The sequence below is a fragment of the Indicator indicator genome, chromosome 13 (assembly GCF_027791375.1).
Source record: "Indicator indicator isolate 239-I01 chromosome 13, UM_Iind_1.1, whole genome shotgun sequence".
In the NCBI taxonomy this organism is placed as follows: domain Eukaryota; kingdom Metazoa; phylum Chordata; class Aves; order Piciformes; family Indicatoridae; genus Indicator; species Indicator indicator.
The window spans coordinates 22,907,027-22,979,115 of NC_072022.1; the positions used below are offsets into that span (position 1 = coordinate 22,907,027).

Genomic DNA, 72,089 nt, shown 5'->3' on the forward strand with positions numbered 1-72,089 from the left:
TGATTGCAGAATCTGTAAAGTGCGAATTTCATTGTAGGAAATGCATCTATTTGTTACCTTTAACCAAATCTAGGCAAGCTGTATGGATTTTTTTTTTTCTAGTAACATCTAGAAAAATAATTTGTTTTGCGAATCTTAAACCTTCTAAATAGTTGCTGAATGAAGAAATCCTACACAGGCGTAAGTGCATGTGTAACACTTTGCCTCACACTACGATAATGGCTGCAAATTTCTAGAGCTTCAGCTGTTTAATAAGGCATTCTCTAACTCAGCCCAACAGACAGAGCCAAGAACAGAAAAAATGCCTGTTCCTGCGATGTTTTTCCTTTCCTCTCTCAGCCTTTTCCCTCAAAGCATTTCCCTGCTCGTTAGTCTCTAATCTAGCTCAGTGCCCCTATTTCTGCCGTGTTAACTGGGGCTGAGTAAAGACCTAATCTGTAGGAGGCTGTTTGCTGTATGATTAGAAGAGAAACCACCTTCTCTCAGGACTAGGTGTATATAGATTATTTTTTTCCAAACACAGAATGGACTTATTATATAGCTCTTTATCTAATTTGTTTGCACAGAAACCAAGAGCTAGCATTTAATCCTCATCCAGTACTACAAATGTTTAATTTCACTGACTGGAGAAGTTGTTACTGAATTTAGATAAAGATGGTAATAATCAACGTATTTATCCTAACTCAGAAACAAGAGGGACTTTCAGGAATGACTAGAAAAGCTATATTGCATCTCAGCACTTTCATTATCTTTGAAGACTCTTCAGTGGTTTTTGCCTCTTAACCGAAGAGGATTTAAAAAACTGTATTTATTTTTAATGGGCTGTGCTAGGAGGACAGAATCAGCAGCAGCAGTGATGCAGACAGTCTGGATGTCTTGTCGGTAAGAAAGTGTAGCAGATGGTGTAAGGAAAATATATTAAAACAAAACAACAAAAGTCCTCCACAGGAGACTTTTTTTTTTTTTGGGTGGTTGTTGACATTTTACTTTTATGTTGTTTATCGATGGTGTCTGGTTAGATTACAATCTCTTCAGCACAGGAATGAAGTCTTAACATTTTTGTGCAATGCTAGCACAATGGGGCCCCCATCTTGAGAAAAGGTCTTTTGGATGCTGCTGTTATTCAGATAAACAGTGGTAATAATAATGTTCATAGTGTCTGGGTTTATTTGCTGTGAAGGTTCCTTGAACAAAAAGAGAGGTGCCTGAAATAGAAAAAGTTTAAGGGAAATGAGTAAAATCCCCAGGATCTGTTGCATGTGTAGCTTTTTTTCATTGTGTATTTTGTAGACCTTTTTGAACAGCTCCATTTTAACCAAGTGTTTATAACCACATCAGAGTTTTCTTTACAAGGGTTTGTATCAAGGCACATTGTGATTTATAGTCTGATAGTAAAGATGATGACTACCAGAGGTTTTTTTGGTTTTATATAATCCTGGCCTTGTAGCCTTATAATTCAGTTGCTGTCTGTTTTGCAGTGCAGAGAGGTGATAAAAACTCTGCACATAGACTCGTTTGTCTTTTCCTTCTCTACAAGTCATTGAAGCACACCGGTGTGGGTTGCCACCCACTCCCCTGCATGCATACCTGCTTATTTTCCTCCGAGGCACTGATTTATAGTAGCTTTCAGGGAAGTTTTTTGTTTTTGGTTTTGTTTTTTTTTTTTCAGGTTTCAGTATTACTAATGAAATTGATGGGCAGGTTAAATAGGGATGAATGTGGTTACGTATGACTGTGCTGTGAACAACACAGCTCATTTGTGCCTAGAAATTGGGTCAGGTTTTAATTGCGTTGTCAGAGGTAGTTAACGCTTAAATAATTTACCTCAATATAAAAGGGAACAAAATGTATTTGCTATTGTCTTTTTCTGGCACACATAAAAATATAGTACTTATACATAAATGTAAAGTACAGTAGGCCTAGAAAGCCCTACAAACCTTTAATTACTTGTAAGCTGTCTCAATTTTCTTCCAGACAAAATGAGGTAATTTTGTTTAAAAAAACAAAAAATATTGCATGTTGTAGCATATCTTCAATGAACCCCTTTCTCATCTGAGTGTTGCTCCTCCAAACAGGCAGACTAGTTTGCTTCACCTGAGGCAGAAAATAACATTTTTTTACTATATTCGATTAACATTTGTAAGGGGCCAGCAGATTTAGGTGCTGAAGTTAAAGTCCATGATCACTTGACAGTCCTACCTCATTCTTCTGCCTCTGACTGCCTTCCATAGCCTGAGTTGCCTTTTGCCCTCATTGTCATCCAGAGGTTGTATAAGTGAATAATTGGTTCTGCTTTTCTTGCTGTACTGCATAGGGTCATCTCTTCTTAATTGCATTTCAGGTGAAGAATATGATGGCGAAGGATCTCTTGTTTCTGTGGTTATATAATCGAATATTCAGTTAGAATTAATTAATTTCAAGTTAGTGGGAAGGCATCTGCCCTGACATCTTTGAGGGGTAATACACTTACCGCAGTACCCTAGACTGACCATGAAGTCTGTGGTTTGTCTTTTGGAAGGCAACCGTCAGCAGTGGCAGGGAACCTCTAGGATATGTAATAATCACCTCAAGACATTGTACTTAGATGTGGGTGTTTATTTACCAGCAATAGGGGTGAAGTGTCTATTATTGGCTTGTTCTTTTTCCATGGTTTGCAGAAGTTTTTGTTGTGGATTTTTGCAGTGGTTTGTATTAGCCAGGACTTCCCAGAAGCTACTTACCTTCATCTCCGTAACATACCAAAACCTCTAAATTCTGTCCCTATTTCTATTAAGATTAATTAAACCATAAAAATCTTGTCAAATGTCCTTCCCTCTGTAGTGCCAGCTTTGTCTAGGATAAGCATAACTAAAAAATGATTCTAAAAGGAAAATAATCTTTTCCTTTTGCTGATGGTGCTTTCGTGTTTTAAGATAACCTGTTGCAGTAAACTCTTTTGGCATAGGAGAAAAACCAAAGGATATGAACTAGTTCTTGGCTTCGTGCTGTTCTGATATAAAGCAGGTGGTGTGAGATTGCAGTATAACAGATACAGAGGCAAATTTGCTTATCAATAGTTGGGCTCCAGTTTTTATTCATAGATATAAGACATGTGAATCCTCAGACATTGCTTGAATGGAATTTGCTGATAGTGGAAACTTTCACTTAGCTGGTCAAGTCTACACTAATCCTGAAAACTTCAAAATGATCTCCTTAAGGTTTAAATACTTTCAGCATATATAAAGGAAAAGCCCAGCAAGGGATGGATGAAACTGCATTCACCTTTTCTTTCATAACTCCCTTTAAAGTACCTTGCAGCTTTCCTGCTTACATATGTGTCTGTTTTTAGAAAAAGTAAGATGTACAATGGATATAAAAATATTCCATGTGATGAAAGTGGATTTGGATCCCAGCTGGCTTCATATTTTGTTTGCTCTTGCAGCTCTTGTTTCCTGTTCTCAATTTTGACTCCTCTAGTTTTAATAGCACGGTATCAAAGTGATTTTTAAGATAAAAGGAAAACTTAGGGAATGGCAAAACATAGACAATCCTGTTCACAAACAACGATACTGCTAAATCAGACTTCTCTTCACTCCCCATGGATTTAAAGGTGAATTGGCAACGTGCAAAATTAGTTGCAGCTGCAATTGATTTCTTTGTACAAATACTTTGGTGTGCATAAATACATGAGAAATTAAACAACTGGCACAGGACCTCTGGTTTCGTGCAAATCTTAAGGGTAGAAGGATGATTTTATATTGCCTTTTCTTTTTTCAACAATAAAAGAACAAGCTGTAGAAGGATGTTCTGTAAAAGGCATTATTAGGAGGAGTGGGCTTCTGTGAGCTGATGGAAAGTGGTGTGGTTTTATGCCAAGAGGAATGATGAACAGCAAGGAATACTGTGTTTTGTCTTCAAGTCTGCCTTTCAGACGTTTCTGAGTATTCTGAATTAATCTGCTATAAAAATGTACAGTAGACTATTATCCTCCAAAACGTGAGCGCAGGTCACCCCTGGTTGAGGAGATGTTCATTAGTCTTATGTTTGTTTACAGATCTGTTTCTATGTAATTCTTTCTCTATTTCTGTTTCTTCTCTATGGCAGACATACCCAAAACAATGAGTCTTGCTTCTCTCTCAGCAGAAGGCTTGAGGCAATTTACCAGGGTTTCTCTTGCCAGCTCTCCATCTTCAATGAACCTCTGCAGGATACTTTGGGTTTTGTTTTGGTTTTTTTTTCTGCAGATAGTGTCAGGCATCTGGAGAGAGAAAGGGAGGAGAACTGTTTTCAAAGCAAATCACAAAACACAAACCAGAAGAAAACTCAGTGGAATAGGCCATATTCTTTAAAATGTCATCGCAGTGACTTTTGGCCTCTTCTGAAATCTCCAACATGGTCAAATTTTGCCAGAGAAGTCCTGAGTTACATCATTTGCAAAAGTTGCAGGGAAGAGGCATCCCATGATGACTAGACTACACTTGGTTATTCCATGATAGAAGAAAAGCCAAAGAAGTCATAGAGAAGCCTCTGCATTTCAGGAGGTAGGCATATATAAAGTGCATCTTCCATCCTGGTGAGCTGGCTTTCGCTCGGGACTTGATTTGGACCCAATGTGACTTTGTGCAGGACCTTTAAGATGTGGGTGTGCCAGTGTCCGACCAAGCTTCCTACAGATGAATTACTTAACACTACTTTCCCTCCCACCCCCCCGTGTAGACTTCTTTGTGGAAAAATATTTGCTGCAGCTTAGGTGATGTAATAAAGACTATTAAAATCTAGTATGACTTTCTGCGTATAGTTGCCTATAATGAAAGTTAGGTGTTAAACTGGGTAGGCATACAACCGGGGTATTGTACTTTAGCAGTGGCTGACATGTCTCTCAAAACTCAAAGTAGGTTGTTTTGCAATTGGCATTTTGCTAGTGGGTGGCTAATTTGAAGGAAAATCTAATATTAATAATGAATTAATAGTGATATGGGTATTTAAAGTATATTTTTTCTGCTTATTTATAGGCATATGTTATTCATCTGTGCTGTGTATCCTTCTTTGCATATAGGTTTAATTCTGAAACTTTTGCTTCAGTAACATTCATGCTTAACGTGCCTTGCAATCAAAAGCTTGAAGGCAAAGTTGGTTGTTTCTCAAAACCATTTTCTGAGAGTGATAGTTTCAAAGTAATTGCACTTGCACTATGTTAACAAAAGCCTTCCTCTTGAAGGTCTAAGAGGAAAGCCCAGTCACCTTCATTTGTGAGTTCTAAATCAGCATCAGTAATGTACGCTTTCCTGTATATAGCATAAAGCATAGGGCAGTTTTTGGGCCTCCATTGGAAGTGGGTAGCTCACAGGCGTACTTAAGAATAAAATAAAAAGAATCTTGATCCTTTGGGATCAGAGCGTAACACAAGCAAGTGCATGTCACTTCTCACAACACACTTGTTCCTATACCAAAGAGATGTTATGTTCTAGTTTTGTTCTGAGAGGACAAATTTCCACATAGGTTTCTATCTCTTCCACTTACTCACCTTGCCTCCTGCTTTCTCTCTCGCACTTACACTCATCTGTAAGTTAAAAAGCCTGTGTGGTACTTCTCTTTTTAATGAATTCCTAAATTAACTTATAATAAGGTGGGAAGATGCATTGTACTTTGCATGTACTTGATATTTTTAGATCTGTTTTGTCATGTATCCAAACATGTTTAAATGCATTCCACTGAACTTGATAGAGCAGTATTGTGATACCCTGGGCTGTAACAGCTGGCTGTGGAATTTTGTACATTGTCTGCATCTCATCCTTTTTGTGTGTGTAACTGTGTGAGCAACTTTGCTGTGAGCACTGAACTTGTGGGAAACAAAAATTGTGTTGCCATTACTCATTTAGCTAGCTGTCCTAGGAGGTTTAAGCTGTGTCCTAGAAAGCGTTTGCTATTGCTGGATTAAACCCTGCTGGCTGTTATCTGTGAAACTCACCTGTTAATGGAAGCATCAGCAGTACCTTCAACCACATGCTGTATCTTCTGCCTTAAGGTCTTCTCAGCATTCTTGCAAGTGTGGGGAAAAATCCCTTTGTGCCAAATGTCTAAAAGACAGATGCACTTTTCTGCCTTTTAATAACCTGTACTTTAGAGGGTAGGCTGCTACAGCTGGTGGCTTGTTGGAGCTCACAGTTATCAATGGTAGGAGAAGCATAGTGCAGTGCTTTGAGCTTTCATAGCCTGCTTGGCAACTACCAGTGTCCTTCCAAATGTGATGAGCTCTTAGGATTTTTTTCTCGGCTGCTGATCTCCCCAAAGCTGTGCCTCTCTGTGTGTTTCAGCGTTGCTCATAGCTGTGAAAGAAACAATTAAGATAGACACTGTCAGCAGCAAACTTCTTGCTTCCCTTTTCTTGCAGGTATCCAAAGATTTCAAGGTGTTGAGGTTTTTTTGTTTGTTTGGTTGGTTGGTTTGGTTTGGTTTTCTTTGTTTTTTTTCTTTCTGGCTTTTATGTACTTTCTAGTGCACAGTACAACTCCGGGCAGAGGACCAACCCAAAACAACTTGTGTTACTGATACTGCAAGCTGAGCTGGAGAGATTGGTGTGTCAGGCATCATTTGGGAACCAGGCCATTTCAAGAAGTGCTTAAGGTTCAGTTATTCTCCATTGATAAAGGGCAGCTGGTAGTGTTCGTCCAGTTCACAGTGCTCTGAGGATGAACTGGCACCGCTAAAGCACTCCCTTGCTCCGGCAATGAGAACTGTATATGAACACAGATAACAAGGCCTAGGTTTAAACTCTGCAGGACACTTTGAAGCATGATTTCTCTCATTTCACAGTCAGTTTGAGGCATGCTGGATCTCAGCGATCTGTTTTGCAGTTTTTGTCCCTGTATATTTTTCTGTCTTTCTGCATGACAGTCATTTTTATTTTCAGTTCCATGTGACTCACGGATTATTGTGTCTGTGCATACAGTCCTGTATGTAACATAATCCTGTTGATTTCAGTGTAATCATGAAATTCCATTGCCAGGTGAACACTTAATCTGCTGGGATTTACAGACAAACAGTCAGATTCTGTAGTAGTTTAAAAAAAACTCTAGTACCTAAAAAATTTACAGAAATCCTCTTGCATTCCAAGTGGTAATTTCAATGGTTCCTCTTTTGCTAAGAAGCCTATCTGCATCTGGGCACTCCTGCCTGTCCTTGTAATATTTACTTGCTAATCTTTTCTATCAAAAATACTCGACTGTATTTATCAAAGTATTAATATAGCAGGCCACAACACTTGAAGCAATTTTAAAATTACCTGTATGCTAATCCTGTTTATGCAGTAAAAGTGTCTGTCATACACCGTGCTCTGGGAATATCAAGCAGTGATTCCTGTACAGAGGTCTTGTGTTTTGAACTGCTGCCCATGAAGGATTGTAGGCAAGGACAAGAGACAGTTGCACATGGTGAAAGTAAACAAGCTCATGATTAAGAGTCACACCTACATATGTTTTGAGGTATAGGACTTCTTTAATGGCTGGATTTGGTTTCTTCTTTAATTTGGATGTATAAACTTGGAATAGATTTCCATCTGAACTAATTTTTTACCTTTTTTCTCGAGTTTATCTCACGTTTGATTAGTATCTCAATATGTGCTTCTTCGGCATTTACAGGTCTCAAGGTGGTATTTTCCTGCACAAACATGCAACTTTCTGAATAGCAACAAAAATTAGTGTCCTTTTGCAAACATTTTTTATCTTGGATCATTAAAAGCCCGTTGAGTCTGAAAATTAAGTAATGTAACTCTCCACAAACATGCATATATTTCAGTGTAATTGGAAGATATTTTGGATTACTTTAGGTCTGTGCAGCCAAGAAGCCAATTATAGGCATGGTTAGAAAACGATAGCATACATTAGTCAGGTTATAACAAGATTCCAACAATGTAAAATTGCTGCATGACAAATTAGTTTGTATAGTTTTTGACAGTTGTTGTCTCTAATAAACTAAATTATTAAGCAAAGTTGCAGTGCTTTGAAAACTGCAGAAAAAAATAAACTCTTATTTCCTTGTCAAAATCTTTTCCGTAGAGCAGAACCACAGGAATTGTTTGGTAAACCTGGTTTGAATTTTTGGGTTGAGTTTGTGAATCCATCTGTCCCAAGATGATTTTTGTCTCTGCAAGTAGACGATAAACAGATTGCAAGAGCTACTTTAAAGACTTTGTCAGGCACCTTCTTTTTCTGTTAGTCTTAGAACATTCACAATCTTTTGGGCTTTCATTTAGTAAACTAAGGCTTTTTAAACATAATTTGTGAATAAACAGTGACCTGTTTATTTTCACTGCAAACCTAGGCCAAGAATTTAACTTGAGTCAGCTAAGAATGTGCAAGAGCTGCTTATGTTGTAATGGCATATACCTACTGAATGGCAACTCTGAAATCCAAAAACCTGTCTTTCCCTCTAGTAAACAGTTACTACAATGCTAAAATAAGGCAAAAATCCACCTAAATTCTAGAAATTAGGCTATTCAGATGGTATTATTATGCCTTCATGTCTGCCAGATGAAGTTTGTATCTACCTTGGCAAGTCTCTGTTTTAGTGATACGGACTTTAATTAGACATGAAATGATTTTGATATAATCTGCTTTCAGTCCAATTTAGGACCAAGTTTCCCACTATTTTTACATACATACCCAAGCAAATTAAAGTCTGTTTTGAGGTGTGTACTCCATGCCACAAGTGCCGCTTGATATTTATTCAAAATGAGCTGAGGTTCCCGCCGACAAAGTCACTGCCTGACAGTTTGGCTCTTCTCTTCTCTCAGTCCAAGACCAGTGAGTGCAGACCTTATCTCTTAGTGTTCCTGGTTGCTGTCACTTGTGGCGTATCAGCTCTCACACCTTTCTCCTGGGAGAGTATGGGGACACTGACTTGATGGGAGTAAATGGAAAGATGAAGACCGATTTGTGTTGTAGGTGAAACGCTGGTCTGGAATGAAAAGTTAGACACAAAGTACATATAGTAGCCATCTGCTCTGGGAATGGCAACAGTGATGGTGGTCGATGTCATCGAATAAGCTGCTAGACATTGTATGTAGAATGGCAAGGGGCAAAAAAGATATATTTATTTTAAAAGGTGTATTTATCCACTAAATTATTTTAAAACAAATTTGAGGATTTTCAGGACTCACAAAGACCAGCTTCACAATGCTTTTGAGTGGCTTACTTTTTGAAGGCTGATTTTTTTTTCATTAGACAGAGATGCAAAATCCAGAGGTAATTTTTAATGAGTATGTAAAGTAGTGCCTTTGGCATTTGCAACACTGGTCATGAAACAATACCAGTGGAGGCAACCTTTGATAAATTGCATGTTTCTGCCCTCCAGTTGCTAAAAATAATTCTTGTGTTTGATTTCATTTTTTTTTACCCCCACTGAGAATATGCATATACAATTTAAAGGCTTTAAGCCAAGTAGTTTGAATTATGATCCAGCCAAAGTATTGAAATGCTTCTCAAATAGAATTTAATTTTTCTTGTTTCCAAAATCGACTGACCAAGTAACTTTACAGAAATGTATTCAAGTCATGTCCTGTAATAGTACATGAACAATCTATGAAAAAAACCCAGAAATGTGTATCAGCTCCTTGGAGATGCTGTACAAAATACTAAAGAAAAAGGAAGGAAAAAAAATACTAACTTCCGTGCATGAAGACTATTGGGACAATAGGAAATCCAAGTCACTTTGCTCCAGCTCTTTACCTTTTGCACTATTTACACTTAGTGTTTGAAAGATTCTCTCTTCTCATCTGAAGAATGCACAACACAATGAAGCTCAAGCCCCTGTATGCTCAACATATGCACCAGTCACAGTTCATGTAGATGTATGTACTACTTCTTCCATGATGTGCCCTAAGCAGCTGGTCAAATATAAGAGTTTTGAACACTGTCAAAGTAGTCTGAAAATATCCCCTGCTTTGGTAATGTGTGAATTCTTAATTCATTAAAGGATTAATTATGCAAATGACAGTAGATAAGAGAGAGAAGAAAAGATGTTCGCTTGGGACATTACCTTGAGGTAGTCAAAGCAAAACCTAAATGTTTTACTGATAAAGGTCTTAAACTTCATAGTTTCATTTTCAGAACCTGGAAAAACTGTTTTGCTAACAAATAATGTTTAATAGCACAGTTACGCTTGAAGATACGATACTGCTGAAGCTTTGCTTGTCTGCAGCATTTTAATCCCTGTCTGGTTGTCAACTGCCTGGGGAGCTTTGTGGAAAATACTAGTTGTCTGGGCTATAAACTTATAGCATAAAATCTTCCTGGTTTGTGTTTTGGTGTTTGTGTTTGTTTTGTTTTTGTGGTTGGTTCTGGGCTTTTTTGTTTGGTTGTTTGTTTGTTTTTTTTTTCCTTCAGTTTGTTTATGACCCAAAGACTTTCAAACTTTTTGAAATGCTCAAACTTCCCTGCGTACGTTTTTCAGTATCTGAGTAGTCTTGTCCCGAGTCCCGTTTGGTGGGATTAGGGCTGTTAGTGGTTTTTTGAGTCTTACTCTGCAATGACTGTTCTGTTTTCTCCTGAAATTGCTGTCTGCTGTTATAAAGGAAATACCACTTTTAATGTGTTTACTTTGCAATCATAAATATCATTCAGTGAATTGTGATCTTAAATCATTTATCACATGCAAAGTTTATTGTCAGTTTAACTTCTGATGCTGTTTGGTTTTGCTGTGTGTATGCTTCTCAATTACAACAAAATATTTAGGAGTGAGTGCAATCCTACTTGAAAATTACACAGATTTGCTTATATTTAGTAGAGGAATTTTAAGAGAGTACTGTGAATTTTTCGATCCAAGACTTTGGTTTTCTCTAAGCCCCATCTCCTGTTGTGATTTTTCTCACAGGTATTGCGAAAAAGGGATCTGTGGTGCTGTCTGCAGACTCCAAATGGAAAAACAAATCTTTTGTAGATGAACCAACTCTTGATTTTGTTAACACCTTTCTCGGATTTCATTTTTTCTGCTGGTGACATTGGCTAGTTGAATGGTCTTTGAAAAAGAGAGATTAGAGGTAAGAAGTCATAGTGAAAAGAGAGGGAATAAGTCATAGTGAGATCAAGTATCTTAGTGGTAACATTTAGGTTTATGCAAATAGAGGGAGAAGCAGACCAGAAATTGTGCTGAATTCATAGGACAGACTAAAAATAAGGTCTTATTCATGCCTTGAGCACTCTCAAGATCCAAATGTATGCATTGCTTTAAGTTCAAGAGAGAGACTTTCATTTTTATTTAATGTCAGTCGGTACTGAATTCTTTTTCTGTACGCACGCATTTTGTCACCTTAGCAGCAGTCTTTGCTGTAGTCATACGGAAAGAAAACAACATTAAATACTATTAACAAGTGGTCTAGTGGGGAAGACATCAGTAAACAATACTTCCTAAAAGTAGGTCATTTCTTTCTCCCTGATGGGCCACGTTCAATTTATAAAATGTGCATCAGTACCTTTTATGAGCACATAATTTACTGCTTTGTCTTTTTTTTCCCCAGCTATACTTGATTTATTACCAAAACAAGAAAAAAACCTGGGCAGTCATTCAAAGCAGAAATGTTACTTATTTGTGAAAATAATTTTTTTTTCTTTATTTGCATTTCAATGTCTTAAGTCCCAATTTAATAGTAGTTAAGATTTCAGTTACAAGTCATGGAAGAGAAGAATCTGTGATGGAAGTTGCTGCCCAAAAGCTTGGGAGGGTTGTAAAAAAAGCTATAATGTTAAGAGATTAATCCAGTTGAGTTTGGTTAGCTATATTCCTCTAATTTAGAGAAGGAAAAAGACACGCTTTCCCCTATATATAGTTCAGTTAGCAAAATGAAACAGGTTGTGAGGAAAAAAAAAAAAAATCACCAAAGAAATGGATAAGTGACTCTGTTGGTCAGGGAGCATGCCCTGATGGCAGGTTAATCCATTGTGGCTTTCTTGGTACCCCATCCTCCAATTGCACCAATATCAATCAACTATTTCAAGAAAGAGAGTGGCATTTTTACAGAATCTTTTAAAATGTACCATTTCTACTGCTGTCTTGTGCCCAAACAAGTGCAATATGTTTACATGTGGAATCATTGCTCCTGTTGATGGCAGTGTGATAAAATTCGTGCTCTGCACTTAATTTTGAAATGGGGAAGTAATGTATAGTTTTGTATATGGGTTTTAAATGTGTATATATTTTAAGCTGCAAAGGCAAAGATTTCATGCTCATGATGCACGAATTCTTAGGGAGTGTGAGCATTTTAGTAACAGATACAGTTGTTAACTTGGCCAGTTAATGTCACGTAAAATATTTGGCTTTCAAAATCATCCATGTTTTTGCAGTGTATTCTGTTCTTGTCCTCTTCCTGAGGCTGTTAAATCTCTTATGCCCTTCCCCTCCTGCTCAGCTCTTATCTTTATTTTAATGAGGCTGTAGATTCGCAGTTTAATTCTTTTCAGGTTCTTTGAAATACACGTAGATCACTTGTAAGAAAGAAAAATAAAAGACTGAGTATGTAACTATGAAGCAATTCACAGAAGGAAAATTTGAAGGATAGGTATAGTAAGGGGGATTCTGCCCTGTGATTGTAGGTGAGCACCCTGTGATGTGCTTCATCTCATCGCATCCCATGGTGGGAATGCAATTAAATTGAAGTTTTTATCTTGTATGCTACAAATTTTGTAATGTGTAAGTCTTTGCCCCACATGCAAAGCATGTTGCTGTTTATTAATTTGAAACAGGATAAAAGTGTTTGCAGGGTAAATATAACTTAGGGGAATCCCTTATGGTCACATTATATTAGGCAAGTGACTACAGAAGTTGCTGGCTTTTAGGTTCCTCCTGAAAAATTACCTTTGTTGCTTAGTCATGCTTAAAAGACCTGTTTAGGTTGGGACAAGAATTTAATTCTTGCTGTGGGCGTCTCTGTTCTCTGCATCCCATGGCAAATTAGTTCACTGTAAACAGCTTTCCTGTTGTTGGTGTAGGGAGGCTAATGCAATGATGAATATCTGGTGTGCTGTGTGTTCTGTTTGTGTATATGCTCTATGGGGAATTGTGGAGAGGAAAGGAATTTCTGTTCGACCAATTTCTGTTGAGGGGGTGGTGGTACACTGCTCTCCTGGAAGGCCTCCTGGTTTCCTCTGTTTGACATCAATTGAGGGTAATCTCAGTTATTTACTTGAAACACTTTACTCGAAATTAACGAAAAATGCCCAATTTAAACATAAAAAGCACAAAGTTCAAAGCATGGAAGTACTGACATTTATTGCTCCCTCTTGTTTGTTCAACCAGCAGGATCAGCATCCCCTTTTAATGACCTCTTCACTATCCTTAATCATGGAGTTAATTTTTAAAGTGTTTTAAACTTTGCTTCTCATTGTTTTTAAATGAAATTTTAACAATGCAGTTGATTATATACAGTTAGCTTTGCAGAAATGATTGAGACAGTACACGATAGCCTACCAGAGAATTAAAATTACATTAATACAGGGTCAGGACATTTTCACTTATCTTGTGAGCTGCTGTCAGTAAGTGTTATTAGAGAGGAGGGCCAGAATGCTTTTCAAGTCCAGGGTGGTAGTATTGTTTTTTGTAGAAATACAGTAACAAATAAACTGACTTTTATTATAGGAAAGCTGATGATCTCCAGGTGATGCTTTGTAGTATTTACTTCTCCCACATTTGGGTCACAGTGTTTACATTTCCTCATTCTGAAAAAGAGAACCATTAACATGTAAATATTTATTAATTGAGTACTGTAGTTTCCCTGTACGTGGAGGAGGGTAGTACCATCTCTCTTTGTGGCATTCTCCCTTCTCTTGTCCCAGGGCTTTTCTCATAGTTTTGGAGACTAATATTCACTCAGCTGTTGGGGGCTGTGCAGGAAGAAGGGAGGAGAAGTTTATTTGAACCTCTTGGGTATTTAAACATGGAAAATGTTTGCTGACCAAATGATTCTGTAATTCCTCAATCAAAACAAGAAAAAAAGCCAAACATTTGCAAGTCTTACTCAGCTTAGTAACAGACTAAATAGCATTTCTTGGAGGTCAATGATTATTTTTAAAATGATGGAAAGTCTTAAGTGCTACATGCTGTGCGAGGCATGTGATGCCTTCCTTGATTTTAGTCATTTTTTTTAAGGACTTGTTTGAGAAATTTCAGTGTTATTCATGATGTATTTTCTGGGTCTTTATGGCTGGAGTTTAATATTTAGCAAAGAGTTGGCTATTTCCCTGATCTTTTTCCATTTGGGACAGGGTTATGTTTAAAGTATGTCCTGCTTCAAACAGCATTTTTTTTGATATGTGGATTCTTTTCTTGCAATGAACAGTGTTCCTGTGTTTCTGCCTTCAAACCTTGCTTTTTAATCCCTTAGTTTATGTAGAATCACTCTCTATTTATTTAATCTGTAATGAATATTAGTGGTAGGAATCACTACATTATACAGGATCAGGAAATGTTCTGATCACAGGTGCATCATGTACTTAACTCATAGGGAGTTTTTAAGTTGTTTAAATCGGTTGTGAAAGTTAACTCCATGAGGATATTTTAAGAATTCTTTCCTATAACATGTTCTTTTTAATTTGTTGGTGTTAAATACAGATGCAGAATGGTCCATTTTGAAAATACTGGATGGTTTGATCATGCCCTTGTGTTTCCTGGTTTTAATCTTGCTAATGAATCATTTCATTTGTTTACTTTAGCTAACACTAAAATAAGCTACCGCAGCAATATTTAGCCATTTGTAAACTTCAATTTCACTTCTCGTAAAGTTCCCCTTTGTCAGTATGGGCAGCTAAAACAAGCAGAAATTCCTTAAAGCTAATGCTCCATTCTGTGGTAGGGTTTTGTTTTTCAACTAATAGAATGAGAAGAGGCTGGAGTTTAAACTGTAATTTTTATAAAATTTAAATAATGGTATCTAATTTTTGCTTCTTTATTTTCTTATCTAAGCATATATTGTAATCAGCAGGAACCTAAACATTGTTTTAATGCTTTCAGTAAAAAGACTGGTAGAAAAATAGCTTTTTATCCTTTATTTTTTTTTTTTATCCTTTAAAATAAATATTGATAGAAACTATCATAATATGGTTTGTGTTACAGGTGGTGTAATACCAAGGGCTGTACTGCTGCCACATCACAATTTTGTGGGGTTTCAGAGAGTAGTTCTGGTAAGGACACTCAATGATTTATCTCTTTATTTGTCATAAAAGTGGACTGATAGTTTGGTACAATTTAGTATTAGTAATTGCAATATTTCTTAGGTACTGGTTTCTGCGGCACACTGAAACATTAAGTGTTCTTTTACTTGCTGGTCTTTAACAGCTCCTTTTGGAGTTGTTATTGTGTCATGTGCAAATCCATGTTCATTTCATTGAGATATAACACATCAATTCACAGCATGGAAATACTAATAAATAGACCTTTTGACTAAATACCTTGTAAAAACTGTATCGTCTAGATGAAGCGTGGAGTCACTATTGCCTTAGTATGTATGGTTTGGTGTTTTGTTGGTTTTTTTGTTTGTTGTTTTTTTTTTTCTTTTTAATAGAAAGGGGAAAATTTACTGTGTAGTGTTCATAGTATGTTTTTTCCAAGTACTAAAGTCTTGGCTTCCTAAACAAAAATACAAGTATGTGGTTCAGAGGGCAAATATCCAGACCATGTGCTGTTACTTGTCTTCTTTTGGTTTTAAATTTAATGTGCAGTCACAATTCTGCAATTGTTTTCTTTAAATCCATGGAATCATAGAATTGTTTTGGTTGGAACAGACTTTTAAGATCATTGAGTCCAACCCTCTGCCAAGTCTGATGCTAGACCATGTCCATCACCGTCGCATCTCTGCATCTTTTGAACGCTTCCAGGGATGGTAATTCAACCATCTTCCCCAGGGAGCCTGTTCTAGTATTTAATAACCCTTTCAGTGAAGAAATTTCTTCCAATATCTAATGTGAACCTCCCCTGGTTCAACTTGAGGTCATTTGCTCTCACTATTAACAGATGATAGGATGAGAAGTGAGAGAACAGCCTCCTGCATGGCTTTGACCTCCTTTCAGGTAGTTGTAGAGAACAATTAGTTAGCCTCCTTTTCTCCAGACTAAACAACTCCAGTTCCCTCAGCTGCTCCTCATATGACCTGATCTCCAGACCCTTCACCAGCTTTGTGGCCCTTGTCTGGACCTGCTCCATCATTTCTATCTTTCTTGTAGTGAGGGCCCCAAAACTGAATACAGTACTCAAGGTGCATCCTCACCAGGGCTGAGTATGTAACCGCAGTCCTTCTATCATTTCTTTTAATTTTACATACTTTCCTTTTTCTTCTCTCTTTTCCATGGCTAGAGTCACGAGCAGATTACCTTACTTTTTCATTCTGACCCAGTCCACCAACAGCCATGCTCAGTCAGTGTGCCAGAGCACAAATGAGTATTTGTTCTTTCAGTAGTAGATGACTGATACCAAGTTTGTATCTGTAGAGTTTTTTAATATATGCTGTAATTCAACAAATGTCTTGTGGGTGTAGCAGATGTCGTCTTTTTTTCTTTTTTTCTTTTTTTCCCCTAAATCACAATCTCTTAAGTTTTTAGCAGGCTGTATTTATGTATTATCTTAGGTCTGTAGAGGGCACTTAAAGACGAGGGATTTTGTTTTAGCAAACGTTATCTCACAAGTAGACCCCAATGAGGTAGGGAAGGATGTTGCTGACACTTCTTTATGGCCTCACTCTTGCAGGGGACTGCTGTACTGGATCTGCTCCAACAAATCACTTAAGCAATTGAAGTTGGTGGGAATAGAATATGTTTAAATAATCTTCTGGATTGATCCATATCTGTGTGTACTTTCACAAGCACTTCCCTTTTTTTTGTTGTTTTCTAAAAGCAAGATGGGGCACACAAGAACTTTGTAATGTAATTCTCTAACTTCTAGTCTTTCTGGGTTGAGGATATTGGGACAAACTTTTTTGAGAAGGCTCTGGAAGCTAATAAGTTATGGAAGCAGAAGGATGCTGTTTGAAGATGTTAAGTGAATTGGTGTAAAGACCAAAGCCATTTTCCCTGCTGTCATTGCATTAGATTGGTCTATCTGCAATATTTGGGCATGGTAATGTTCTATACAGAATGGTTTCCAGCCCTTTTGGTATGTAATACCATGAGCATGCACAAATCCTACATGTAGACTTATGTTAGAGTGCCTAAGCCATGGATTGGAAGAAAATAGGCTTTTCACATTTGTGAGAGAAATGGCATTGTGAAGTTTTGAGTAGCATTACTCAAGAATGTAAAACAGCAATTTTGCAAAGTAAAGGCATCACAGCTTTATAAATATTGTAAGAAAAGAAAGATGATGAGAGCTCTTTCGGAGTCTGAGAAATACTGAAAATTTTTCAAAATGTTGTGAGCAATTTGTGCAGTACTTATTAAAGTATAATATCATCTGGAGAAGTCATGGACTTCATCCTCTTTATCATGTCTTTACTTTCAAATAATGCTCCTATAACTGGAAATCTATGAGCACATTTTTTCGAGTGTAGAATCTGTTATTCCAGCATTTGAGGTAAGGTAAAGATAACCTAATGTGGTGGCGCTTTTTTTTTTTTTTAAATCCATCATGTCTAATTTGTTTAAATCTGAACTAACAGAAATAGTTACTGTGATTGCTTAATTCTGCAAAAGATAGAATAGAGGTCATCTGTGGGACAATTTGAAGAGCGTTTCAGTGCAGCTGCCTATGTAATGGTAGCCTGCAGTTACAAGACATGGTGTATTTCCATCTCTGCTGATGTTTTAACTTGACTAAGCAAAACTATTCTCTCTACACAAAGCTATGATCATGTTTCCAACTACGCTGGTAGAGGAGACTGTTTAATTCAAAATAGCACCTCATGGAGGGGAGGATCTTTATTCGACAGATGAGGTATCTTCAGCTTTTGAATAGTTTGCTTCAAAGGAGATTAATTAAAAAATTAGTGGCAACAGATGTCTGATGCTGGCCTGAGCAGTCAGAAAGAAGAGGAAGTGTCCTGGGCTTGAACTTTTTATCTTAATTAGATCCTTTGTGACTTTCAGCCGATTTGGTAAGAGTTCCTTCAGTAGACTCTTGCTTCTGGTGTACAAAGCCAACAGTTTTAAATTTTTATGGTTTTGTCTGTGGGCAGTCCTGAAACATTTGCATACAGCTTTGAAGGATATTTCCTTTACAAACCAGGTATTTTATATATAAAAAGCTGGGGGTTTATATCCCATGTGCTATACAAAAAAAAGCAAAAATAGTGTTCTTTTAAAACAGTTTAATACTTTCTGAAACTTGTTGTGTATCTATCTACAGGTGTGTTCAGTTTCCTTTTACTAGTCAGACACTGAACACTGCCAAATTTGCAAGAACACCATTTGTTATGCTGCTTTAATCTTTGAAGAGCAATAGTGCAATTGTTTCTACAGATAGAGGTGACTTTGCAATGTGTAGAAGTTGTCTGGGGCTGTGTTATGGCAGGCATGTTCATTGGATCTCTGGGAATTTTTCCTTCACAGTAGTATAAATATGCCTCTAGACTTAAATGCTGATGAAGTGTCAGAGCTTGGCATTCATTCAAAGCTGTCCTTAGTCTAGATAATTTGAGTTAGGTAAAACAGTCCATTTCAACAGACAAGGAAAGACGTTTGGTTTTATTTTTCAGGTCATTTTGTAAAAGAAAAGGCTGCTTTTGATGATTCAGGTATTGGAATAGCTCCCAGGAAAAAAAAATCTACATTGCAGAGTATGGAAAATCTGGTCAAGGATGATGACTGTATTGCATGTCTTTTCTATGTGCTATAGGCATATCACCTCAGTATGTATGCTGTTCTTAATATTCTGCCAAAAGACTCTTGATACAGCTTCATTTAGAGAAAAAAAATAAGATGCTTAAGGCATAAGGGAGACCAGCTTAATGTCTAGACAACCATTGGAGGCACAAGTGAGTTTTTCATTAAGTGTATATACTCAAAGGGAAAAATCAATACTATTTCTTAGGGAAATTCTGGTATAGCTCATATGAGACATTCTTTGCCAAAATACATAGCACTAAGGCATAGGCACCATAGTTTTTGCCCATGACAACTCCCACAGTCAAGCTTTGAGATGTGGTACAGAGTGGGATGTAGATATGCAGAGACTGAATGTCTGCATTGAAGATGGTTATTGTTGCAGAAACAGAAAATTTTATCAATTGAGGAAAGAGGCGCTGGCAGGATTGGAAAACAATCTGAATCTTGTTGCATGTTTTTGTCAGAGCTACCTATGTCCCAATGAGAGTCTCATGTCTGCACCTCAATTTCTTGTGTAGTTGATTGTCCAGTCCCATGGTAGAATCTGAGGCATGGGCTGTTCAAGACACTTAACTGTCTCCTTGGTTATTATCTTGCTGACTTCTAGCCTGTGTGTGGCAGAGGCAATGACAGCCATGAGAGACCAACAGTGACAGAATGGTGGCCCAAGGATGCCCAGTGTTTTATTTAAGTAGAAGTAAAGCAGTGCTCTGACCTCACAACCTACACCTTTTATTGACCTGCCTCTGGACTGCCATTTCCAGAGCTGTCTCAGCACTTACAGGCTTGCCCAGCTGCCCTGATGAGTACAGTGCCTCTGAGATGCTGCTTGGATTGTTGTTGCTTTATTTCTTTCTTACTGCTTAATAGATCACATCTGCATTTATATAGTGCAGTGAAAGAAGAAAAGAGAATTTAACATTGGTCTCACGTTTTTGTTATTTTAGGTTGTAAATAGAAAATAGAGCAAGTACAATGATAATACTGTGTCACAACCTAAGACAAATGAATCATTTTGTGCAGTCTGTGGCTGCAAGCAGTTGTGTTCACGAGTGGCAGTGCCCAGTCCCCTTAGGAGGGCTGAGATCATAGATATTAAATTCTTACTGCAGTAGTTGATTTAAATTTAACAGATAAGAAGAGCTTTGACTCTTCAAATGCCAAAAATAATGTTTGTCAGACAGTGTTTGGTTTTTATTTCATGGGTTTTAAGAGATGTGTCAACTTGGCCATAGGAAATACCCAGGTGAGACAAGTGCATCATGTCCTGTTCTTTATTAGAAGTCAATTTCAATAAGCTTCCAAGTGATTTTGGTGCTTCTGTAAAAGCTAGCTACCTCATTTCAAAGTCCCCCCAAAGTTAAATCTTGAGTAAGTGTGGTTGGTTTCTGATCAGTTTCAGCCCTCCTTTTGCGAAAATGAATTTCTAAGCATTACGTTCATTTTAATTAGTACATCTCTCTTCTCTGAGGAATGCTCTGATTTAATCATTTCTTCCTGCTATTTTTTTTTTTTTTAAAGCATAGATAAAGATGGTTTCATATTGCCCTTCTGCACTTGGTCTTGTTTGCGTTGGTAACTGAATTACTGTCATATAAGTTCAGACACTCAATTTGATTATTTTTGAACAAAAAATGTGCTACAATCATAAGGCAGCTTTTAAAGACTCAGAGCTGCAGCGCACACTTATTAATACCATTGTTGCATTTGGTTTTATTTGGGAATACAAGAAAGTGGTGTTGTAGGTGGTATTGATGGAGTGGTTATGAAGAAAGGATGTCTTGTTTTGCAGATTAGCAATGTAAAAAGGCAGGGGTAGTGGAAGGGTGTGGGAGTGCACATCTCTAACGTAGATTCACATGTTACTCTTTTTTTACATACAGAGGACCAGCTATGGAAACGTATTATCTGTTGTTTTTAGGTTGGCCTACGATGTTTGTTTGGTTTGTTGTTGGTTTTGGGGTTTTTTTGTTTGTTTGGTTGGTTGTTTTTTTTTTTAGTTTCTTAAGGTCCTGAACTCGTAATGGTTATTTACCTGCAGATTCCTTGAGTCTAATTTCAGGCTGCTTTAGTCAACAGGGCTGGATGTGAAAATATTTGGGTAAAAGGAGAGAGTTGAGGTTTTTAATCTGAGAGTAAACTTTCTTAAGCTTTCTCTCTATTCATGCATAATGCTGCAGTCAATCATGAGTTACATGTCTTTAAATCTTTTAGGTGAACATCTTGGGGCTAGAAAGAACTTGTCAGTTTACATTTAATTTATTCCTGGCTTTAGGATATGTTTCATGGCTGTAGAGAACTTTGAACGCTAAATATAATGAAAGTTAGCACATATTTTCAGTACCAAATTCTGCTGTCCAACTGCAGTTAGATTCTCAGCGTTTACTATCCGAGTTACTCGAGAAAAACACATCTGAAGCACAATGTATTTCTACTATGAACAGTCATAAGAACCAATCTACCTGTTTGTCATCAGTCCACAGCTCATGAGTAATGTTGCCTTTGTCCCAAGTAGTCAGAAATAGCCAAGGTTTTTTATTTAAAACAAATGAACAAACCCCACCCCACATAACAAAATTCTGCATTCTTAATATAATTAGTTGTTTTCCCTATCCAAAGGGCACTGTTTGCTTTTTCTTCATCCCAGTTTAATAAATAAAGAAAGAAATTTGGTCTCCTTCTCAGTAAGTAGCAGATTCTGATGTGGTTGTTCTTGATTAACGTCACTAAAGCAGGAGATGATAACTTCCGTGTTAACAATTTATATTTTCCTAACTTGAAATTGTAATAAATTGTAACTGAAGGATCTGTGTCCCATGAGGTTACTGCAGTGTTTGGGGTGGGTTGGTTTTTTGGGTTTTTTTTTTTTGGTGTTTTTTTTTTTTTTTTTTTTTTTTTTGTTTGTTTGGGGTTTTTTTTTTTTTTTTTTTTAATTCTTGGGGTTTTTTAACCTCTTTATGGTATTTTCTCACAGGGGGTTTAAGTTTCATCTTTATTCTTCAGAAACAGTGGACTCAGAGCTGTTAGTATTCAACAAAACATCTGCCTCAGGAAAAAATCGGCAGCTTTCATGCTCTCACAAAGGAATTTTAGAAAAATTATTTGTTATCACCAAACTAGATGCTGCCTGAGTACATAATTCCAAAGCTTCTTTTCTATGGGAAAAGCATATAAGACTGGGCTTAACAATGAGGAAATAAGATGGGTTTATTTGCATTTAGAATAGATCTCTTCAACTGCTCAGGGAACCTCATTACCGACTCTCTTTTCTTTTTTTCCCCCATGATGAAATCACATGCTTATATCCCCAACACTGCAGAAGTTGTGCTGTACCTGATAATCCAAAATGTTTTCTAAGATAATGTTGGAGTTGGGGAAGATGCTCATATGCAGAGAGAGCATCCCTTCTCCTGAGTCTTCCACTACAGGAAATTCTTCTCTTGCTCCATTTATGTGGTTAATATTAATTATGGGGTAGTTCTGTCAACTTGTGTGCTGAAAATTAACCTTGCACTTGATACTAGCTTTGAAGGTGCTAAAAATGCTGAGATGAGAACATTCAGGTTCATTCACCAAGGGCAAAGCATATGAGTCCTGTGTTGAAGTACATGTTTGTGTGGCTGTGTCCAGACCATAGTTAAGGGTATTTGGGTTTAGTTTTCTCTTTGTTCACTGGGAAAGACTAACTATGCCCCAAAGACTTTCAGGAGTTTAGGATAATTACCTGAGTAATGATAGCAACTTGAATAGAGCATAAACCCCTTGCATTTTGCTGAAAAGACCCATTTCAAAACCATGAGGCAGTGGTGGCTTCTAACAAATGTTTTGAAACTTAGACTCTAGAAAAATCCATTGGTGTATAGCAGAATGCTCTCAGATCTTCTAGACAAGGGCTGCTTGAGTCCCTGCACGCTCAGCCTCACTGGGCACACCGCAGAAGGTTTCAAGTCTTTCTGTTTTTCTTTTGGTTATGGAAAATCTGTCAATGTGCAGTATGGAATGGACTTCAGCAAGGAGGTGCCTAGCCTTATGCTAACATAAGCTGTAGATGTCAGTATGGTGCAGAGGGGTCCAGGAAAAGATGCTGGCTGGTTCTGGCAGGTGTGCTTTTTTTGTCTCGGTTTCTGCACTTGTTCGTATGCTGCTAACTCCGGTCTCTGCTATGCTTTGTTATTCTGCATAGGTATAACTGCAGTTTGATGTTGTTATGGCAGCATTAAAAAACCCTTTCTAATCAAGAATGAGGGAACCCACTGTGGTAAATACACTGAAGTGAGTCAGACAAAGGCCTTTCTCCTGCAGGCACTTCAGGACGTGACTCAGGGCACAAAGCTAAACAAACAAGGACACATAAGATGAACAGGGCTTAGTGGGAATAGAAATCACTGTTGTTGAAGATGAATTGAATTTTTTTTGTTGTTGTTGTTGTTTTTTTTAACCACCAGAGTTTATTTGTGCAAAATGTTGGTGACTCATGTGTCGTAATGGGAAAGTAGTGAAAGAAGAACATAGAAAAAGAAATTACTGAAGGAGGTAAGTTAGTGCTCTTGAAAACAATTGGAGAGATGAATTCATGAGTGCAGATTATGTGCAGGCAGTGGGTGGTGAAGGGGTGAAAACCAGGGCAAATGTGTGACCACAGGATCAAGATCATATGTCAGATCAAGAGATGAAAGCTAAAAGATGGATCACCAGCTTGGGAAAGGAAGGACAGGAGACAGAATCTGCAAACGAGTGATAGTATGGGGAGATGGAAGAGGAGTCCACATATCTGTATGAAAAAATCCCCAGTCAAGATGCGGATGCTATACTGGGAGTGCAGTGGTATCTTTCCACAGATGCTTGTAAGAACTACATATGGTAGTTTATTACCATCAGGTAGCAATACAAATATTTTAATCATAACAAATAGAATCCATGCCAGGCTACATGGCTACTAGTCACCACTCCACCGTAAGATTTCCAGAACACACACCCTACCCCTACTCCCAAACCCTAGAAAGTCTGTTTATGAAAGTCTGCCCAAATGTCAGTAGTTTTTCATTGACGGCATTAATCCAAGCTCAGAACAAATACTATTTTTTTTTCTTGTAAGCCATCAATATGCAGGTCAGCAGCAGCAGAATAGTGAAAAACTGTGTCACTGTTAGTGCACCAATATCCATCAGCTCAAGCAATTGATGCAGATGTAATCACTGTCTCTAATAGAAATGAAGTCAGGGTAATGGAACATTGGCTCAGGATCAATGTCTCCTATTTTGAAAATAAACCCCCTCAGCTTTGCCTTTGCATTTATGTACCAGCAGGCCACCACATCATTCAATTCAATTGACACAGTCCCTTACAGCCCTGAATGATCTATTGTGGGAACATCAGGAACAACATATTGGAAAAAATGGAATGTTCTTGATCAGACTTACAGGCCCTGTTTTCCAGCAGTGAAAATGAGAATAAATCAGCTGAGAGCAGAAACTTAGCACAGCATGGAGATTCAACTCCATTTGACTGTTTAATTTCTACATGTTCTTGATCAAAAAGCTTGAACCATAGCACTTGTGCTTGTTTTCAGTGGTGCATGGTCATGAGCAGAAGATGTTTTTAGGATGTTGTTTCTCCCCTACCTTAGTCTCAGCAGAAGCTGGTGGAGATTCTTTTGACCAACTTGAGCTCTTCTCAACCAGTTATTTTCTTTGAAATTTTCACTCAGCACGATCCAAGTGAGGATTAATGGGTTGCTTCCACATTCATCCATAATTAATTTTTTTTTCAAAGGTTTTCATGCTGCACAGCAGATCAGCTCTTTAACTGCATGCTAAAAACCGGGTGCACACCAAAGAGGTCTGCTGCATGGGATTTTTAAACAGTGGAGCAGCATCTTCCAGTGTTTGGCTTTCTTTCACTGTATTCCAGCAACATCCTGCTTTTCTGTGTCTAGATCCTGACAATATTACCAGGCTATTATTTTAGCACTTGGTACAGCCATTTAACAATTTTACAAAGCCTTCTTGATTCAGGGTCTATAAGTTTGATTGCATAAGTCTTAATTGATTTAAATTAGGTATTGCTGAAGGATTGTAACTGTGTCTAAAGGGACATCCTTCTAATGGCCTATGAATGGAAGCTCTACAGCTTGCTTGATGCTAACTGCTATTCCTGTGGTGGCCCCTCCAATACAAAAACTTTCCCTCTTTGGAGGCAAATCTTTCTCCCTGGAGTAATGACAAGCATTTGCCTGTTACTTTCCTCTCTATTACAGAGTTAGAGATATTTTGTATACAGAGCTTAGATGGTGGACTTTGAAGGCCATTTTGTAAAGTAACCCATACTGCTCAAGCTTATGCTGCTGCTTCTCGAGGTAAATGCTCTAGTTCTGGTAATCAGTTGGAAGCTATCTGTTTCTAATCAGTTTTAGAAGTGCCCTAGTTCCAGTTTAGCTGCCATAAGCATCTGCCCAGCTTGTGTGCAGGTAGGACAATGTAGCCATGAAAGTCATCCCGTCCAGCTGTGCGTTTTTCCTTTCCAAAAAATGCCATTGGTCTGGACTTAGGTGTTTGATTGAGGAGAGTTTGCATAATGTTTGGTTATGTTTCCTGGTGTGCTCTGAGGATTAGTTAAGTATTGAAAGACGACAGTACTTTAACTTTTAACTATTACTTCTGGACAGATTACATTTAATCTTGGCTGCCTTCAGGGGAGTGAAATGAGATGTTTGGGTATGGGAGGGATCTCACAGGGAGTTAAGGAGAGAGAGATTTCATGAAGTAGTCAAAACTGAGACAGGACTTTCTGCTGGTGGTTTTACTGGCATATAAGTGCATGTTCTGAGCAGCTGCATTTGCCTTTTAAGCTTTGAAGGAATAACATATTGGTCTTGAAGAAAGATGTATTAGAACTACTTCCATCTCAACAAGGTTGTAATTATCATGCAGAAAAGTTGCACCTGGAAAGAGAAGTCTGTTTTCATTGTTTCCCAAATAGTTGAAAAGTCTTTAAAATAATACTAACATACAGTGCCTTTTGCTGTTATGATACAGGAAATAAGGAGAAAAAAGTCCCCCAGACACATAATTTCTTCTTGCATTGCACTGTATCAAGAGGAGGAAAAAAAAAAAAAAAAGAGAGAAAGAAGGAGGTTTAATAACCCGAAGAGTGTTGAATAAAGTGTTAGTACCAGAAATATCCCTGTTTCTTTAGTCAGTCTAAGAATTTACAAAATATAGCTGCCAAGAATCACTGCAAGGTGCCCTATAGCTGTCCAGGAAGATGTATTTTTAACTCCAGAAAGCATAGAAGTTTGCAGCTTTGTAGCCATAGCCATGGAAATATGACACTGGATATACTGTCGCTTGTCTCTCTGCAGTAACATCCGGAATCCCAGTCTCCTGGGTCACGCATATGACTTTGGGGAGGAGATTCATAGTTCAGTAATTAAATACTACTTTGCTCTAGGCAAAACCAACAGTGGGCTTCATCTGCAGCTTATTTTGTAATAGTACTCAGGACTCTGCTTGGTGTTTCTGGGGACTTGAGTACTCAGATAAGGAGAGAGTAACTTATTTTTAGCTAAGGCTTTGGGTGGTTTTGTTGCTTTGGGTTTTATTTCCCCCCCCTTTCAGGATTATAATTCTTTCTTTTTTTATTTTTTTTTCCCCCTGAAAATTTCAAACTGCCTTTGTCATCTCGTATGCTTCATACTCTCAAATTGGCACAGAAGGACAGAGTCTGTTGCCATAAATTAGGTCATTAAGGCTGAAGTACAGAATACAGATATTTATCGCCTGAGCTAAGGAAAACAATTCAGATGAAGAAAGGAAACTTTTTTTTTAGTATGTGGAAATGAAGCTGTATTCTTGAGACTAACAGCAAATCAGCAGGCTTAAAAGATGAGCATGAGAAGCATCTCTTGTTTTAAATTGGTGGAAAAAACCTAGCAAAGGCTTGATCACATGGGAAATCAGTGAGAAGCTTCATTAGGTAGAATTACAGATAATTTTTTTATGCAAGTTCACATTTGACGTAGATTATTGAATCTTAAAATTAAAAAAGGGCACATTTAAAGAAGTAATTTAGAGACAGGTAAGAATGAAGAAAATTAGATAACTTTCATCTTGAAATATATTACAACAAAGCTTATGCATTTAATTTAAAGAACATTTTCAATTAAATTCAGAAGGTTAGAAAGAATTCCTAATTGCAGATTGTCAGATAGTAGAATTTTAATAAGGATTCGTTTGTATTGTGCCCAGTACAATATCAGACCCTGTCTCTCAAGTGAAGATGTGAAAGAGCAAATAGGAATGTTTAGAGCAATTAGTTGATACAGGTAAAGAAAACTCAGTTTTGGGGTGTTTTGGTTCTTTTTCAAGTATGAGAAAATGTTCATTTTGATTGAAACTGCTGTCTAATAAATCCTTACACAGAAGGATATATAACAGTAGTTGTATGTTGTGTGGCTGATACACAGTAACCACTAGATTATTTTGTGAGTTTTCCTTCTAAATATCTTCCTAAAGGACAATGTTTAATTCCTCTTTGGATACCTTACTGAGTTCGACATCTATTTGGGGTAGATCCACCGTGTCTTGAGGAAGAGTCATTGGGGAATGCCTTAGTAAAAGAACAGCCACCAGCAACAGTGGAGCCTCTGATTAACACTCCAGACCTGCAAGCTACTCACATGGCAGGTTTGGTATCTGAATGAAGTCCTGAAACCTCACAAATCCAGGAGTTTGCCTGGTCTGAGTGGTTGGATTTAAGTAGCACCCTTATCACTCTCTTCAGCATCTCCAAGTTGATGAAGCAGACTTGGTGGTATTGGTGCCTCACTGTCTTAATTGACCTGGATGCAGTTGGTGGAGTTTAGTATATTGGCACTTTCCTGGGCTACAGAATATTGTCTGTCCCCTGAGCTACTGTGACAGCAATCACATTGCTGTCAAGTTTAGCAGGCAGGTTTGCCAAGCTGAGGGACTCCCAGTGTTAGTTGCAAAGCATAATAAAGAAGAATTTTGTATCACGAAGGATGCAATTTTTGTTTGTTTTGTTAGTTCGGTTTGGTTGTTCTTGTTTGTTTTAAAAAGTAAAACAAAATAGTTATAAAACTTTGCAAAGGACTTCTATGCACTTTGAAATTTTTTTTTTGGTGGAGTTAAAAACGTAGGGTTAGGTGATACAATTTTTCTTTTAACTGTCACGATCAATAAAAAAAGGTAGATTCTTAAGCAGCAATTAAGAAAAAATTATGTCACTGGCTTTGTACACACATTGGCAAAATACTTGCCTGGATTTCTTGCGAAAGAGGGGAAAATAAAAGGACAAGGGGCAATATTTCTGTTGGTTTATTCTGTATATATTCTGTACAGATTTATTCTGTAGCCAGACTTCTATTTTCCATGGATAAATGTAGCAGTCTGTTCATATCTGAATATTAAACATTTTTTCAGAGATAACCAGAGCATTAGCTGTTCTCTTTAATATATCATCTTTGGTAACAAAATGATGATTGGTGTGTTTGGGGGAATTACTATTCATGGAAATCTGACAGTTTTTTCTGTTATCCTACCTAATTAGGGTGTGTTAGAGCCTATCTAAAACTGCAGAAGTGTTGTTTTCTTAGGCTGTTTAGTACAATAAATCTGAGTGTAGTAAATCTACTGTATGTTATAAAACCATGATTAAGAGATACTAAGTGCTAAACTGATCCATAAACTTCCTCAGGTTCAGGTTCGGTTTAGGGGAAAGAAAATACCACCACCAACAACCAAAAAAACTCTCAAAACAACAACAACAACAACAACAAAAAATTTTACCAATCCACAACAACAACAAAATCAAACAAGAAAAAACACAACAAAAACCACAAAACAAACAAAACACCCACCCAACAAAAAACAACCAACCAAAGAACCTTGTGGGCCAGGAGCCATATCAAGTGGCATCTATTCTCTAGCATTAAACATGAAGCTGGAGGAAGAGTACAAAGGTAAGCATAAACATGCAAGAAACTTAATTTCCTTTGGAAAAAAAGTAGTTTACAAGTGCCTTGTGTGATTTCTGACATGGATGTTGAGTGGGAATAAGTGGATCAGTTTGCCTAAAGCAGTTACATGTCTTGTCTGACTTGTGGCACATCTAGCTCTTGAGTAGATCTGGAGGCCAGCATTTGTATAGGTAGTTGACTTTTATTTTATGGCTGATATGTTTTATGCCTGATAAATTTTGGGAGTTCAGGGACTTCCAATGGTGATATTAAAAATTACCTGGGATGTCTTGATACTATGCTGATTCTAATTGAGCAGTGGTTTTATAAACCTCAGGCTGATCCTTCAAGAAGAGCATCCTACAGATTACTTGTGCATGTGGCTTGGTGGTTTGGGATGATCAAAGAAGAAGAGGGTGATGAGTTACGTACACTGTAATATAGTTTTGTTGATGCTACAGTACTGTGACCACCACGGGGGCAAGTGTGGGCTGAGAGGCCCATGGGCTGACAGGAGGCATGTGGAAGTAGACTTTGTTTTGAACGATGAATATTGATCGTAGTGTAATCCCAGGGACTGGAAGCCCATGAGCAGTTTGGGCATAATTCGTAAGCCCTCATGCATGTGCTTTTGTTGTCTGGTGTGTTGTTTTCTTTCTTTCTTTCTTTCTTTCTTTTTTAATTTAATTCTAGTTTTACCAGTAAGGAATCTTCTTCACGTGTGCTGCAACTACTCCAAGGTACAAAACAAAAGTAGTGGCAAGTGGGAGAGGTTTCCTTTAAAGCATGCTTGGAGCTACCACATCAGTTTGGGTGCATCATACTTTGCCATATTTCCTATAAATCCACAGAATTATTTGAGGAAGACTTGGAATTTTTATAAGGACCTAAAGAAGCATCTTGTACATTTTCAGGCTGGATTTGGTACATACAGGTGGAAATATCTTGAGATATTTTTAAGGAGCCTAGAAATGTAAGACTGGTAGAAATTGTGATTTCTACTTATTTTGGTCTATTTTTTCTGTCTTTTTGTTTATTTAGCTGCTTTTGTTTATTTAACTGCTGTATCTAAAATAAAAGCAATATTAATACCTATTAAGTGCCAAAATAAGTAGCCAATTGCAAGTGAAAATAGTGGATTTCGGGAAATAAACTATCATTAACGGAGTAGGTTTGTTAGTATTTGGGATGTGTGTGTACATGCATGGGTGTGCATGGAGAAAGAGAAACTTTTTTTTTTTCTCCTCCTAATCTTATTCTTTTCAACCTTCTCTACTCATGTTTCCAGTTCCAGTTACATGACGCCACTTCTTAGAAATCTTCTCTGCCACCTCCCAAACAAACCCTGGGGCCGTGTTAGGGCATTAGGAAAAATGACGTTCACGTGGTTCATAGGTTAGCGGGTTTATTTTCCTTCCAGTTACCGTTTCTCTTTGGCAGATATGCTTGGCAAATTTTAACTTCAGTATGAATTGAGGTGGGGGCTGTGCGTGTTGAGCACTGAGAGCAGTGTGGCCAGCGGTTTGGGGGTTGGTGGGTTTTCTTTGCATCCCACCTCTCTTTGTTTTTGCCATCATCTCCCTTGCTGCCACTATCTCGGGTCATTCCCACAGGTTACTTCCTAGGAAGATACGAGCAAGGAGGGGAGGCAGCACAGTTCCTGGGGTGGGAACAGCAGCAGCTTCACCATCACATGCAATAGGGTTCATCCAGCTCCAAGCAGCTTTTTCAGTTGTCTGCTAAGTCTATGCCCAAAGCTGGAAGTGGCCATACTGCAGAGTCCTTTGGTGGAGCAGATGAGAGGCTTTGCCTCTAGTTTCAAGGGTTGATGTATAAGCCCGGTATCAATGTAAAAATTGTCAAGTGGAAACAGTTATTGTATTCTTTCCTATCTGTACTTCTGCTGCATTTTCTCTTTCATGTGACAGTTTGCTTTTGCAATGGGAAGAAAGGTGGTTCAGTGTTGCTTGTTCTTCTCACAGTTCCTCACTCCCTTTGGCTGGGTGATAGCTGGGTGATGGGTGTCTCTTGGGTGCTGACTGAGCCACTAGCCTGGGATGGGGCTAAATACAGAAAAAGGCTTTCAGTAAATTTAGATGAGCACCAATAAAAAGGATAAATCAATATCCTGGTAAAAAACAGAAACCCTTTGCACGCTTTTCAGTTTCATGTCCTCATCAGGCAAACCGTTTATTTATTGCACACAGCAGTGTTTTTTTGGCTGCTGGGGTAGAGATAGAGAAGCCAGGGTTGCACTGCCACCTCTTGATGGCCAGGCAGGACAGCATGTGGCAGCATTCCTGGTCTTAACCAAGGCCTCTTGTGGAAAACACTGAACCAACCTTGAAAAATTACACTCATTTGGCTTGGGCAGGTTGAACAGCACTTTTAAAAGAGAAGCAAAATGTTTGCTTTTTTTCTGTAGCTATCCAGCTACAAAATAGGTGAATTTATGTGGCATCCCCACAGTGCTGACTGGAGTGGAGAAGCAGTTTTATATTAATAATGCAAGTGTTTTCTATGTAGCAAATAGCACTTGCATCTGATTTCTGCATTTGGATCTGTCTTTTTGGGTGATGCAGTTTGTTTGGTTTTTTTTTAATTAATATCAGACCCTTGAAACAAAGGGTCTACTATTTGTGTAATGCAAAGAGGCTTCTTTACATGTCTTTTTAAATTTAATTACTTTAATTTCTGGAGGGAAATAGTTGTTCCTCTTCCTGCAGAACTTTTCCGTAACAAGCTGTCTTAAATAAAGATGATGTGTGCTGGGTGTGACAACATAACATAGCTGAATAAATTTAGTGTTTGGACCTGCCTGTAGTAGAATTGGTTGCTAATGCATGAAATGGATAAAAATTATATTTATTTCACATGGTGCTCAAGAAACAGGCCCTCAAAGTGTATTGTAATTTGCTGGGTATACCTTGCATGTCAGGCATTGCTGAGGGCTGTGGATGGGTGGGGCAGGGTTAGTGTCTATGGACCTTTCTTTACAAGTCCCTAGAATTTACTGTACTGGAACAATTATTTTTTTCCTTTAGAGATAAGGATTTAAGTAGTTCTGTCCTTAAGAAATTATAACCATTTCCCTATCTTTGACAGTGCAGTATGCTCAAGGTGTTCTAAAATCGTGAGGTCTGGGTTTTTGTAGATGCATCCAGCATCTCATACAGCCCATTGTTTCCCATGCAGGATAATCCCCAGCTCTTCCACTTGGGTCATTCTGGTCCCAGCTGGGTCTAAGCCCTTCCTGTGCAGCACTCAGACTGTGTAACTGACCGTGTAATTTTTCCTGTGCCTTCTCCATACCCAGTGGGCAGTGCACGCTGCGCTCACTCCTACCCCAGCTATTAGCTGGATGGGCGAGTTTGGAGATGTCCATGTGCTCATTGGCTCTTCAGGGTTCATCTGTAGTTTCAGGCAAACGCGTTTCCTTTTAATGTCTGAATTCATCCTGTAACCTCCCTTCATATGAAGTTTAGTTGGATCTGCCTACTACAACGTTATGGGACTTGTAGGAAAGTCACATCTTGGACAGCTCTTCCCAGTGTCAAATGTGATTGCAACTGACTGGTAAAATTCTAAAGTTAGATGATAAGAAAGAGAGTATGGTCATTTCCTCCTGTTTGGGGAAGTCTTTCTAGGAAAAGATACCTAGGAAGAATATGTATGGCAGCCTTGCAGCACCAATTACAACTCCGTAGTTGTTGTTTACTGCTGCATTCACCACCTTCCTACTTCAAGCAGTAACAGTGAATGGCCTGATCATGTGTGCAGCCATGTAGCTGAACAGTACAAGAAAACACATTCTCTAGTCTTTTTTTTTTTTTCCCCTCCCATCAGACCCAGGTCAAAATTTTCAAATAACAGTAGGAAAGTCACTTAGCTTCTCATACTCCAGTTCCATAGAAGAAAATGGGGGGGGGGGGAACCTTGAAGATGTGTTGATGAAAAATGTTGGGTGGGCACTAGGAACAGGAGATGGATGTTATTTTGCTGTATTCTGGAATCTGATATTTTTACTTTTTTACTAGATGTCATAGACTGGGATTTTCAGAAATTCAAAGGATATGAGAAAGTTCTCTAAAACTGGCCTTAAAGTTAGAAAAAATACTGTATTGCTCCCTCATTTTCATGTTTTGAAGAATCTTTTTGCTTCGTATTTTCAAAATTTGTCATCTAAATTGTTTATAATCTGAAACATTATTTGTCTTGCTAAACATTTACCTTTACTAAAATTAAGGGATAAATGTCTATCCATCAATATTTTTAAAGCATTGATTGAAAGCGTAGGGAAATGTTATTAAAATTGGTCAGTTTAAAACATACCTCTAATTAAAGAATTCCTTTTGCAAAGCAGAAGTTTATGGTCAAGATGTTTTCTGTGTTTTTAAATGGAAAAACTTGAGCTTTCTTTGAACAGATACTAGGTCATATTGCACTTCTTTTAGCAGAGCAGAAATACCTGAAAATTGAAGTAGATTAGAAAATAAAAGTGAGACCTTGCTTGGATACCAGTGCAAAACCAAATTCTTGGACTTTGCTAGCTAGGCAGAGAGGGATTCACAGTTTGAAAAATTGTTATGTAGCAATAATGATGATTGGGTGCAACTCACTTGATTATTTTTTTCTAGAAACACTGTGAAATGATGCCTTTTAATACTGGTGTTAAGCATCTTAGCATCTTAGGTCTTCATTTGAGAATTCAGCCCTTCAATATTTAATTCCCTTGCCTTTATATTGTGGTAGGACAAATGACTTCTTAATGACTGCAGTAGAATTATTTGCATTTTAAAATAAACCCTTGTCTATGCTGCCAGGGAGCTACTTGCTTTCTAAATACACATTTGTTGAGAGTATTAGGAACTAAAAATATTTCATTGACCTACTTTTTTTTATTTTCAGGGTTGTGTCCTTTGTCGTGACCTCATGGTTTAACTGGGAATAAAGATGAGTATAAGCAGTGATGAGGTTAACTTCCTGGTATATAGATACTTGCAAGAGTCAGGTGAGTCTTTTTACAATTCTGGTTGTTAATGCATAATTTATTTGGTATTCATCTACAACTGGCTTTAGCAAACACAGACTCATTTATTATTTTGCCAGTAGGCGTGTGCTTCTGTCTGAACTATTTCTTGGTGTTTCTTCTCCACAAGGGAATGAATTCCTGCCAAGTTACCTTCTGTAACTTAATCAGATTCAGTCAATTGGAGTATTCAGATGGCAGTCAACCAAATAAGGACTCACTTGATTACTAGAATTGTATTTTCCTGGAGGTTTCTTATCTACAGGGTGACAATGACACCATTTTCTTTGGGGCTACTTGAGGAAGAAAAAGGATGACCATTAAAATACTGCTTTTTCCTGTTCTGTGTTGGAGTGATGATGCTCCTGCGAGAGATGGTGTCGTGTGGCCGAAATCCTTGCTGGAATGTGACTGGGTGGGGGGCAGATATCACTGAATTTCAAAAGTAGCAGCAACTATAACTTGTATCATTTGAGTCCAAATGCAGATGAACAGATTTTTTTTACAGGAATAACTCTTGGATTCTCAAAAGCCTCCCTCCCTGCAGGACACTTTCTTGGAGGATTTTGTCCTTTGCTGTCAGGCTAGCCAGAGCCTTTTGCTTCTTAGGAGTAAGAGTGAAAGACAGTTGAATATTGTCAGACTTGAAAATAAACTTTTTTTCTTGTCATATTTGTCTAAACTGACTGTGCCTGTAAAATACAAGTAAGAAAGCAGTAGTGTTCCCTTGGACAGTTTATTTTTAAAACTTCCCAAACTCATTTGGATCAGCATTTGGAGATAGTGTTGCATGTTTGGGTTTCTAGATGCAGCCATATGGTTGCAGGGGGTTTTGTGGTGGTGGTTGTTCTTGAAGCTGTGTAAGAGACAGTGTTATCTTTTACTCTTATCATAGCTATGTTATTAATGGCTTAAAGCAGCCTACATTTAGAACAGTTAGATTTGACTGGAAATTAGGCCATACCCCAGTAAAGGAACAAGTGATGGTTGTCACCTGGCACAAAAGGGTATGCTCTTAGCAATCCATAAAAGAAGTCTGCATGTGAAAGCTAAAATAAACTCCAAGCTTGTGGTAACAGTGTAAGGGGTCTGCTCTGATGTATTAATTCCCTTGCTGATTCGACATCATCTGATTCTTAGTGGGGTTTTTTTAGTGATTGCTTATGGGTTACTTCAGGTCTCTTGAAAATGCATTTGACTGATGCAACATCATCCACTGCTTATGGACTTCCTAAACTGAGACAGAGAAGCGCCAGAAGCAATGGTGGACGGCAAACATTTTCACTGTCTGCTTGTCAGAAGAAAGCAGAAACTCATTGTTTGGCCTGAATTCGCTAAAAATTATTACACATTTTTATTCCAGTTAGAGATTGCTTTTGTCGCAGGAGCCAGAATTGCAAACTTGCTTAATTTTCATTTGAAAGTTTGTAGGCAGCTTCTTAGTTACCTACAGGGAGGTGGAGGAGGAGAATAAAAACCATTATTTTGGTTAAAAATTCTCATAGTAGTAAAGTTAAATTGCTGAAACAAATATTTTTCTCTAGATCAAATTCGCCTTTTCAGAGTGATCAAATAAATTGCAAACAACAAGCAGTGCTGCACCATAACATGCTTGCCACTTAAGTGCCAAACCAGACATGCTTATGACAGCACTATGCTGTGAAGTGATTTCTGTTCTCCATACAGATCCATTTCACCTTCATGGGTAACAAGTCAGTGAGTGAAAATAGTGAGTCTGGGTGTCTTGGAGACACTCGATTAAATACTAGTATGATGCGATCCATACACCCAGTTTGAGAATATACAAGTATATGTAAACACCATTGCAAATGGTGTATTTCATATTTTTGTGTTTGCTCAGACAAATGTTTTGCCAATGGTACCATAATTAATAATTGCTGTATTTATATGTAAACTTTGTTTTTCTCTTTTTGTACACTCGAATTAGAAACGCAAGGGAAACAACAGAGGTGTTCTGTAGTTCATAAGAATGCTATAATTTTGTATAATTTACTTAGGTTTGTAAACAGAAGATCCTACAGTGGTTATGGCAAGTAGCATTATCTATCTATAAAATCAATTCTGATGTCTTTGCCTTGTCTTTAGGCTTTTCCCATTCAGCATTTACCTTTGGTATAGAGAGCCATATCAGCCAGTCTAATATAAATGGTGCTCTGGTGCCACCAGCTGCTTTGATTTCCATCATCCAGAAAGGTCTGCAGTATGTAGAGGCAGAAGTCAGTATTAACGAGGTAAGGAGGCTTTGCCTGCAGGAGTGCTTTGTCCTCGCTTGCAGTAAGTTTGAATGTTAGTATTTTTTCTTAACTTTCTTGTATCCTATTTATTTACTTTTACTTCAGATTCCTTACTGCTGGTATTCACCATGACTCCAGTGGTGGAACCAGAATGGAGTGACATAACTGGGTAGGGGTTCTACCCAGTGCAGCCACACAACACCAGGCATGGTGTTCTGGCTCATTGCTTAAAGGTCCGTTGTCTGTAGAGTTTTTACCCTAATATAATGTTGTAGTAAATCCAGACAAGTGCAATAAGATATCATTGAGACAAGTAACCTCTTAATTTTTATTTTGGTAGACTTGGACTGGGGAGGTGGGAGAGCACTATGCAGCTCTCATTTGGGTGATGTGTCATTGTAATGAAATAATCAGAGCCCAAAGGCAAGGTTTCCAAATAGAGAGAGGGTTTCAGTTTGTGGCAGGAAGGATGAAGGTGTATGTCAGCTTGCTTTTTTGCCTCTACTGGCTAATTCATCTTCAGCAGAATTTATTAAATTTGATGTTTAAATGTTTATTCCAGCAGTACAGAAAGCTATGTATCTTTCTGCTTGATGATGCAGATACTTGCCCTCAATTCCCATTCTCATTTATGCCTGGAAGGTTAGCAGCCTTTGTATGTATCAGTTATATTAGAGAAGGAAACTATTTTTATTCTTCTTTCACTAATTCTACTCTTTCCAGTCTCCCTCATGTCTGCTGTTGACGTGTAGTTTTCATAGTCCCAGTGAAGCAAATCCTTTCCCTTAGGAAGCCTCAGAAAAATAAAGCAAGTGATTGGAATAGACGGAGGAGACCCTGTATTTATTGCAAGGAATCCTTCTAGCACCTAAAAATAGATTCTTACAAAGCCCTAGCATATGCATAAGGGTATTTTTAACTGGGTCTTGTCCATTTCAGGATAAAATTCTTCCTTGTTGTTTGAAAGCATGCCAGCACTGTTTAAAAAAGGAAGAAAACTAGTCAACTCTCCAGATAATGTGTTTATGGAAAGTATTAGTCTAGTAAGATAGAATAGCTTCACAAGCCGGTGACCTGACCTGTGATGTTTGCAGCTCTTCAAACAAACCATTAGATTTTGTTGCAACCACTCATGGCTGAAATCATATTCATAGATAGCTTACAGAATTTTTTGCTTTAGCAGGCGATTTAGCAGACTTGAAGCATGTAACTTTTGATTCCACAAGCTCTGCCAGAGACCTGCGGTGCCTTTTTTGCATATTTATGGTGGCTGCTTAACTTCAGACTAAAATCCCAATCCTAACCACAACAGTGGTGACATACCACTTCCAGCAGCATTTGTAACCTGTTCTATTATATAAAAATTTTTGCTTTAGTTTTCCTCGGAATTATTACCCATAATGTTAATTTTTACTTGGTGTTGTCTTTGTTTTCTCCCTCTGCTGTAATTTAGGATGGTACCTTGTTTGATGGTAGGCCGATAGAGTCTCTCTCACTGATAGATGCAGTAATGCCTGATGTGGTACAGACAAGACAACAGGCCTACAGAGATAAACTTGCACAACAGCAGGCAGCAGCTGCTGCAGCTGCAGCCACAACTAACCAACAGGGATCAGCAAAAAATGGAGAAAATACTGCAAATGGAGAAGAGAATGGAGCACATACTATAGCAAGTAAGTTGAGAAAGAAGTGACCTTAACCCATGTTCATATAATTGCTTTGTCATTTATCACAGGCCAAGACTGTGGTATGAGCTAGTAGGCAATGAAGTGGTGTCTCACCTTTGACTGGCACCAGTTTGGTGTTTGGAATTGCAGGGGAGATACAAACTTCTGAATTAATTAATTTGTAATACCCTGTTGACCAGTCTCACTTCCAGTGCTGCTCGTTTCCCATCACCAGGATCCTCTGAGAGCTCTTGCATAAAGATCAAAAGAACACGTTTAAATATGGCACTTCCTCAGCTTTGGCCCCTCTACAATGAATAAGGAGAGGAGTCTGCTTATCTGCACCTGGTTCAAACTGAGCATTGCTTCTGAACTGCTGCCAACTACTTTTTACAGGTTCTGCTAACTCTATGAGTCGGAGAGCTGTTAAGTGGCTCTCTGTAGGACAGGTGTCCTTGTCATGCCAAGGTCATCATGGTTGCTGAGACAAATCCTGTGTCATTTTTCTCCTTTATCAGTATCACTTTTCATGCTTTCCTGTTCAGAATTATGAAATGCAACCATGTGCAGGTTTGGTTTATTCATTGGTTCCATTTTAGTTGTGATAGGTGAGTCAAGTGAGTTTTATTTGCCATCACTGCTCCAAGGAGCATACTTCACAATCAGTCTCAATGGAGAAAAGTTCAAGTCAGGCATTAAAATGTGATTTTGAAAATAGCGTCCTGAAGTCTGAATTAAACATTTGAGAGGGGGTGTTACAGATCTTGCAATAAAAGCACCTAAGGAAAAGACTTCGTTGAGAGAATGTTCTTATCAAGCTGTGCACAGGTTTTGCATTTTACAGATGGATTTTACTAGTTGGGGTTTTTTTATTATTATTGTACATAAGAAATAAGATGGAGATATAATCTTTGGCTTAAACAAATAAGCTGTCATTTAAAAATCTCAAAAGATTATTCACTTGTCAATTGTGAACAGGATGAAGCAAATGTAAACTTCAGCTCTCATCCACTGTCAAATGTGATATACCAGCAACCCCTACTGGCTGGTACACCAAACGATACTGGCCTTGATTCGCTTTAATTGAAGCAATGTTTTATGTGGTGCTCTTTCTTAAAAATATGCATATTCTATTAGCCTTTTCTTGTTTTCTCACACATGAAACAGTGACAGGAACCCTTAATATTAAATTAAGCAATAGACCTGATATGATTTGTTTAACCATGGTGAATAAATATGATGCAGGTGAACTGCAGCACTTTTTATGTTCTGCATTTACACTCAGTGTGAATTTAGTTTTAATAATAGAGAATGATGGATGTTAGCTGCCAAGGAAACTGTTTTGTCAGTTGAATTGCCTCAGTATGCTGTACAGAACAACATGGATTCAACATCACTTCCATGCAGAAAGCTCTGTATTGTCACCATTCCACTGTAATTGCCTATGCAGTTTAAAAAGCTCTGTTATCAGTTTACTGTATCACCAAATGCTGTTATATTAATTAAAACCATTTTGTAATTGATATGTCTCAGAATGTAGATTTAAAACCTGCTTGACTGCAATTGGTGGAAAAAAAGAGAGATTATTGAAAATGAATGTGTCATAAACGTATTTTTCCAGCACCAGATAGAGTAGTAGCATATTGTACTATGAGGAGTCAGACTGAAAAACTGTGAGGACTTCTAACATCAGCAGGGGTATTTGGGGTTTTTTTTGTTTTTTAATATAGCAAAAAAATTAACTTTTGACCTCAATTTTGAAGTTCCAAAATTAAATCTGTTTGAATGCTGAGGTTTCGAAGGGCTAAGAACTTCCTCACATTTTTTTAAACTCTCCATCTGTTTGTACTACTTGGTAAAAGGAACTGGAAAAATTAAGGAACGTTACAGCTCTGTCAGAGTTTGATCCACGTAAATTGTGAGTTAATCGTTGTGCTCATCCCAGATGAACATGAGCTATATGGTAGTTACGATGTGTTGTTCCAAAACATTAAAATATTTCTCTCTACTGTTTTTTCCCATAATGCAGATAATCACACAGATATGATGGAAGTAGATGGAGATGTTGAAATCCCTCCCAACAAGGCAGTGGTGCTGCGTGGCCATGAATCTGAAGTATTCATCTGTGCCTGGAATCCCGTCAGTGACCTTTTGGCCTCAGGGTACGTGCATTAACCGCATTTGGATGTCATATCGGTGCTCACTGGCCTACTTCTGTATGTTGATGGTAACAAGTCAAAATAACACCTGCCCCAATGCCACAGCATTCAGTTTTTTTGAAAGGATTACTTTTGAAAATGGAATTAACTGTTTTTTAGATCTGGAGATTCAACAGCACGGATATGGAACCTCAGTGAAAACAGCACGAGTGGCTCTACGCAGCTGGTACTTCGACACTGTATACGAGAAGGAGGGCAGGATGTACCCAGCAACAAAGATGTAACATCGCTGGATTGGAATGTGAGTAGAAATGGCAGAGCTCAAAATACTCAGAGAAAAGTGCACCTATAGTTTTGCATAGTCAAATTTTAAGTGACAGCAACTGTGCATCTCTGTTACGGTTCCTGAAATATTTCTAATTTTGAGTCACACTTCAGGCACTTCTTTTTAATAAGTTCTCGTCAATGGACTGGGTATCATAATTCTGTTGCAGCTGTATTCTACCTGAAATAAGCTTTGTGCTCTTCAGCTTTGAATCACACAGTAAAGCTAAATTAATAAAATAATCTTTTTGCTTGCAGAGTGAAGGTACACTTCTAGCAACTGGGTCTTATGATGGCTTTGCAAGGATATGGACTAAAGATGGTAAGTGAAATGCTTCTAATTTCCAGTATGATTTCCTATATTGTGGCTCACAGCATAGTTTTTTATTTTTTTTTAATGTATTCATATCAATATAAATTTTCAGGTAATCTTGCCAGCACCTTAGGGCAACATAAAGGTCCTATATTTGCGTTAAAATGGAACAAGAAAGGAAACTTCATTTTAAGTGCAGGAGTGGACAAGGTGAGATAATCTTTGGTAAAATTAAAATTCTTTCCTTCACCGTTATAATCTAATTGTAACCATAATAGCAAAGCTGCAGAAAGTAAGTAAATGAAACTAAAGGCGTGGAACGTAAATATGTACTTACAAAGAGCTTGTTATGCTATTTATGTTTCCTTGTGTTTTATAGTAGTTCGAGATACTTTAGTCTGTTAGATTTCAGATCCTCTTCCCAATTAGGTTAGTGTAAAGTTGGAAAGTGCCTGCTTTGAATGCAGCAACATTACACCTTTGTAAAATCAAATCATCTGAATTTAGGGAAGCACTTTATGTAAAGCCTCAGAAAAAGGTCATACTGGAGGAATAGGTTCAGGCTAATTTGGATATCAGTCAGGCCTGAGGATGATTAAAAAGATTAAAGCTGGAACATTAAGAAAATCAGATATACTGACCAGGGAGATGCCAGTAGTATAATGCCATGAAGCTCATTGTGTTTTATTTCACATGTCTAAACAGACTCATAAGGTCTATAAATCTAAAGCTATTGTGACTGTGGGAAATTTTATGAATGTTGGGAAGGGCACATAGTGGTGAAGAATAGACCTAAGACAAATGCAAATAATAGAACAGACTATTCAGAAAGTAAGAGTTCAGGTTTTCCCCTGTAACTGATTCAAAGGTGCAGAAGTAAACACAGCCTTTCTCTTAGTGAGACTGGCAAACTGCAAGCTCAGTAAGACCACAGGCCCACAATATGTCAGACTGGCTGTGTCACTGTAGATTTTCTCTTTGGATTTTTTTTTTTAATTTTCTTTCTTTTTTCTTTTTTTTTTTTTTTTTGCTCCCTGCATACATTTAACTTGGTTTGCTTTAGTGCCCACTTGTGCTGCCACTAAGGAATGAAAAGTAAATGTCTGAAAGCATATAAAGTATGGATTTCTTGGGCTTGGCAGCTCTGATGGCTTATACTAGTTGTAAAATCTTTGTGGAGGTACAGCTTTAATTGGCAGGAATATAATCTAGGAAGAGATAAAAGCCTTGCTTCAGTCAATAATACTCCTTGGACAAAGCAACTGAGATTATGCTTTGAAATATATTCTACAATAGCAGAAAGATTGACCCAACCTTATGCTTCTTTTTCATAAATAATCTGTGTGGTCAGTTCATGCTTCCATTGAATTCACTGTCAAAATTTTCATTGATCATTGAGGTAGATCAGGCATATAATACAGTGATTATAAAATACTAATTCTGTCAGGTAAGATTTCTTTCATCAGAAGGATATCAGAAGTATTGGCAGAGAGCAACTCATAATTAAACCCTTAAATCTTTCAGATTCTTAAGTATGACAGTAATTGTTTACATAAGGGCCTCCTTTGGGACAAAATGAGTATTTGAAATTCCAATTTGAATAGAGAAGGAATTGAAATTGAAATAGATGCGTGGAGCGAATTAGAGGAATATAAATAGGACTGAGGAGGTAAATCTAGTTAATTTCTGTTTATTACAAAAAAACCCAAAACATAAGCCCCTTCTTCCCTGCAGACCCCAAAATGGTGTGATTAAACATCTTTCCAAAACTGCAGAGTATTATGGTTTTCTACTATTGCCTGTACATCTACTACCATTTCCTTTAGTACTGCTTAAAACACTAGAAATAAATAATTGGGAGCAGGTTTGGGCAGTGGGGAGTAGGCTAGGTAGTACTGGTACATGTGAATGGTGGTAGTTGTGGGGAAAACAGCAACTTGTACAAGTTTATTTTATTGTTTATTTATCTGTTTAATACAGACCACAATTATTTGGGATGCCCACACTGGTGAAGCCAAGCAGCAGTTTCCTTTTCATTCTGGTAAGTCTTCATCTTGATCATTCAGGATTGTCAACTAAAAATGAAAAAAGTGTTACTTACTAAAAAACACTTTAAAAATCTGAAGTTTATTTACCTCATTTTTTTAAAACCTTACAGGCAGTCTTTGGATACCGATTCCTGTATTTGTAGTCTTATGAATTTAGAGAACATAAACAAAGACTTGTTCTGATCCTAAAACTTTCACACTCAAAGTTTTGTGGCAGTTCTATGAGAGTCATAAGAGATAATCCACATATTGCTGACTTTCTGTAGTAGAGTGGCAGACAAATCAAGTGGGTGGGCCACAAAGGATTTTTGTTTATCAGCTATGGACTGCGTTTGTCATCTTCCTGCTACAGTAGTCCCAGCTCCGTACCTCATTGTTCTGTGCTGCCTGCTGTGCCATCCCCAATTTGTTTGACCACAAACCAGCTGAAAGGCTGCTTGCTGGCCAGCTGGGATGAGAGTGCAGCCTCTCAGGAGGTCAGACAAATTGCTTTGTGGGCTGCACGCTGTGCAAGCCTGCCAGAATCAGATGGTAAATAGAATAGAGGGGATGACAAACGTGTCATTGAAGGGCCTTTAAGAAATGTGTCTTGTTTCCAGTTTTTTTTCCACTTGCACTATGTTTTCAGTAGCATGACAACAATCAAAACCATGATTTACTCCAAGCAATTGTGTGTGCTGTCTGCCTTAAATATCTTGGCTTGATCAAATGGAATATGTTGCTCATGATTAAGCTTCAAGTTACCACACCTTATAATGCTGGAATTAAGAAAGGAAATAAATCATTACCTTTTGCTGGCTGCCATCTATCAGCAGAAGCATGGACTGTTAGTGGGGATGAGCTCATGCATGACGATGTGTTAAGTTGTGGGAACCTGTTCCTTGTTCTGACTCTTGAGATTTATATATAGATGACTTAACTACAGCTTGTTGTCCTGCTGCACTATCTTCTGTGTAACTGTTTCATTTCAGATATGTTCCATGTCTTAATGACTGCTGTCAGGTTTTGTTTCAGTTTTTTGTGTAAGGCTGGTTTTGAATGCATTTCTCACTGTTCTTAGTGTCTGATTATCTTTAGAACTGCTGTAAAATTAATGGTTGCTTCCTGTTGGCATTTGTTGTAAGGTGCATGCTAAATTTTTCAAATGAAACTCCTGCAGAATACATACCATAGTTTTAAATGTCTCTTTTTTTTCCTTTAGCACCAGCATTAGATGTTGACTGGCAGAGTAACAACACATTTGCCTCTTGCAGTACAGACATGTGTATTCACGTTTGTAAACTAGGACAAGATAGACCCATCAAAACCTTCCAGGGTCATACAGTAAGTACTGGAAAATTGAGGGTTGCTATGGAATATTTTTATTAATGAGAGATTTGGGAGCCCAATGTACTTGTCAGCAAACAGCAGGTATACCTTGTGTGGGTCTTTGGCAAGAGGTGTGCATACACAGGTGGTTGTAGTTAAGGTCATATGGTAACTGTAGTCTCTGTCATTACTGGAAAGAGTCTCTCTCTCGTGTTCAGCTTTGTTACCACTGCCAGGGTGGCATAGCAAAAGTGAGCTTTATAAGAAGAAACATGGTACCTTTTAAGATTTTTCTATGCACAGTCTATGTTGTGTAAGAGCATACATGGGAAAATGTGATAAACAGGTAGCAAAAGGTTGTTGTTATTGAAGGCAAAGCTTGGAATGAAAATTAAATGTTAAAATACAATTACACAAATAACTGCTGTCCAACTTTTATCTTCATAAGCTGTCATTTGTCATGGAAGTGAAGACTCCAACTTATTCTCACTGTTCAATTTTAGAATGAAGTAAACGCAATCAAGTGGGATCCAACTGGTAATCTTCTGGCATCCTGCTCTGATGATATGACTCTAAAGGTAACAGAAGTTGGTACTGGCTCTTTGTAGGACTCTGGAATGTGCACTGTTAGCTTGGGCAATCCAGCAGTCTTGCTGCACTTGCTGTGTCATCTAATATTTGTTCCTTTTTTAATATAGCAAGATTAGGCAATCCTTTAATCAGAGCCAAGCTTTGGTCCAGGAACTTGCTACAAGCTGCAACTCTCAGACTTGGAGAATGATTTATTAGGTGCTTTTAGCTGTTTACAGAATCAGGTCATTAGTCATTAGGCTGTCATGCTTGATAGTTGCTTTTGGTTAAAAGGAAGACCTGGAATGTATGTTGTGTAATAGATACAAAAATGGGTGGCTTCTTCCTTTCCTGGTTTTCTTCTGGTTTCCTCTCCCTTCTAGTTAAAATCTGTGGGATATTGTTTCTTAAGATACTGTACTCCTTGGTTTTTCCAATGTATCAGGAGTCCCTCTTCTGTTTTCAATTGCACCTACTCTTTTCCTCCAAATAATTCGTAGCAATATGATTTCTTGTAGAACTAGGGCAACTTGCCAATGGAAAGGATACTGTAACTTACACATAGGACTTCAAGGCACACCAGAGATCCATACAAAAATACCACCAGGTTACATTACTAGAAGAAATGAGATTGTTCCTATCTGACAGGCCTGTGTGGTTTCCACGGTGCAGATGCTTTTCCATTACTCCCATCCTGCTTTAAGTTCAGTTGATGTTTTAGCTCTGTACTTGTAGAGTTTCAGGATAGGTTTATATGTTGACAATGCTGTCCTACTAGTAACTCTTGGGACAGTTTTTTCCATGTGGCTCACCACTGTTTAATCAGAGACAGGGAATGGCTGAATGAACAGCTAGATATCCCCTCCTGTGCTGGCACAGAGTCAGGCTCTTGCAAACGGAAATCACCTTATCTGAATATAAACATTTAAGCATTAAGCCTCCAGTTTAAAGCTAGATGTCTAGACATATTAGTTCAACAGAGTGTCTAGCACCACTGAAGGACAATTTATCCTTTCCTCAGTGAAGTTTCCCAGTCAAGTATGGTGAGTAAACCCTGGAGAGCATCAATTGTTATCCATTGGCAATGGATGGAGTCAAAATAGCCAGCTTAAGTTGGGTATTTAATACTTAGGCAGCTGATACTCAGGTGAGACGAATTCAAATCTGTTGCTGCTGCCTCCCAGTGAGTAGGGATGTGGCAACTGGGAATGTGTCACCCTTTGTGGGGTCAGGCAATTAATTTCTTGGTGGTTGTTTTGAAATCAGCCCAGACTAGAAAGAATTTATCATTTTGTCCAGGATTAACTGGAAGACCAATTGCTTGTAAATAAGTCTGTGCATGACTGATCACTTGTAGATTACTTTCCAATGGCAATAGGAATGAATGTCATCTACAGTGAATCTCTTCTGATGCCAGCTTGATCTTCTCTGGGGTAGATAATGTGGACTCTTTTCATCTGTATTAGTGTTATGAAGAGAAACTAGGTTTTGATCCCATCAATTGAAACTGGAAATAAGATTTTAATTGTGCCTGCACATTGAAAACCAATTTTCCCTTCAGTGAGGCACCAATTCTGAGAAGCATCATTCATTTAAGCATACACCTTAATTGCATCTTAAATACAGCTGGGTTTAAACAGTCCTCTTAGATTTTTCTAGCAATGTGTGAGCTAAAAGCACTACTAAAACAGGTTTATTAAAAAAAAGCATTCAGATTATTAGTTCCTGTATCGAGTTTCATATTTAGCAAGAGATCTAAAAGTGTTCCCAAATCCCTTTTGTAGTGACAGTGCAAATTCTTCATAGAATAAAGTTAGTTTTGTTGAAGGTTATCATGCAGAAGTTGGAATCCAGGAACTGTGTGAAGTACTGAACAAACAGCTGGCAATGCAAATCCTAGTAAGCCAGGAAAATGCCGTCATGGTTTTTGCAGTGTGCACTAGTGGTTTTGTACTATCCCATCATTTCACTCAGTCTGTGTAGCAAGAAGTTCATTTAAAAATAGGACTGTGATATTTTGTCAACTCAGACATGATCACACACATACTGCTCTTCTCATTTGAGCATCTGTTCCCATCCCTGCACTTTTCATGGTGCTTGTAGTTAACGCATGCAGATTGGTTTCTGTAGACAGCACCTTTATTGCTCATTAACCCCATCAGAGAGTGGAGAATATTTGAATAACACTTGTAATTTCTCCTGTAACCTAGCAGTAATAGCAAATGCTTTGAGTTGCCTAAAAGGTAGCAGTCAGGCTGCAAATTGTAAAGAAAGGTGTAAAACTTACTTTAGTACAATATTGTGCTGAATGTCTGTGTTTTTCTTCTTTCTTGTATCATAGATCTGGAGTATGAAACAAGACAGTTGTGTCCATGATTTACAAGCACACAACAAAGAAATTTATACTATCAAATGGAGTCCCACAGGACCAGGAACAAATAATCCAAATGCCAATCTCATGTTAGCGAGGTATTGTTTAATCCTGGTTTTAAATGCCTGTTGAGCTTTGTTTTGCTCTTTATGTATGTAGCTTCACAGAATGTTTTGAAGAATATAGAGTACTTTATAATTTTATGTTTGTGTTAGTAACAAAAAATATATCTAATTGAGATATAATTAATCTGTGTTTTTTCCCTTGACAGTGCATCCTTCGATTCTACTGTTAGGTTATGGGATGTAGACAGAGGAATTTGTATTCATACTCTGACAAAACATCAAGAACCTGTGTACAGTGTAGCTTTCAGTCCTGATGGCAGGTACCTGGCCAGTGGCTCCTTTGATAAATGTGTACACATCTGGAACACACAGGTATAGCTCTTCTGTCTGTTTAGAAGTTTCTGGTTTGGTCTTTTCCATCAGGACCTCTCCAGCCTGTATTGCTTGATAGTGTTTTAGCCACAAAGAGCTTTGACGTTCCTAACATGCTGATTTGCTTTCCCTTTTTATTCTAAGGTTACTTCTGTTAATAGATATATATTTAATTTCTTTTTTTGAGTTCTTGCCTGTGGTGAAGTAGTAGTTGTCTTTGCATGGTCTTTGCTTAGCAAAACAAATAAAAATACTAAAAACCCAAACAACACAACAACAAAAAGCATTTAAAGAAATATCTTCAACATGTTGCAACCAAAAATTTTCTTTAACAATTCTCAATTTTAAACTCTTGATAAAACAGGTTTGCTGTGAAAAAAAGGGTTATTGGATGTAGACATACAGATCCAATACCTATTTAATAGATTTCACTGAAAAGAAGAGAGCATAAAGTGAGAAAAGATGATAACAACAAAATGTCTGTACATACATTTCTAAGAAAAGACTCCATGTCTTCTTTTGTATTTCTGGGGAAAAAAACAAACAACAAAAACAAACAAAAGACTGATTGCAAATGAAAGTCTAAAGACCTTGTTGTTATGCAAGCCATGATCTCTGGCCCTGGGGACTGGATATTAATTTTTGAGAGGCTCATTTCAGTAGTTGGAAGTAGTCATGACCATCCCCACCTTTGCCTGTCAAACAAAGAGATCAAGATGCAATAATTGTTTGTCACTGTGTCTTTTGACACAGGGCTGAGATTGTTCATGAGTCTCATCTGGACCATTTCCTCTGAGAATCTCAGCTTTTAAAAGCATTGGGGAAGTTTTACACATTGTACAGCTTTTATTTGTTGACTTGGATTTTGTGATATTAATTACATGTTTTGTCCCTTTTTAGACAGGTGCCCTAGTTCACAGTTATCGGGGAACAGGAGGGATTTTTGAGGTTTGCTGGAATGCAGCAGGAGACAAAGTTGGAGCAAGTGCTTCAGATGGTTCAGTAAGTGCTGCTTGACTTGACTGACATTCTAACAAGAAGCATCTTCCAGAAGTCTTTTGACTAACGACGGAGACAAAATTTCATTCTGTAGCTGAAGTGTGAATACAGCCAGCTCACCTGTGCACATTTTCACCTATAAATAGGATGCTGGAAGGTTGTGAGGAGAATGGCATTGTCCAACTTAATGCATTACTTTTCTAAACTATCCAAAACCTGCAGAAGGTGAAGATAGCTCTAATCGAGATGTTCTGTCCCTACTGGGGCTTAATATGGAAATGTGTTCAATGTACCTGATCTTTTCCTTGTAGTCTAGAAACAAATTCATTTTCACCTCTGTGCCCTTTTTGAGTGAAGATGTTCAGTGCAGGTCATAGTATTGCAATGAATGATAGAAGTGGGGTATCCTCTGCATGGCATTTGACAGAAAGCCCAGCAAAGCCAAGTGCACATTTCTGAATGCTAGTAATTTAAAAAAAAGTCTAAAAATGACAGGAATAAAATCCTATGTTTAACTAAGCACAAATGCACCCACTGTCATCTCATGGTGGATTATTGTAGCATCACTTCCTGACTCTTCTGACATTGTCCTGCAAAGTTCCATGGTAAAGTATTGTTGTGCAGCTCTTCATAACAAGTACCATACTTTTTGCTTGCCTCTTTTTTGCTGTGTTTTTGTATGACTGGAGAAGAGGAAAAATTAAAATAAAAGTGATAAAGGGATTGTATTTTGAAGTGCTGTTTAAAGTAACAAATGTCAGCAAAAAGCACTCCTGGTAGCTTTGTAGTCCAGAGTCTCAGGCAGTATCTTAACACAGGTGCCAAAGCATTCTCTTGCCCAGCATGTTCCATGCTAGTCAACACAATTGGTTTGTTGGAGTTCAGAACAGAAAATGGCAAGTTCTGATCTTAATCAGTTTAAATTCGAGAGAATTAATTTTGGTTGGCCTTTCATATCATTTTAGTCTAGATAATCTCATAGAAGGAACAAAAGCTCAAGGCATATCTTGAGTAGAAATTATCTTTTCCCCTGTGGCTGACCCTTTTATATATGTGCTGTGTAACCTTTTTAGTCTTATATTTGGCTCAAGAGGCTGTTGTACTTGCTACAGATTTGTTTTCATTTAGTTTCTGCTCTTTAGAAAATGTTTGGTTTTTTTTTTATTATTATATTTGCTATCAAAAGCCTCCTCTCTTAAGTGTGCTTTCATCTGGTAATAAGCAATAGGGACATTTGAACTGATGACTAAAAGCATAGCTTGTATAGGATGATATTTTACTAATAGATTTCTATATCTGGCAGAACTACAAGCACTACTTAGTGAATATTTTGGGGAAGACCAGAACTGGAATTTGCATACTATTAACTGTTTGGGTGTTTTTCAGAGTTACTCTGATTAATTCTAGCATTTGTCCTCATATTTTTAATTTCACTGTATTATATTTTTTATAACCTAGATTCAAGTAAGTTCTCAGCCTCGTAAGTAACAGACAAGCATTTTATGTAAGATGTTGTTAATGTCTTGCTAGTAATTCATTAGGCAGCAGTACCCTTAGCTTCTGGGTCTGGCTGGGTGCTCATAGACAAAGTGATGGGTTTGGTGGGTTTTTTTGTTTTGTTTTTTTTCTTCCCCCTTCCAAATTTATTTTTAATTGATATGAAAATAAACTTGCACAATCTGTTTCATAGCTTTTGCTGAGGTAGTTCCCACCAAATGTTGTATAAAGGTGTAATATTGTGCAGTACCTGTATGTGTGTTTTCTTTTTTCTTGCAGGTTTGTGTATTAGACCTACGGAAATAGCGCTACTAGTTGGAAGCCATGGACCGACTATGAATGTGTACATAGCCAAAATGACTGTCCCTGACCCATGTACTGCTATAGTCCCAATTGAACCATGGCCAGTCCACTACAGCCAAACGTAAAAGAAATATATACATATACTGTATATAAAAAAAAAAAACAACAAAACACAAAAAGGAAAAAAAATTACACCCTGAAGAGGATGACAGAGTTTTGTCACAGCTTGTGAATCCTGTTCACCAAGTGCTGGAATCTGCTGTGCCCCAAAATAACATTTAAAGGTTTTGGATATGAAAACCAGAAGAGAGAGAGAGAGAGAGAGAAATATACCATATACAAGAGCAGACCCATATACATACCAAATTCAGAAGATACTAATGGCAGCCTTCATTACCCCTTCCCACACTAAATCCATTATGACAATGGATGGTGGGGTGTTTTTGTTTTCCTTCTCAGTAGTTGAGCAGTTTGTGTGTACAGAGAAAATGGACTTACAGAAATCTGCAGCAGTAGTTTTTCCTTTGCTTTTAAACATTGGGTTTTCTGTTTTGTTTTGGTTAAGTTTACGGATGCATGAAGTAAGGGAGTGAATTAGTTTCTTGTTTATATATATATTTTTTTTTTCACCTTGGGAAAAAAAAAAGTTTCCTTGAAACATATTTTAATGCATTCTTTGAAGAGGTAGATTGAACCTGATAACGTTTGGTACATTTTTGTGGCTCCCAGAGCACAATTTTGTGAACAGAGGGAGGGTGGAAAAGGGATTATGGAGAGAGAAGAAAAAAGAAATCCTTCTTCAAGGCGTGATATTTCACGTCCTGCTCATCTACAAAGTATGACAGTAATGGGTATAATGCTATGTTTTATTTTCTGGTGACATGGCTGAAATGCAGTAGTTTCTTATTTGGGACATAATTCTGCCAAACTTGAGAACGGAAGGGCACAAAAATACAGAAAAGAAAAATACAGGGATGCAAAATAAAAAAAAAAATAAAAAAGGACAAAAAAAGAGGAAAAAAAAACCCAAAAAGACAAAAAAAAAGAGGAAAACAAAAAGTTGCATCTTCTGTTGCTTTAAGACCATAGCTAAAATATGGTTAAATTGTGCACTATTGTGAAAAGGAGCAAAGTATAGCTGGGGGATTGTTTTCAAGAGGTTAAGATCTTTCTGGACAAGGGTTCATGCCACAGCTTCTTTGAGAGTTGCCCATCATTATTTGTAGGAGCTTAGATGTATAATTGTAACCAAACTCCAGTATTAAAAGTATCTCATGTAATTTTTCTTTATTAAAAATAAAATCTTTGGCATATATTTGATAACACTGCCATTAAGAGGCAAAATGTTTACTACCTTAGATTAAAAAAAAAAAAAACACACAAAAACACCTTAAACAGAGGACTTGCTTCAAGTTTATTTTAATAGCAGTGATTCAGCTTATTTAAAAGATGAATACTTGCACTAATTCCCCTGCTGCTCCAGTCCTGCAGTTTATTGTATCTTGTGACTACATTTTTTTCCAAATATAGGGTAGATGTAAGCTGCTATTTTTTTAATAATCACTACTATATAGTGTCTTTTACTCTGTTTACAATATCAAGTATTTTTCTTACAACGACAGATGTATATGGCAAACCTTTTTCTGCTCATGTGACTAAAAGTATACCGATAGTGATTTTATTTGTAAATGATAGCATGAGGTTGTGTTTATGCGTTTGTGTAGTCGAAAAGGTTGCATCGTGTCTTGCATCAGATTCCAAGAGTGTAAATTTGTAAAAAAGAGAGGTTGTCAAATTTATGTCACAGGCATTTTACTTAAGGAATGGTTTATATTACAGAGCTTTGCAAAGTTACCCGTTTTATAACACTATCTCAATCACAAATAATTTTGTGGCTTATGATTGCTAGTCTCTAACCGATTTCTTTTTATCCTTTTTTTCCATTTTGAGGTTTGGTTCTTCCCCCTCCACCCCCCCAAATTAGGCATAAATTGAATTGAGATAATGCAGCTTTGACATTTTAACCATTGCTCTTTAGGCATTGATTTCTGCTATTTCCATGGAATAAGCATGACTTGAAGCAAGTCTGAGTTTGGCTAAGGTAGAGTAGCAATTTGCCAGTGGTAAAGAGAAGTCAACAATACATTCTTTATATATACCCCAGGATTATAATACCATTATACACAGCATTTAAAACCAACAAACAGTCATATCCATAGAGACAGTCATCTGTGGTGGTTCAGTGCCAGCTACTTTTAGGGTTTTGGAACATATTACAAATGTTTAGAGCAATTACCCTGTGAGTTACGATATGTAGGGAACCTAATATATTGTGAGTGTCTGGCACTTGAAATATTGCTTTTATTGCTGGAGGTCCATGACTGTGGCTGACCTCTGTCATTTAATGAAAAAAAATAAAAATAAAAAAAAAATTCTGTGCAATAATTTTAAACTGTGCTCCCAGGAATAGACACAAATGTTTTGAGTATGTTTAAGCTGCATTTTTCGTTTAGCAATGCATTTGTCAATTGCACTGAATTTAAATCTCAAAGTCAGAAGTGATTCTTGATAGTACTTTTGTATTTTAATATGGACAGTTTATTCATTTTCATAAAAGTTATTGGATGATTCTTTCAGCCAATCTAAACAATTGTGGTGGAATTCTGTGACATAGCTGCAAAATCACACAGCCATGTTTTAGGGTATTGCCATTTTCCTCTTTCTCAATCATCAGCCCTTTGGTTGTAATTCTAGTTGCTTAAGCATAGTACCACATACTCAGAAATAGCTACAACAGAGCTTCGGTATCACAGGTCCTGAGTTTTCAGGTTCTTGAAGCACAGTCCAGCAGGAATGTCAGATCTGTTGACTTGAGCGCTCTGGATGGGCAGGCTGAGATTCCCCAACCTGGTGTTCATCAGCAGTGCCCCACTGTAGTGGAGTGGTGCCAGTTTCCACTTTCAAAGGATCTGGCCAATAGGTATTTTATTGTTGTCCTTCACTAGCATGCCACAGTGCTGCTCCTGCTCACACCTCTTCTCGCCTCTTCTTTTATACACTGTTCAATGCATGCATGCAAGGTGTGCTGGGTTCTGTGATTATGTGAAGCAAAATGGAAAAAGAAAAAAAAAAAGAGAACCATGACATTATTATCTTTTATAGCACAAAGACCTCGTAGTCAATAGTGAGGTAGACTGTCCAAATTGTTTCTTTAAATTGAGAATGCCAAATGTCTAATTTCATATAAATGTGTGCCCATGCTTAGTTTTCTAAGTGTAAAGGCAAACATGTGCATAAGCCTTTGCATACATTACAATTCCTATTTTTTTCCAGTTCAGCATGTTAATGGGCAAATATCCAAACAGAGGATCAAAAGAAGGGGAAAAAACAGGCTCAGAGTTAATGATGATTAATTAACTGCTCTTGAGTTCGCTGTCTTTATATGCATCCATCTCAGAATCCTATTTCTCACTTCTGCGTAATTAGGTCCAGGTTTCTGCAGAGTTCCTCTTTTTCTATTTTTACTTTACCTTTTTCTGCATTTTTAAATTGATGTAAAGATTCCCAACCAGTGGACTTTTTAGTGTAGTTAAGAGAATATCTAGGTCCTCATAAAAGCTTTTTTAGACTCTTTGTAATGTTGATAAACTCAGTTTATTCTGGGACTACAATTGTGCAGGGTTATTTAGCGTGTCTACTAGATGATTGGAAATCTTATATGAAACACTAAAAGTGCCTCTTTTTCTGGGTTGGGTGGAGGGAGGTAATAGTTACCAGAGTCAGAATGACATGGCATTTGGAAGCATGTTTCTTGATTTCATGACACTTTAATGCATCTTGAGAGAAAGGCCAAAGATTTCTACCAATTTTAATTAATTTTCATTTTAAAAAGCACTCCTTTTTCCTTACACTGCTTACCTCATGCTAGGGTATTTAATGGGACATTGTACCTTTGAAATGTTCTTTGTGTTTAGGAAGAATACTAGGTGGCATTGGGCTGTTGTGTCAGTTTGCCTACAGAGACTTTTAGCAGCTGATGTTTAGTTCTGCTGAATGAAGGAATTTCAGTCAAATGGCAAACTGAGTTTTTCAGCTTGTAAATAAAAGGTTGTATGCTTTTGCCTGTTTAGTGAAGAGGAGCCTTGGGACCTGATTTTTTTTTTTTTCCCAACCATTTCTTAACCAGAAATCCCATTGTCTTTCACTTTGTGAGAAAACCTTGCCAGAATAAGCATTGGAGGCGTTGAGTCTATGTGATGCTGTGTGCCGCGTAGGTAAAACCAGCCACATCTCACTCGAGTCAGGGCTCCTCTTGGCTTCGGTGGGGGTTTGCCAGAGCAGGGCCTGTCGGATCTAGCCCAGTGTTCCTTTTTTCTCTGACAAGCGTGATAGCTTCTCCCTTCACAAGGTCCTGTAGAGCCATTCCCCAGTGGGGATCAGTTTCACACTCTCCAGAAGTCTGAAGAAAGCAGAAGCAACATTGTGGCATGTTAGAAGCAAATAAGGCTTCGGGAGACAGCAGTAAATCTCCATCAAGATCCCTGATATTTTCCATAGGGAGAGAGCCATGGAGCAGCCTTCACTTCTCCCTCTAGAGAAAGCTCTGAAATACCACGTTCTGTGAAAGTGTGACTGTCTTCACTGTCAGTCTGATGGCAGGCAGACGAGCCAGGAAAATCTGCCGTTTCTTGCAGGTTGCAGATTTAGTGTTAATAGTGCTTCAGATCAGTAGTTTCGAGTACATAATTTGCTTTTCTCTGCCTTTAAGTTTGAAGCTTGACAATAACTTTGAGGCATGTTTTTGTTTCCTTTTCTTTTTTAAAAATAATCATTCATTTTTACTTCATAACGTTTTTTGACGTTGGGTAAATACAAGAAAACAGTCTGCATGTTGTTGCTAGTCCAGTGTACTTTGCAATCTTGTCCTCAACAGACTGCAGTGTGCAGAACAGTAATTCTAGAATACAGAAGTAATTTTCTCTCTCTCCTGACATGGACATTGTAGTTGTAATGGTTTCATTTGGAGTTACAAATCCTTTGGGTCTAATTCTGTGAGCCTACCTATAGCACTGGATTAAAATGTCTGCATCATTTCTTCAGTTATCCAGTTAAATTACAACTGTTGTAAAAGTGTAAACCAGCCCATGACAGTTTTTTGTACTTGTTTAAAGGACTTTTATTGTTCAGTTTTCATGATTATTGTCTGAAGAAGACTGACATAGATGTTCTATACTGTCCTGGACCATGTTAATTACACTTTATGATGTATTTTGGTTCTACATCACAATGATTTGTCCCCAAGGCCCTTATATCCCTTCTAGGCACATTTTCTGTTGCAGTTTCCCTTTGCATTGTATTGCTTTGACAACTGTAATTTGAATCAGATCTGAAAGAGGTCCAGAATAAAATATATTTTGATATTACCTTGGCTGAATGTTATATACCAGTAATTGTAATGCTTGTTACAGAAGACTTCCAGATGATTCAGTTGGGGAACTGATAGGCTGAAACACTGTACTGTTTAGTTTGGCACATTTTCACTGAAGGGAGTGTGTAAGGAGTAGTTGGAGATATTACACCATACAGCTTCATACTCTTTATGAACATGTGGTAGATCCTCTGAAATGGTGAAGCTCTTCCTCTGCCACCGCTATGCCTTTGATTTAGATGAACTGATTCCTCATGTGTATGTTTTACTTGCCCATTCTCCTCCTGCCCATACACTTGTGGAAGAGGAACTAGGTCTGGTGGCACTCAACAGCTACGTCCCAGCTGTTTGGAAGACTTTGGAGGCGTGGGAGCAGGCTCTATGGTAACAGAGTCACGTCGGAGAGATCCATTCTGACAGAGCGCTGCAGTGTGGTTATGCAAAGGAACATTTCTGTTACTGTACTTCAGATACTTGAAATGGTTTAGATTTACAGATGAAATAACAAGCATCCATCTGTGCATAACGATGTTTTAATTCCTTTAGAATAACGGGTCGTGTCGCAATCCAGGAGAGGCAACCTGGATGGTTTATTTGCAGTGCCGCTAGAACTTGAAGGTGAAATTGCTGCTTTTTCACACAGACTGTTTAGTTGCTAGAATATGTTCAAAAGTCATAGCTTTCTCATTTTACTAATGTTATCGAAATCAGTTTATTTTAACAAGCTGAAAATTACACGTAATGGATTGATTGCGAATGGAGGAGGGGCTGTTCTTTTGCAAGTGTGAAGCCAGTCTTGAATTCCATTCATTTGGAGTCTGTGCACTGCAGGGTTTCTCTGTCATCATTTGGGTTTTAAGAGAGCAATAATGAAGCAATTTCATGGTTTTGAGACAGACTGCGTGTGCTAACTAATAGCATGATACTGAAAGTTGGCACGTCTTGAAATTTCATTAGTACAAATGCTCCTCTCCATGGCCACCCTGTGGTGCAGGAGCCAGGGAATGGTGTTGCACTATGCAAATGGTGTGCTTGCATGGTAGCATTGCCCACTTCTGTCCTGTGAGGAGGAGACAGTATTCCAGGTAGGTGCATTATGCTGTGACTGCCTGAATCTTCCTTTTGCAGCTGAGTTACCTCATGCTCTAACAATCTGGTTTTTTCTAATTCCATAGTAACTCGTGATCTCAGATATTCATAAGGTCTATGTTCCCAACCTCAAAGTGAAATGATTTCATGGAAGTCAATGTCTTTGGTTCCCTGATGTCAGCACAGGGCAGCGGCAAGAGAATAATAATTTAGGGGGAATTTATGTAAGATTCTGTAGAGAATGATGATGCCCTAGTTAGTACAATTTGTCCTTAAGGAAAGCTGACCCAGGAGTTCTGCAGTGCAGAGGCTTTATCATTTATCTGACTAACTGAAAATTGGTATGATAAAGGATTGTTTGAAGGATTAAATAAGACACAGGTTTCCTTAATAGATGTGAAAATGTTCAACTACTAGATTCGTTCTTCAGATACCAAGTCAAGACTTGAGTCTCAAGATGTCAAGAAGTCTCAGTAGAGATTAAGTGCTTTCAACACACTATTTTATTTCCACAGAGATTTTTCTGATTAGGTGCTAAGAACCTTGATTTTTACCTTGAGGGAGCTGCCTTTTGAGCTGTCTGAATTGCATGTTCTTGAACACTTCAAGACTTCTTTGCTGGACTGGTGACAGCTCGGATTGTTTTCCCTTCCCCACTAGAGAATGAAAGTCCCTTGCTCATAGTGATGCTGAGGGGAATTTTCCAATTAATACAAGCAGGCTTCTGCAAAGAAATGTTAGTGGATGAAGTGGGTGGTTTTTTTCCTGGCAAACAGTAAAACTCCACCTGTTAAAGATAGTGTTTCCCTTTTCACTACGTTGAAGTGCATATAAAACAAATCTTAAGGCACCATTTGCTCTTCTTGCATGTTACCTCAGCCTTGATAGAAAACATGAAACTGTAAGGCTCCATTTAGTTTAATTTTTTCCTTTGTCCCTGTTTCAAATGTCTTCTATTGACAAAACATGTGAAGGTGTAGGGTCAGCCTTTAATAAGTGCCAGGCACAGGTTGGGTATAAGTCATCTGAACATGGCTGCTGGTTCTCCAAAGCTGTTATATAATCTCTTTCTTGCACACAGAGTTGTGGTGCTGCATCATTTGCAGATTACAAAAGCTAGTAGGAGTGTAATGGCTGCTGTTACACTTGAAAAGCATTGTGGCTTTTCACTTTAGAAACATGGAAAAATCCTTTTTTATGATATAATAACCATGCATTCCTAGTACTTAAACTGGGAGCTGCTGTAGATTGTGGCTTATATCCCTAAATTTCTTGTAAGTGAATGATCTTTAAGGTAGGAACTTTCTGCCTCAGGAAAATAGTGAAGAATTGCAGTTACTGTTGCTTAGTTTACTTTTTAAATTGTTTGAGAGTTTTAGCACTTCTTTCTGTTGCCACATCTCATCTATCTTCAGTTAACATGAATACTGCAGCAAAGTCAGATGCTGATTAGGTGGATGGGAACAAACTACTTTCTAGCAGTAAGTAATTTGAAGCCAGGAGCCAATTCCCAAGACAAAGAGGTAGGAGCATGTGTAGTTTGTTGCAGTTGCCTTGTTTACCATCTCGTGGTGAAAATGTAAATCTTGCTCTGTGTGCTGAATTAAGTATTCTATTAGTTTATTCTATTAAGTATTCTATTTCAGTTCCTACAGCTAATTTTACAGGAAATCATCCAATATAATTTTCTTAGGGAGAAATTTAGAACTTTGCACTGTGCATTAAAAGTAGGGGAATTTCCTGTTTGGTACCATTTGAAATGTCAGTTAAATACTGGTGTAGTTAGTTGCTGTAGCAGGTGTGCCCTCAATTTTGGGGTTTAGGTGTGTGGTTTCTCATCTGGAGCATTTAGATGTAAAATATTTGTTGACCCATTAATTTATTTATCTCCTGGCTTCTTATTGTTTGCTTGGCTATGTGGATAAAACAACTCCGTGTTCTATGGCAGTATTTTCTCATTGCAGGTAAGTTATACCTCTGAGTTCTTAGAATCTTAGAATGTTAGGTGTTGGGAGGGACCTCCAGAGATCATTGAGTCCAACACCCCTGCCAAAGCAGAATCATCTAGGGCAGACCACACAGGAAATGCATCTAGGCAGGTTTTGAAAGTCTCCAGAGAAGGAGCAGCCTGGGCAGCTGCGCTCCCTCACAGTAAAGAAGTGTCTCCTCATGCTGAGGTGGAACCTCCTGTGTTCTGCCTTGTACCAGTTGCAACTATCACTGGGCACCATCAAACAGAGACTGTCATCATCGTCTTGATACCTACCCCTCAAATATTTATAGACATTGATAGGATCCACCCTCAGCCTTCTCTTTTCAAGACTAAATAGCCCCAGTTCTCTCAGTCGTTCTTCATAGGAGTCCTGCAATAATCCTTGTAGCTCTCTGTTGGGCTCTCTCCAGCAGATCCTTCTCTCTTGAGTTGTGAAGCCCAAAACTGAACATTGTATTCCAGGTGTGGTTTCACCAGGGCAGAGTAGAAGGGGAGGAGAATCTCCCTAGACCTGCTGGACACACCTTTCTTGATGCACCCCACGATGCCATTGGCCCTCTGCCACAAGGGCACATTGCTGTGCCATGGATAACTCCAAGGTCTCTCTCCATGGAGCTGCTTTCCAGCAGGACAACACCTGTACCCTGTACAGCACCAGAACATCCAGCTCCAGGAATACTGCTTATATGGCATCTACCCATCCTAGCTAAGACAATGTTCAGCAGGTGATCGTGGATACAGGAACAGTTAAAAGCTCTGAAGAGGAGAGCTATGGTTCCTCTGTGTAAGCAGTTCAGCTCACTGATCCAGCAGAAAAACACTTTCTGGCTTTATTTTACATTTCTCCTTTTGCAGGATGGAACAATAGAGATGGAAGCAGTGGGATCAGCCAGCAGCAGGATGGGCTGTTAGACCTGTGCAGTTGCTTCATCTGCCTACACACACTGCAAAAGCCTGTGTGCTGGGCTGGGATAGAGTTAATTTTCATCATAGCTGGTATGGGGCTGTTTTGGATTGATGTTAATTACCTATAGATATTTTCACTACTGCTGTGTACTGCTGGCACAGTCACAGTCTTGTCTGCTCCTTGCCCCACCCCACCAGCAAGTAAACTGGGGCTGCACAAGAAGTTGGGAGGGGACACAACTGGGACAGCTGACCCTAACTGACCAAAGGGAGATTCCATACCACATGTCATGATCAGCATATAAATCTGGGGGAAGAAGGAAGAAGGGCGTGTTCAGAGTGATGATATTTGCCTTCCTAAGTGACCATTATGCATGATGGAGAAGGCTGAACATCAACTGCCCATGTGAAGTAGAGAATTAATTCCTTGTTTTGCTTTGCTTGTAGGAACACTTTTGCTTTTCCTATTAAATTGTCTTTATCTCAACCTTCAGGTTTTCACTTGCTATGACCCGGTGTCCTGAGCCAACCCTGGGCAGTGGGGCAGGTTGTGCTAAGATCCACAAATTCTCTTGGAGTAAATGAAAGCAAACTGACACTAAAGGGCTGATGTGATGAGTTGCCTGGGCTTGTTAGAGCCACTGAAAACTCTCAGTGATGGACCAGAGCAGAGGGAAAATGGGAAGAGAAAGGAGAGGGAAGAAGGAGAGAGGAAGTTGGAAATTCAGAGAAGAAGAATGATATCACTGTTCCTTAGATCCAGAGTCCAAGTCCTTCAGTGGTGGGTGTACATCCCAGCAGGGTCTTCTGTGGTAGATGCAACACAGAGACCCTGGAAGTCATGGTCCTTTCATACCCTTTGCAGAGGAAACACAGCAGCCTCTCCAAATCACACAGGGGTGTGCACCAGACCCCTGCAGTGCGATGTCTGTCACATGGTGCTCTTAAACACGGTTTTCAAGAGGGAATTCCTGCCTACACAGGCATCATCTCTTTTCATTGCTAAGCCAGCAGCTCTCTTTCACTGCTATTAAGGCCATCACTCAGTCTATTGAAGGGGTGCAGAATGTGCTGGTTTCTGCTAGGATGGAGTTAATTTTCTTCACAGTAGCTTGGTGGGGAGCCGTGTTTTGGATTTGTGCTGGAAACAGTGTTGCTAACACAGGGATGTTTTGGTTACTGCTGAGCAGTGCTTGTATACAATTATCCAGTGTCCAGTCGGTAGGAGTGTGGAGGCAGCTAAAAGAGCAACGTGGTGTTGCAGTTACTTGTGTAATCTGAACCAAGATACAAATAGGAAACAGCAAAGTGTCTCGAAATGGGAGCAAATGTAGTCAGGAAGGTTCACAACATAAGTGGTGTTATTTCCCGTTTCCTGTAAGCCAATACAAGCCAGTACTTCCAGCCTGCCTTCTCCTCTATACAAAACAGCAGTCAGAGGAGTCATTAAAACAAAGATTGGATTCCAAGATTGCCTGTAATTCAGATATTGCAGTGATAGAAAAATGTGTGTTTTCAAGAGAAAGCATGTGCGAGTACCAAATCTAACCGAATTGTGGGGATGTTAGTTTGTTCAAACCAACCCCTCTGTGCTTTGGAGGAAACAATTTCCTACTTTAGTAAATAAACACAGCTGTTAAGAAGTTAAGATTAGACTGTCAGATTCATCATCTGCTGAGTAAATGATAGTGTACAGGCCTTTGCTGTCTGCAGAAGTGAAGATGCTGGAGTATGCCTCAAGTATGGAAAAAAGGGAGATGTGAAAGGTAGAGATGACAGATGATGCATTGGGACAGCAGCCCTTTCAGCTTCTGGGTGGATGGAGTGCTCTTCCAAAGTAAAGTGCTGCTACAGGAGGCACATATGGTGTGGAGGAAGGAGAGAAAGATTAGGACTTCATGTGCCTCAAAGGAGCTTGGAGCAAGGTGAGGCTTGGTCTCTTCTCACATGCAACAAGACAAGAGGAAACAGCCTCAAGTTGTGCCAAGGGAAGTTCAGGTTGGGTACTTTGAAACCTTTCTTCACAAAAAAAGGGTTTTCAGATATTGGAACAGGCTGCCCAGGAGATATATATAAGAAGCACGGAGGTGGTGCCCAGGGATGTGGTTTAGTGGTAGTAACTTAGAAGTAGGGGTGAGATAGTGAGCTCTAGGTGAGCAGTTGGACTTGATGATCTCAGATGTCCCTTTCAACCTCAACAGTTCAATGATTCTATGATGCTAAGTGTAGCAAGCCATCAGCTTTGTAGAATGACAGGACAGCTTCTACAGGCACACTTCTCACTGGAGATTGGGGTCAGATACTGTGTAATTGAGGACCTTCCTCCTATTTCCTTGCATTAGTTTGTCTAGCAGGCATGCTGCCTGTTCCCACAGTTCTAGCTCCCTGGGATGCAGTCTGTGGCCATTATCATTAAACTCAGGACTTGAAGTGATGTCTACACAATTAGTATCAGAGGCAGTTTCCTAACCAACAACAGGGAGAGTATCTGAGCAATGCCGCATTTTGCCCATCTCATCCATAAATGTTGTAGCCCAGGAGGATGGAAGGCCTTTTCCCTCCTGGCATTGGTGATGTTTCTAGGGTGGCTGACTGCTTGCTTCATGTAAGTCAGTAGCCAAATCTCTGGGAACTTCAGTACAACAAAACTTTCATCCCTGCCTCTGTAACTTTGGCTTTAAAAAAAACACTGGAGACATTTCTTGTGACCCATACCTCAGGCAGCAATTGCAATTCTCCATTAAAACCCACTTCTTTCCAGGCATTTTCCAGCAGTGTCCTGCTAACCCATACCGCACCTTTTCCTGAAGCCAATGCCATGGTTTAAAAGCACGTTTTATGTTTTGTTTCATCTATTTTTCATCATCCCAAGAGACTCTTCAGAGGTGCCAGCAGCTGCCTGGGAGGCCAGTTCCTTCCTCCTCACTCCCTGCCTTCCCTGTCACAGGCTGTGACAAAAGCTGTTGATTTTCCTTTCTCGTGCATGTGCCTGCAGCCTTCAGCAATAATATTCTTCACTGACCTGTTTCTCTGATGGACCTGTTTATGGACAGCTGCTGAGTCAGTGATTCTCTTTTCCAGCTGCCTTTAGAGATGACATTTCTGTTCAGCACTTGGTCTCTAAGACTATCAAAATTCTTCATCTCATGCCTGAAAGCACCATCATGCTGCTTCCATGGAGGTGGTTGAAGCCCTAAAACAGGTATTGTTGCAACATCACTAGAAGCTCTCTGCAGCACCCTCTTGACTCTGCAGCAGTCTAATGGACAAGGGATACTCCTTTGGGAAGCAGCAGCAGGTCATCCCATCCAGTAGGTTTTGTGTATTCTGCTCTTGGTCTACCTGTGTTTGCTTTCCCTCACAGATGGTGGTGGAGGCCAGGGAAGAAGGTGGCTTTGCACAAGCAGCAAATTCAGTGATGCATCTGTGATTCTCTATGACAGGAAAGTTGTCTGTGACCCTTTGCATCCCTTAGAAGTGTGACTTTTCTCTAAGATACCCATCTTGGTGTCCCAGTTTCACTGCAAATTGTTAATAGAGCTGTTAATAATTACCTGTCTGAGCTAAACCTTCATCTGTAATAGGAACTGCACAGCAAGGCAGCAACTTCAGTGAAAACCAAAGAATTGAGAGGTTTCTTTGCACGGAAACAAGCAATAGCTAGAAAATCAGTGACACATTCTGATTTATAATAATTCCTTGTCTTTTTCCTTTGAATTAAGATTTTGGGAGGTTGGGGTTTGGAGGGATTGCAGGATCGCAGGATGTCAGGGGTTGGAAGAGACCCAAATAGATCAAGTCCAACCCCCCCCAGAGCAGGACCATACAATAATTGAGCTCAGGTCACAGAGGAACACATCCAGATGGGCCTTGAAAGTCTCCAGAGAAGGAGACTCCACAACCTCTTTGGGGAGCCTGTTCCAATGGTCTGTGACCCTTGCAATAAAGTTCCCCCTTGTGTTGAGGTGGAACCTCCTGTACTGCAGCTTGCATCCATTACTCCTTGTCCTATCACAGGGAGAAAGTGAGCAGAGCCTGTCCCCTCCCTCCTGACACCCAGCCCTCAGATATTTATAAACATTTATTAAATCCCTTCTAAGTCTTCTCTTTTCAAGACTAAAAAGCATCAGGTCCCCCAGCCTCTCCTCATAAGGCAGTACTCCAGTCCCCTAACCATCCTCATAGCCCTCTGCTGGACCCTCTCCAGCAGGTCCCTGTCCCTCCTAAATGGGGAGACCAAAACTGAATGAAGCCTCACCAGGGCAGAGAAGAGGGGGAGGAGAACCTTTCTTGATCTGCTGGACACACTCTTCTAAAGGGCTGTCTAATGAATCATGTCTAGTTGCTCATTTTTTTTAATCATAACTAACCATATAAAAATGTATAGGATGAACATCCATGATTAATAGCAATTTAGCCCCCAAACTCATCAAATGATTTCTCTAAGTGAGAAATGTTGGGCATAAGTGAGTGCATGATGGATGTTTTTTTTTTTGAGATAGAGGTTTACTGTTTGAGAAAATGAAGTTGTTCTGTTTCACTCGAACATGTAATAGTTACTGATTGGGCTTAATTATTCCATATGTTAATGCATTGTTGCTCCTGCAGCTGCTGGCAAAGAAGGGTTTCTGTCAGGTGACGGTGTGCATGCTAATGAACACCAAGGCTTGGCTTTTTGGCTTTTGCAATTGTGCTTCCACTCCAGCTGTTTGTGGCTCTGTGTCTTGCAGCTGGGAAAGAACAACCCCATGCATCAGTATAGGTTGGGACTGACCTGGTGGAGAGCAGTGAAGGGGAATAGGACCTGGGGAATCCTAGTGGATGGAAGGTTTGGCCATGAGCCAGCAATGTGCTCTTGTGGCCAAGATGACCAATGCCATCCTGGGGTGTGTTAGAAGGGCTGTGGTCAGTAGGTCGAGAGAGGTTCTCCTTGCCCTCCACCCTGCCCTGGTGAGGCTCCATCTGAAATATTGTGTCCAGTTCTGGGCTCCTCAGTTCAAGAAGGACCTCAGGGAACTGCTTGAAAGAGTCAAGCGCAGAGCCACAAAAATGGTGAAGGGAGTGGAACATCTTCCTTACGAGGAGAGACTGAGGGAGCTGGGGCTCTTCAGCTTGGAGAAGAGGAGACTGAGGGGTGACCTCATTAATGTTCATAAACATGTAGAGGGTGAGTGTAAAGAGGATGGAGTCAGGCTCTTCTTGGTGATGCCCAATGACAGGACTAAGGGCAATGGGTGGAAGCTGAGGCTTAGGAAGTTCCATGGAAACATGAAGAAATTTTTTTCACTGTGAGGGTGACAGAACACTGGAACAGGCTGCCCAGGGGGGCTATGGAGTCTCCCTCTCTGGAGATATTCAAAACCTGCCTGGATACATTCCTGTGTGACCTGGTATAGGTGATCCTGCTCTGGCAGGAGGGTTGGAATAAATGATTTTTTTAAAGTCTCTTCCAGCCCTTAACATTTTGTGATTCTGTGATAACTACAGGAGAGAATCCCATGTTTAGTAGACAAAAAATCTTTTGATAAGCAAATTCTCCCTTAAATGTTGTAAAGACTGACATGAATTCAGTGTGTGAATGTGAGGAGAACCTTGGAGTCTTGCTAGAGAAATCAGATGTACCTTTAAAAAGCATGGGACAAATGATCCAGACAGATTAATTTTTTGTTTCCATTCATAATGCCTGCAAGAGCTCAAGCTCTGTTCTTCTTCCACCTGAGAGCCTTACAGCTCTAGGAATGTCAGCCATGAGCTATCCCTGTGGCACCTCTCTCACTGGTGTTTGGGAAGTGCTTGCATCTCATAACTCATGTTCTTCTCTTACAGGTACAAGCCTTCACTGTAACATTTTGTTCAGGTCTCAGTTTCTGTTGCGTTTATGGCCCCATCGTTGTGCCTAATATCTACTTAAGAGGCTATTTCTGCTTTATTTCCATGCCTTTGTGCTATTTAAAGGAGAGCTGGCAGCACATTCCTTGCCCTTAGTATCAACACAGTGTATTTCACAGGTGTCGCTTCCCAAGCTTGCCCCAAAGCAAGCCCGGGGCTTGCGGTTCTGCCCCAAAGCAAGCCGGGGGCTTGCGGTTCTGCCCCAAAGCAAGCCCGGGGCTTGCGGTTCTGCCCCAAAGCAAGCCGGGGGCTTGCGGTTCTGCCCCAAAGCAAGCCCGGGGCTTGCGGTTCTGCCCCAAAGCAAGCCGGGGGCTTGCGGTTCTGCCCCAAAGCAAGCCCGGGGCTTGCGGTTCTGCCCCAAAGCAAGCCCGGGGGCTTGCGGTTCTGCCCCAAAGCAAGCCGGGGGATTGCGGTTCTGCCCCAAAGCAAGCCCGGGACTTGTGGTTCTGCCCCAAAGCAAGCCGGGGGCTTGCGGTTCTGCCCCAAAGCAAGCCGGGGGCTTGCGGTTCTGCCCCAAAGCAAGCCCGGGGCTTGCGGTTCTGCCCCAAAGCAAGCCCGGGGCTTGCGGTTCTGCACACCTAGCAGGAACCATGGCTTGTGCCGTCTCCTTTTGTAGACATAAGCTCATCTGTTCTGGGTGGCCTGTTTGTGCCCTGTTGCTTCATTTCATGGCTTCTAGCCTGTAGAAGCAAAGCACTAGATAAATATTAGAAAAGGAAAAAAAAAAACCAAACCAAAAGACATACCCAAAAGTCGGGGAGGAAGGGGAAGAAAGAAAGAGAGAGAGAGAGCAAACAAACCAGACTCTGCTCCTGCTTCTTTCCAAGCCCTATTCAGACCTCATGCATCTTGCACCACTTTTCAGAGGTATGTAATTATCTGGCAAAGCCATGTACTTTGCTCTCCCTCCTGTGTGCTGAGGGAAAGCTGCTGAGCCTGTCTTCTGTTCGAAAATGACAGCCATAAAAAAAAGGCTTTAAAGGAAAAGATGCTGTTTCCATGCAGAGTGTGCTTGTTTTGGGCAGTTTGATGTCCTGTTTTTATTATAAATATAATTGAATTTCCAATAGTTACAGGCAAACAACTGTCGCTGGGGAATAAAAAGAAGTAGACGTATGCTAATCGAAAGCTCTGATAATTACACAATCTTCAAATTAATTAACGAGCCAAAGGCAGCCAAACATTAGCATTTAGAAAGCGCTTTGCTGCATTAACCACTAATGAGTTCATTTAAATCTATCATGCAACCCATTTTGGAAAGCATGAGCCATATTTAATCATATTCAATCAGATTTAATAATGAACTCCTTTAACACCAGGCATTGTTGATTGTGAAATTGCCACAGGATTTTGCTTGTTAAATACAGGGGAGACGATATCAGCGTTCATTTATTGTTAGATGAATTGTACCTTGAGAGAAATGTCGAAGTAAAATACACACTCATCTAGGTAAGAATACTCTTAAAATATGAGAGCAACAGCAAAGGATTTTGTGTGTTGCTAGTGCCATTTGTTGTTTTCCTTTCCATTGACTGAAAATGATCAGTTACTTTTGAGATTTGAGGCAGTGATTTCCCAAAATATACAAGGAAATTCCACAATAAAAGAAAATATTTCTGCTTCAACTGTGTGTTTTCAGCCTAAATAACTGTGGTGCTGCTTGTTCATTGGCAGAGATTTGCTCTTCATTTCGTTTTTTTAGAGCTGAAGTAATGCAAAAGTAGTCACAGAAGCTTCTCTGCATTTAAATCAGAGTAACTGAGGTGGAACCTCCGTCCATTGCCTTTTTGCAGACAGTCTAATTTCTGGTCCCATTGAAAGCGCCGTTTGCCTCGTCATCTGGCTTAGTAGAGCAGATAAATCACCATCAGCTCAGAAAGGAGACTTCCACTGAAGCCAGTGGAGTTACTGAACTCAAGACATTCTTTTATCTAAATATCTTCCTCTGCAGAGTGCTTTGTTGAATGCTTCAGCCAGGTAGAGCTGTCCCAATGGAAAAATTTCAGCTCAACGGTTTCTTGCATTCAAGACTACGCTGGCACAAGCAGTAGCCAAAAGTTAGGTTGCCAGCATAGCATGTGGCAAACTGCAGTAAGGACACCAGTAGACAGGCATGAAAAAATGGAATAGAAGCTATCATGGCATGGGGTTCTTTCCATTTTTTCATGAAAGACTTTTGTAGGGCACAGGCTCAATCTCATGTTGTGAATTTTCATAGAGGTTATTTGTTTGCTAGGACACTGGAGATCAGTACTGGCTCTCCAAGATGATACTGTTACAGTTCAGTCCTGGTACAGCACCACTGGGGATGAAGTTCTCATAAGATTAACAAGCAAGGCTTACAATGCCACAAAATATGGGACACTCCATAATTTTGTTCTTGGGAGCAAGTTTATTAGGAGCAGAAAAGCAGCAAGAGGATGAGGTTAGAACAATAACTGGCAGGAGTTGTCTGCCTAAGCCCTCTGTAGGTATGGGAGAGGAAACCTGATGCTCTCTTCATCTCCCTCCAAGCTACCCTTTGGGATTTCTGCAAGATGGTCTAAGTGTGGTCTCTCTGAGACCTCTGCTGAGTGCTGCATGATGTGTCTTCAGGTGGTGGCTAATGCTTGTCTGCACTCTATCTTTATCAAGTGCTGGAAGTGAAGGATCTTGGAGCACATACAGAGAAGATCAGATTTCCTTTTTTTAATTGGAAAAAGAAAAGTGAAGAAAAACTGCTGACAGGCTTTCTTAGAAATGGAGAGGCTTTCAGTCTTTGAGGTTTGGAGTGGAGGTGGTTTGATTTTTCTTTCTAAAAAATTGGGTAGTTCCAGAAGAAGGTAATCCTCTCCCCAAATAAAAATGGCTTATTTGAAAGCAGTTTTAGTAACAACTCAATTTCTCTTTAATTTCCTTTTAGACATATCTTTTCTACCTCTTGCCCAATGTTGTCACTTCGAATTCAGCTTCCCATTTTTGTGGCTCAGGTCAGAGATACAGAGATTAATTTGATAACCACCTGTAAACACCAATAGGAGTGCTCTTAATAGTTCGTTTCAGTTGAAAACCTCAAAGAACCTTACCAGCAGTAAAATGCCCTAGAGTGAGCATGCAGGTTGAGGGGATTAAATGCCAAAAAAGTCACTCTTTTATGGAACATATCTTGATACACTTCACAATAATTTCTTATCAGCATTAACTGCACATTCAGTGGATAAGGGAGCCAAAGTAACTCACATTATGTCTGCCCCACAGCTCAGAAGAAACACAGGAATCTGAATTCCCAGTCTCATAGTGTAATTATGAAACCTTCCTTAGTGAAATGCTAGTTGTAGCCTTCACTCCTTTGCATCCTAATACATAAATATCCACCAGTTAATAGCAGCACAATGGAATAAATTTGTCAGGTCTCACGAAAATACAGACTGATAATTTTGATTAGGACAAGTTTAAGACCTCAAAAGATGTCTTTAGTTGCTAGTAAAGATAAAAGCATTCATAAAAACCATCTGACTCACAGTTTGAGGCTATATGCTTAAGCTTTTAAATGCTTTAAAATGAGTGTGTTTGTATTCACATCAACACATTCACTCTAACTGTAGAGTACTTTTTGGTGTAGCACCCTTTGCAACAGGCAAACTTTTTTTTTTTTTGGCAGGTTGAAAGCCATTAAAAATTTGTAATTTCATCACAATGGGAAAATTGTAGGTAGGAGTGATTTTGTGTGAGCATAGTTAAACCTGTGCCAGCCAATCTGTGGCTGCCCCCTTTTTAAAATTATTTATTTAAGAACTGTTTATTTTCCCTTAATTTAAATCAATCCAGAATGTATTTAGGTTGAACTAACTGCAATCCCCTTGAACCCAGAATGCACACATCCTTATAGCTGTTTGTACCACCACTTATAGCTGTTTGTACCACCACTTCATTGAGCTGTCTAGCAACATGGGGCCAACATGCATTGCAGCCCTACCACAAGAGTCAAAGCATGACAGAAATGGTACTGCAGTGTTGCTGTCTTGCAGTGAATGAGTGCTGCCCCTTGTACCCTGGTAGATGGTCACTTGTGAAACCTTGAAGCCTTTTGCTCTGAAGTGAAAAACCTCTGTGTCTTCAAATGCCAGAACTTCAGAGGTGTTGGAAATCCAGATCAGGCCTTGAGTAGCTTAAACTTCATCCCTAGTTGGACTAAGTGGGAGTGCCTATATTCTTTGCTAGTGTTGATGTCATAAATATCTCCATTAAGTAGCAATTAAGCAGCTGGGATTTAGGCTGTATGCCATTATAAGAGGTAATTATAAAAGAATTGGATTAATTAGTCCCTGAATTATTTATGTAGACATAAGTATTGCACATGAGATCAGCATTAAACAGGGTAAGGGGAAGGGAATGATACATTGATTTATGCTATTTCTTTAGTTCTTCCCCACCAAAACCACTGGAAAAGTTGAAGTTTGCTGAAAACTAACTATTCCCACTGTTCATGTGCATATACCACCTTATCAGCTTTTATAGAAATAGACTCCTCTGATAAAACCATTCTGTGTGCTTTTGTAATCTCTCCAAGTCACCACAAATAATAAGCATTGAGAGTTCTCTCTTGTCAATACCACGCAGTCAATCTTCTGCCTGTTGCAGTATAATTTAGCGCCAGGGGGAAATGACTGATTTCACAGATATTAACTTTATCGAATATACAAACAACAGATGTGTTATAGGGGAAAGAAATTTGGTGTGAGCAGCACAAAGAACTCCAGCAATCAGCAAATTCAATCTGCTTTTGACACAAGAGCGTTCCCCTAGCCTAACGGTGCTTGTCAGCTGTAAAAAAAATGATATAAATGGAAAGATGTGGCAAAGAGAAAACAAGGCAGGGCTGCTTAGTATGCGAGCAGCCAAGAGCCTTAAACAGGAGACATTTCTGGAAACAGAAAATATGGTCTGAAATAAAATTGTCATCTTCAAATTTATCTGTTTTCATGTTTCAGGGCACAACTTGATGGGATCAGGAAGACATTTCCTGTAAAGTAAAATACCACATTGAAGTGGGAAAAGGCCACGCTGCTCCTCACAAGGAAGAGTAGGCAGTGGGGGAAAATGTGTCTGTGGTCCTTCCTACCCCCACCAGAGAGTGATCAGATTGGTTGTCAGGAGGAGTGCCATGGTATGTTAACATGTTGACTGCATGTTTTATGGATCTGTCTTCCTCCAAGAGGGAGAAACCTGTTCATACTGCAGTGGTGGGTTCAGGCAGGGGAGGTGGTGCATGCAATGGATGTCACCTTGGAGAAACCTGTGGCCAGGGGAGATGGAAAGCTAAGTGCCCAAGAGGGGATCCTTCCCTTGTGAAAACAGGTCTGCAGCAGCAGGTGGGGAATGTGTGATGTGTGCAGGGAGCCAGGCTGGCTGCAGACAGACTAGCAGGTGGTTTGGTGGAATCAAAAATTTTCTATTGTGTTTTTCTGAGCCTGCTTTTGGTAGCTGTAATCAGCTCAGCTCTGAGTGTGTTTGAAGTTCTGTATGTGTCTTAAATGGGGGACCTGAACTATGGTAGATGCAGGCAGAATTTCTTAGAATTTTTTTTTTATGTTGTTGGGAGGAAAAAACTTGGTGGAGAATATTGACCTGCCTCACCAAACCCCAGATTTTTCATCCCTTTCATGGGAGCTGAAATACTTGAAAATGACATGTGAAAGAAGGTGGGAGCTGGAATAGCACAGTCTTCAGTAGCAGTAAGCACGGAAAGAAATGGAAATGCTAACGGACAGCTTCTGGCAGGCCCAGGTTTTCAGCTTGATTTACAAGGCTCTCAGTGTGCAATAAATCACCCACTCCTAATTGTGAATTAGCAGAGACTGAGTGGTTTGGTAGAGCTCTAGAAGTCGAGATTGAAGTGACCAGTCTCAGTTGTATGCACCACCTGGTGATTTCACAGAGATGATAATGATTATTTTCTGGGCTCTTACTTCTGATGGCTGCAATTTTCTTTTGAGCTGTGACTTGGGTGCCAGTTTCTTGAGTTTTAGCTGCTCAGTCCCTGGGCCCAGCAGACAACCCCAAAAAACAAAGGTAATCCCAAGGGCACAGCATGAGTGTAGTACAAATTGTAATTGGGGACAGCTCTTTCATCTAAGGTGTTCTGTCTGCCTTCCAGGAGCTCCAGAAGAGTAGGATTTGTACCCACAAAGCTATAGATGTTGCTGAGGCTGTAGTCAGTCTGCTGGCTGTTATGTGAGAGGCTGGAAGAGTTTCCTTGTAGGAAAGGTGGCATTATTAATGTTGAAATTTCAGGTTTCTGGTAATCTGACAATTTTTAAAAGAGGAAGTCAAAACAAATCATTCTGACTTGCTTGGGTAAATTAGTTTCATTCTGGCTTATTAAAAGGGTCAATCTGTTTATTATTTTGCATAAGATAGTTTTAGGATGTTTTGACATCAGCAAATTGAAATTGCTCATTGTTATTGAAACAGAACAATTTTATGGCTTTGTCTAATGGAAGAGCTTAATTTTCTCTTAATGGTGATACAGAATAGTTGCCAGTATTTCCTACCTGTCAAACAGCAACAGCACTGCATCCTCAGGAGGCACTGAGATTGGGCTAGTACTCTCCCCAAAGCAATTCTAAATTAAGACACCATTCAAGGGTGCAGCTCGACCTTTACACAGTGCTCAATCCTGTTGGCTTCATGCTCACTTTAGCTCCTAGGAATGATAAATACCTCAGCTTCACACTAGCAGAAATCTTCCTTAGGGCTTGGAGCACTGA

The 72,089-nt window shown here is 39.0% G+C and overlaps 1 protein-coding gene across 1 annotated transcript; it reads left to right on the top strand.

The window, feature by feature from the left end:
* Positions 1-33,708: 33,708 nt before the first annotated feature.
* On the top strand, positions 33,709-50,047 carry TBL1XR1 (TBL1X/Y related 1). Its single transcript, XM_054385868.1, has 14 exons — positions 33,709-33,766; positions 35,891-36,036; positions 37,493-37,712; positions 39,736-39,868; positions 40,025-40,166; positions 40,448-40,511; positions 40,615-40,712; positions 42,483-42,543; positions 43,752-43,873; positions 44,362-44,436; positions 46,770-46,897; positions 47,071-47,236; positions 48,137-48,238; positions 50,012-50,047. The coding sequence occupies exons 1-14, from the start codon at positions 33,709-33,711 to the stop codon at positions 50,036-50,038; spliced, it is 1,542 nt and encodes a 513-aa protein (XP_054241843.1). The 3' UTR covers positions 50,039-50,047.
* The last annotated feature ends 22,042 nt before the right edge of the window (positions 50,048-72,089 follow it).

What these genes read in the sequence shown, in the direction of transcription:
- TBL1XR1 (XM_054385868.1), top strand. Translation starts at nt 33,709, where the DNA reads ATGAGTATAAGCAGTGATGAGGTTAACTTCCTGGTATATAGATACTTG. An exon ending in CAGAAGTCAGTATTAACGAG is followed by an intron (nt 36,037 to 37,492) that starts GTAAGGAGGCTT and finishes GCTGTAATTTAG; the next exon opens with GATGGTACCTTGTTTGATGG. An exon ending in TAACATCGCTGGATTGGAAT is followed by an intron (nt 40,167 to 40,447) that starts GTGAGTAGAAAT and finishes TTTTGCTTGCAG; the next exon opens with AGTGAAGGTACACTTCTAGC.